We start from the raw sequence: 72,089 nt of genomic DNA, 5'->3' as shown, positions 1-72,089 counted from the left end.
TGCATGCAATTTAAAAATTAAAACTATTTGACCATTTAGACTCGAAATGTTTTAGATGAAAACTTATTGGGTCATTACTACCATGTGCCCGATATATTCTTCTCTTTAACTGAAATATATTAAATGAAATGTTGAGTATATAAAATACTCAGAAGGTAACCTCACTATTAGGGTTAGGCTATGTAGTCACATGCAAACATGAACTAGAAATCTATGCTAATAATACCTAAAGACTTTTCATTCTTGGCTCACTCTCTTTTCTTTTCCTTAGACGTACGCCACTTTCACGCACATGAGATCCAATGTATATCTCTCTCACATACATAGAACCTTGGGGGCATGCATCACTTTCATACACCCCATATCTTCTCTAAGAATGTAGAGATGTGCAAGTCTTTCGTACACATAGTTATGTATACACCTCTTTCGTATACACATAACTCACTGATCGACACATGTTTTCATACACCTCAGACCTATTTAGTATGTTGGGATGTGCACCTCTTTTGTACACATAGTTATGTATACACCTCATTCGTATACATATAACCCACTAAGCGTGCACCTCTTTCATACACCCCAATCGTCTCTAGGTATGTATGACTTTCATACATACCAACCCTAGCACATCTCTTTCATGCATTAGAGCCCTTGAACATGCACCACTTTTGTGCAGACAAATACAGTGGAAAGGAAAAGAGATCGCATCTAAATTCATAATTTAATGTAGCATTCACATATGCATGAGTCCCACATAAAATCTCTTAATTAATGCCATGTTAATAAGTTTTGACATACATACTTAATCTCATATTAACGCATCAATCCTAGTACATCACTTTCATGCACTAGATCATGTTCACAACAAAACAGTCATAATTTCATAGCAATTCACATGGCATACATTCGTACTTGCACAGTAAATCACATGAAAACATGTACATCAACATATATCTAATTTTTCCTGGCACTAAGGGTATTCCAATAGTAAAGTTGCTTACCTCGAAATCTAGCCTAAAAAATTTAATCCCCCTTTTCAGCTTTGAGAAACCTTAAGTGAAACACTACTACCTAAACCAAAAATTGGTTTCAACTTTTAGGCTTAATTCCATACATAAAATCATCTGATAATTCCTCAAATCATTTACCCAATTTGTAGTTTAACCCCCAACTACTTCTAAATGTCAAACAATAAACCCCAAAAACTTGATGCATGCAAGTGAACCCGACCAAGTTATAGTAAATTAAAACGACATAAGAGGAGGAGTATTGTTCTCAGGGATCAAATGAACAATTAGATAATACTTAGGTTTGAGTTATTTTTAATTGTAAGAAAAGTAAATGACTAGAAAACTATGTGTGAATTTCAGATTAAAAGAGCATTTTAGAGTTTTGATTTCATTACAAACTTCATTAGATAATACTTAAATTAATCATGGAATTATGTATAACAATCTACTTAAGTCTTGAAACTAAGATCCAGATTATTATCTTTCGAAAACAACCTTTTCTCATGCAATCCTAAATGATAACTAACATCATGATACCAAATTAAGAATCATGGCATTAGGTATTGTCATCAACAAATTTTACTATTTCCCTAGCTATTTTTATGAAAGGTTAATAACAATCCAACAATCCAAATTTTACTATTTCCCTAGCTATTGGCATCAACAAGTGAGTTTAGCCACTCATGGTTCTCAAACACATATTTGTATACAATTTTGACAACATTAAATTAAAGAGAAATAAAGAATCGGAGAAGAGAACTATTGTAATGCACCTCCTTTGATGGAAATCGCCAATCTCCTCTTGGTCAGCACTTGGCGAAGTTGAACGGTTTTCACAATAATCCTCCACCCTCTCTAAATTTTCTTTGGCAAGAACTCACTCTTTTAGGTCTAATATTAGGTCATAGTTCATGTATTGAGTGTTGAGGGACATCTAAATATATAGAAGATGAAATATTGGAGCATAAATTCTTCCAAAAAATGCTAAGATGTTTTAATTAAGGAACGATAATATTCAACATAAGACCATGTTCAACATAGCATGGCGATGTTGCGTCTAATTGCAGCTACTGCCTTCAAGCATAAAAGGTTGAGTGTCGCAATGCTTCCTGCTATGCTACTTCGGATGTGCGTAGACCTTTTCCTTCCACAAAATCATTGTAGTGGTTCAATGCTACCTATGGCATTGCAAAGCTTCGTTAAGAACAACTACTGTCTTCCAACGTAAAGGAGCAGTGTCGCATGTTATGCATTACACTACCCAACCCTTTGATTTTTGGATATTTTCCTCTATGCTCTTCACTCACTTTGATCCATTGTTTTGTTTTGAATTCTTTAGGTATAATTTGGTCTTTCTTTGCTCATTTTGAGTATAATTCAATTCTCGATCATAAATTCTAAAAATCACTAGCAAACATGTCAATTCTTATAAAAACATATTAAAAACCGTCTTAAATATAAGGAAAATAATGCACCATTTGTGTGCATTTCACCACCCAAAACTTAGAATTTTGCTAGTCCCGAGCAAAGAAGAAACAAAAAAGATAGAAAAGTTCAAAATAAGTGTGCTAGTGATTCATGCCACAAAGAATAGCTAGTTAAAGACTCAAGTAGAAATGTTCAAACAAGTCTATCATTATGCTCATCCATGGACAAATCTAATCATTTCCCACGAGTGTGTGTGCAAGTCACATTCAATTCAAAACATGAGAACTAACGTTAGGTTCAAGAAAGTTTCTCTAGTTTTTCCTCTACTCTGGTTCATGCACCAATCATCTAGCATCCACACATTTCAAGAAATTAATATGCCCACTAAGGTGCCTTAATTAAAATCTCGGGTCCTAAACTTGCATCATTTTACCTAGAGGGAACCATATAATCAATTCCCAGGTGTCCTAACTGACCACAATAAAGGTAGTTCTTTTTACCTCTATCCATGTATACATGTTACAAGTTAACATATGTTTCTTTTAAACACATGAGTGATCACTAGTTTTCTTTTCAAAGGCAATCATAAGATTCTTTTCTTTTCCACTTAGTCTAACATTACAAACTATCATGCATATCAACCCTCTAACTGGTGGGACATTTCGAGGTAACAACCAAATACACTCAACATGATTCTACTTTTAGTTAAAGTTTCTAAATTGAAGTGACTACGTGAACATGATATGGGAAACTCAAAGAGGGACATAGATCAATCATACTTCAAGGTATTGCTATGTTATTCCACTATGAGTCATTCAATTATGATTTCATCATTGACAATCAACATCAACAACACACAAAAAGAAACCAATCAAATCTCCTCAATTCTTAGAAAAAAAATTATATTTTCTCCAAAATTTCAAATAACATGCATAATAATCAATAAAATAAAATCAAGTTACATAGCAAGATGAAACAAGAAACAAAAGTACGAAGGGCACCTCCCACCCCAAACTTAAGAAATTTTCATCGTCATTAATGCAAGAAAAGAATAGAGCACAGAGAAACAAACATGGGAGCGTCAGGAGTCCACCAAACTGGCTAGTGAAAAGAGTACTTTTTGTGTTGAACATATACCCTAAAAAATTATGAGAACAAATGGGGGACTCTAGGATTTTAAAGAAAACAACTAAAATAAACTCCTAAAATAAATAAAGAAAGGAATTAAAATTGGGTTGCCTCCCAAAAAACCTTGGTTTAACGTCTCTTAGTTAGACTGAACCACGAGATCATTCTTTGAGAACTATGTTCTCGATCTTTCTTTCTTCATCTCTACAATAGTGCTTAAGTATTTAACAATTGACTTTGAATCTTGACCCATCTTCACCTTGCACTTCCATGCTCCATGAAGTGAGGCTTTTACCACTAGAAAGGGTCCTGGCCATCAAGTTCCGAGTTTACCTAGAAACAAACGTAAACGTGAATTAAAAAGTAAAACTCTTTATCCATGATATAATGTATGGTGAATAATTTTCTTGAAATGTAATCTAGTGGTTTTTTCTTTGTATAACTTGACATTCCCATAGGCTTGATTGTGGAACTCTTCCAATTCAATAAGTTCGAATACTTTTTTCCTCCCACCTTTTGTGGATCAAATTTTAACTTTTTGATGGCCCAATAAGCTTTACTCTCTAGCTCTACCAGTAAATGACAAGCCTTCCCAAATACCAATCTATATGGCGATGTACCAATTGAAGTCTTGAATGTTGTACGGTAAGCCCATAATACATCATCAAACATGAGAGCCCAATCTTTTTTGTTTATCTGAACTGTCTTTTCAAGAATTTGTATGATTTCCCTACAAGATACCTCAGCAAGATTGTTGGTTTGAGGATGGTATGTTGTGGCAATCTTATGTTTCACACAATATTTAGTCATCGTGGAATTAAACAACTTATTATAAAAATGAGAACCCTTATTACTTATGACAACCCTAAGTGTGCCAAACCTTGTAAAAATATTTTTATGCAAAAATTTTAAAATGGTGCAGTCATCATTAGTCATAGTAGCTACAACTTCTACTCATTTAGACACATAATCAACTGTCACTAATATATATACATAACCTTCAGAAGACGAAGGAAAGGGCCCCATTAAGTCAATACCCCAAACATTAAAAAGCTCCACCAAATTAGGGATCGTAGGTATCTCATGTTATTTAGAGATATTGCCAGTACGTTGGCACATATTATATGATTTAACAAAAGTATAGCAGTCTTTAAAAAGAGAAGGCCAATAAAAACCTGATTGGAGTACCTTGGCTACAGTTCTAGTTGGTCCAAAATGAGCTCCATAAGGTGAAGAATAGCAAGAGTTCAAGATACTTACAACTTCCCTTTAAGGGACATGTTTTCTTATGAGACCAATAATAGGATTTGACATTGTGTAAAAACCTCTTCCTTTGCTGAGTGGTTCGATCCGGAGGAAATTTTTTTCTGCAATATAGTTAACAATGTCAACAAACCAAGACAAATTATCTTTCACCCGATACATACGTTCATCAGAGAAGGTCTAAAAAATAGATGAGCTAGTTTTCTCGTCGTCATTCTCAAGCCTAGACATGTGGCCTGCAACTAAATTTTCACATATTTTCCTGTCCTTTATGTCAAAATCAAATTTCTGCAAAAGCAAAACACATCTGAACAATCTTTGTTTTGTTTCTTTGTTGGCAAACAAGTATTTTAAAGCTGCATGGTTATTATGAATAATTATCTTAGAACCAAGTAAGTAGGGCCTAAATTCATCAAAAGCAAACACAACAGCTAATAACTTTTTTTCAGTGGTAGTGCAATTTTGTTGAGCACTATTAAGAGTTTTACTAGCATAATATATAACCCTAAACATGTTATCCTTACGTTGGCCTAAGACAACACCTAATGAATAATCACTAACATCACACATAATTTCAAAAGTCTAAGACCATATAGGTGCAACAATGACGGGAGCAAAAGTCAATCATTCTTTCAAATAAGTAAATGCTTTCAAACATGCATCATCAAACACAAATTTAACATCCTTTTCTAACAAGTTACCCGAGGGTTTAGCAATTTTTAAAAAATATTTAATAAATCTCTTGTAAAACTCTACATGTCTTAGAAAACTCCTAACTCCTTTCACATCTGTGGGTAGTGGAAATTGTTCAATTGTAGAAATTTTTGCTTGTCCACTTTCAAACCATTTTGAGACACTTTATGCCCAAAACAATGCCCTCCTTTATCATGCAGTGGCATTTCTCCCAATTCAACACAAGATTGGCTTTTTGACATCTCTACAATATAAGAGTAAAGCTAGCAAGATAAGAGTCAAAAGACGAACCAAAAATAGAAAAATCATCCATAAACACTTCCATGATCTCTTCTATAAATCCCTAAAAAATTGCCATCATACATCTCTAAAAGTAATAAAGGCAACACATAAACCAAAAGGCATTCTCCTATAAATAAACATCCCATAGGGACAAGTGAATGTAGCCTTCTTGTGATCCTCATGAGCAATGACAATTTGATTATACCTTGAATATCCATCTAAGAAGTAATAGCGAGAATATCCTGTAAGTCTATCAAGAATTTGATCAATAAAAGAAAGTAGAAATGATCTTTCCCAGTAGCTTTGTTGAACATCCTATAATTGATACAAACACGCCATCCTGTTACAGTTCTAGTGGATATGAGTTCATCTTTATCATTCTTTATCACAGTTATACAACATTTCTTAGGAACAACCTACATAGGCTCACTCAAGAACTGTCAGATATAACATAAATAATTCTTGCATTCAGAAGTTTCAGATCCTCTTTCTTAACCACATCCTTCATAGTAGGATTAAGTCTCATTTGATTTTCTATTGAAGGAGTAAAGGTGTCTTCCATCAATATTTCGTGCATACAAATTGATGGACTAATTTCTTTAAGATCCTTAATAGACTAGCCAATAGCAGATTTATTATTCATTAACACTTTCAATAATTTCACTTATTCACATTCATTTAAATCAGTAGATATATAACAGGAAAAGAAGAAGAGTCATCTAAGAATGCATATTTCAGATGGCTAGGCAATTGCTTCAACTCTACAACAGGCTTCTCTATCTCACTTACAACATGCAAAGATTCAAAAGGCATGGGCTTATACATTTTACTACATACTTGCAAACTATCTAACCATTTGGAATACAAAGCAATATCAACCAGACAAGTATTAGCATCATCACAACAAAAATCTATTATGCTTTGTTCTAAATAATCTTAGCAATTATAACCTTAACATGCTCCTCAACAGTTTTATCTATCACGTCTATCATATTGCAAGAACTAACCTAATCTTGGTGTTTCAATGACTTGTAAATATTAAAAGCAACCTTTTCCTCATTTACTCTCAAAGCCAGTTCACCTTTTGGACATTAATTAGAGCTCTCCGAATGGGCACCTCAAAACGATAAAAATTTCCAAATCCTCCTCCATATCCAATACTACAAAATCTGTAGGAAAAATAAACTTGTCAACCTTAATTAAAACATCCTTAACAATTCCTCTAGGGTACGTCAAGGATCTATCAGCTAACTGCAAGGAAATTGAAGTGGGTTGCATTCTCTAACATTAAGCTTTCTATAAATAGATAAAGGTATCAAATTAAAATAGCATTTCAGGGTGTTGATTTCATAACAAACTTCATTAGATAATACTCCATGGAATTATGGATAACAATCTATCTAAGTCTCCAAACTAAGATCCAGATTATTATCTTTCGAAAATAATCTTTTGTCATGCAATCCTAAATGATAATTAACACCGTGATACCAAATTAAGAATCAGGACATTAGGTATTGTCATCAACAACTTTACTATTCCCCTATCTATTTCCATGAAAGGTGTAGATACCATATTTGGTCTAGCATATTATTCATTTATTTTCTTTCAATGTACTTAACCTTATTTTTAAGTTATTTAATTTATTTATTATTTAGCTTTGGTTTCCTTAGTTCTATTTACTTGTTTCATTTTTTTTTATCTTTTACTATTATTTTTATTTGTTTTGTTAATTTTATTCTTATTCTTATTAGTTTTTTCCTTCTTATTAGTTTATATTTATTTTTTATTTCCTAATTTTGTTATTTTTTCATTCAACTTTTCATTATCATTATCAGTTTATTTTTTTTCTATTTTCTTGTTTATTTATGGTTATTCCTTATTATTTTTTTATTTTTATTTTTTCCCTTTTCTTCACTCCAAGGATATTCTTCTTGTTCTTCCCCCATTTTCTCACTTCCCCTTCGTCTTCCCCAAAAATTTAACTCTCTAAACTCTATTTTAGTCCTTACTAGTTGCTTATAAAATGTAGAATACACATTTAAGGGAGGGAGGAGAAAATCATTATAAAGATTAAGAAGTAAAGGTAATTGACAAAAATAGCTTTTTTGAAGTTTTAGTTTTGAAATTTAGACCCTTTTTAAAAAGATTATTTTTCTTTTACCCCCATAATTTTGAAAACTAAGTAAAAGTACTGTAATGCCCTTCACATTTCAAAAGTCACTCCAAACCCTCCTAACATCACTCTCACGATTTCCCTTGCCATTTTCCCCTCCATTTTCCCTACCATTTCCTTAATCTCACTCCATTTATCTCGATTTCCCTTGTCATTTTCCTTTTCATTGAAAATTATTTGGGATTTTTCATCTAATTAGGTATGGATTTTCATTTCCCTCACTCAATGTTAGTTTATCTTAGATGCTACAAAATGATTGTTTTAAATTTATATTAGATCTATGTTGAATGTTAATTTTATTTCATAAAAACATCATGTTCGACATTTTTCTGAACAATTTTGGGTTAGAAAATAAGTTTCCAAAAATTGGTCTTACTCGGCCAGGCTTCATACGAGGGTGGCTAGGTATGTGACCGGGTGAAGAAGTTTGGGGAAGATTTGGGGAAGATTGGCTCCCGGTGCTAGATCGGTCGGGCTTCAAACTACTTGGCCGAGTACGTGACTGAGCGGGGAAGATTGGGGAAGATTCGTGTCCGGTGCTAGACCGACCGGTCCCATGTATATTTTGACTGGGTATGGGCTGGAAAGAGAGGAAAGAACGAGGGGGAAGAGGGCAAAACTAGGTAGGGGTAGGGGCGTCCGGCCGGGCTTCAAACTACTTGGCTGGGTATGTGACCAGGCAGGAAGATTGGTATTTGGCCCTGTCCTGAGCCTGACTGGGTATGGGGCCGGGCCAAAAACCAGAAAAGAGGATTGTAAAGGGTATGACCGGGAAGGGGCAAGACCAAAAGAAAAGGGGAGGGGGAACGGGTAGACTTGATCGAGACCGGGTAGGGGTAGGGGGCGCCCGACCGGGTTTGGGATGGCGCACTAGGCGCTCGACCGGGACTGGGAAAGTTACGACTGGGCAGGGAGTTTCACCCATCGCTTATGGATTTTGGTCCGGTCTCGAGCCCGGTCGGGTATGGGACCGAGCCAAAATCCAGAAGCGAAGGGGTGCAGGTGGACTGGACCGAGAAGGGGGCGGATGGGATCGAGTAGGGTTAGGCCATCACTACTGGTTTTAGCCGGGTATGGGGCCGGGCCAATTTTTTTTCTTTATATTTATATATATATTTTTTCTTTTTAAGCACTATGACACATTGATGTGTTGTCTACTAATTTATCTATTTCATGAAAAATATAGGTTATAATGGAACCAGATATAAAGGTTCATCCTAATGACTATTTTCCTGCAGCCCTTTCATGTTGTGTTGATGCGTTGTAAATATGATACGATTATAATATGAGTTGCAGGGATGTGTAATGTGTTGCACATGCAAGTTTTTCTAATAAGACCCAATTATAAATCTCACTAGGTTTCCTGGTAAATCCAGAGTCGAACACAGGGACAATGCGTGTGGACACCTAATTCCTTGGATTGCAATTTTACTTGCGCCAACGCATTTCTCCTATACAAAATAAGTAAATTAGTTGCTTTTATGCGATGGGTGCATGTGATCGCAATTTTCTCATTTTAATGCTTTTGGACATGATATTGTATATTTTTACCATCGCAATCTCTGATTGTTTTACTTATTTGTGCTGTAATAACATGCATTTCTACCAGTTATCGTGTGCCCATATAGGAAAGACTATCCCTAAAATAAAGAAAAAAAACTAACTTCGACACAATTAGCCATGTTTAGACAAACATGTTTTGGTCCTCTCCTTGACACAAACATCATGGACCACTAATTCATTATATTTTTCTTTGAGAGGTAAAGGAACCTAGGAGAGATGTTCTTAGCTTTAATCTTATGGGGAATAAGGTATCCTTCAGCCAAGTAGAGTTTAACCTTATTAGAGGACTAAAACTTCAAACTAGAACTATGAGGGGAGAAAATTCTTTTGTTAGACTTAGAGCTAAGTATCTAAATGATAATGAGGGCATGAAGCCATACAAGTTAGACTCTTTTTTTCTAAGACTTGAGTTTGAAAACGATTTTGATGCAGTGAAATTGCATCATTTTATTTTATTGAGTTTGCTATGAGGGGTAGAGAGAGGAAAAAATAAATGGATCTTGAAAATGTAGCGATCATAGATGATTACAATAGATTTTGTAATGAAGACTTGAGCAAGAAATTTTTTGCGAATACAATTAAACGATTCAACAAGGATTGAAAGATAAAGCACAGACGTCTAAGGGCAATGCAGATAGAAAACAATAGATATACAGTCTTTACGGGTTTCCCCATGCTTTTCAGGTAACTTAATTAGTTTGATTTAATGAATATTCATAAAAGTACACTTACATTTCATATAGGTATAGGCATATGAAATGATTTCATCATTATCCAAACGCATTGTAAACAGATTGAATGACAATGCGATACCACGCATTTTGAGATGGTCGTGCTCACATTCACCTCCATATGGAGTGATTAGAGACGATCAGATGCAGTATGTTCTTTTTTAAGTTTTTTGGGTTAGAATTTTTTTTTTTTTTTATTTTTTTTTTATGATTATAGCTTCTTAGTTTATTTATTCACGATTACAAATTTTTGTAGGTAAGGATTACATTGCAACTCATTCCTTCTGAAGAAGAGATTCAGTTTACGAATCGTGTTATGGAGCCACACATCCCTCCATTTGCACCACATGCACCACCCACACCACCTGCACCACCTGCACAACTAGAACTACCTCTACCCACAAATGATGGTGATGTTGCTGGACCTTCAAACACTACGGAGGTTGATGACAGTAATAATCATCAAAGACATGATGGGAAGACAGAGAAGAAACGAAAGAAGTACCGCAAATTGATTAAGCTAGTCAAACATCTTGATCGTCGCGTGAAAAGTTTGGAACATGACCAAAGCATTAAGAAGTACTTGTGACCATTATGATCATTTTTATCTGTTCTCTTCATAACTAAGCATGTAGGGAAAAGACGTCTAATAACTAGAGGTTAGGACCATGGAGGTACAAGTGATCATGCTGTAACAAACGATGGTGATAGGGATGTTAATTCTCCTGGAGTTGTAGATGTTGTAGGTAGTGATATTGTACCTGTGGCGATTCTAGGTGACGATGATATTGTACCTCATTGAGAAGTTAACGACCAAAACTGTTAATGTAATATTGTCGTTAAGAAGTTCGGATATATCATCATGATCCTTGTGGTCTGTTCTCATTGTCCATGTCTTCCTATTTAGTATGAAATTTTGAATAATAATTGTTTTCCTACTTAGTCTGTTTTTATCGTCTTTGTCCTCCTATTGTTGTCATTATAAATAATAATTGAAATTTTATTATTTATTTGATTGAATAACTCTATAATTGACATAGAAGTGTAGCCATCATCTACAAGTTCAATAGAATTTTTCGATTGATCGAACAACACTATTCTTATAAGTTCACTACAAATTTTATTGTGTAGGTTGTCGATATAAGTTCACAAGACACAAAAAATGTAAATGTAATAGAAGGTTGCAGTGGCCGAATGAGGAAAATTTCTTGGAAATTAACTACACCGTGGAAGGACACAAGGAAGTATGGGAAGAGGCAAAAAATTCAACAGAAGTACGATCCCTTCATTAACATACTTGAAGATCTTAACATTAAATTTCAAAAGTGGACGGACAACTTAGACCCTGTTGCGATGATTCGAAGGAATGCATATGTTCAAATGGATAAAAAATGGTTTAATAGTTTGTTGACACCGTCCAAATGGATGAATGATGAGGTATATAACCTTTAATGAAGATTCTCATGTGTGTATGTATATGTGTCCCTATTTAATTAAACACTCTTATCGTGCAGGTAATAGACACATTTCTTATGTTCATAAAAACGAAAATGCAAGCCCAACCGAACTTGTGTCGTCAAAAATTTTCCATAACTGACATTGTAGTTACGTATGTTATCTGACATTGTAGTTATGCTATATCCGTAGGTGCAGGCACTCAACGTTGTCTAATTTTCTTGTTGCTTTAGAACTTCCTAAGATGTGATCGTCATACTATCGATTGGAGTAAGGCGACAAACGTATTAAAGTACGTTCATGCTAAACACACTGACTACGATGTACCTTGGAGCAACATCGATGCTATTTACATGCCTTTCAACCTCTCTGGGATGCACTGGGTGCTTGTTTATCCGGACTTCCAGGTTAGAGAATTAATTATGTTTGATTCATTGATCGCATTACACTCGAATGCAGGCTTGGAACGTAAAATGAGATCAGTGTGCAAAAACTTTCCCAGTCTACTTATTATTAGTACAGTAATGGAGTCTCATAATCCTCTAATTGATCGTTGGACACTATGCCGAGATGCTTTCACGCCTCAACAACATGAGAGTGCTGACTGTGGTATGATCACATGTAAATTTTTCAAATACGATGTAACAAGGTCCAAAATGGACACCTTAACACAAGATAGAATCCAATATTTTTGTAGACAATATGCCATTAAGATTTGGGCAAATAAAGCATTATTTTAGAACTTTTTAAACTTTTTTTGTAATTAATAGTTGAAGTTATGAATGAAAATTTATAGATGGGAGTGGTTTGCTAGTCGGGCGCATGCAAAAAGAAACAAATATATACCAATTTTCGGTCGGGTACATATAAATAAGAGCCAATTCTCGATCGGGCGCATGCAAAAAACAACAAATATATATCAATTCTCGATCGAGCACATGCAAATAAGAGCCAATTCCCGACCAGGGGCATGCGAAAAATAACAAATATATACCAATTCCCGGCGGGGTGCATGCAAATTGGTGCCAATTCTTGACTAGAGGCATGCGAAAAATAACAAATATATACCAATTCCCGGCGAGGTACATGCAAAAAAACCACAAATATATATCAATTCCCGATCAGCCGCATGCAGAAAAAAACATTAATATATACCAATTCCCAACCGAGCGAATGCAAAAAAAGTTAATATATACCAATTCCCGACCGGACACATGCAAAAAAACATCAAATATATACCAATGATTGCAAAATATCATCCAAAAAATCCATACATCACTCGACAATATTAAAAGGTTGATTGCTTGTTGTTTTGTTGTGACCCTATTGCCCAAATCTAGAACACTTGTGGACTCGAGAAAATTCACCTGTAGAAGAAAATCTTGTTGCTCGCAGGCGACCTACTCTTGGAACTCTTTTTGGAGACAATGTTTCAACAACGATGAAGGCCGATGATTGTTTCCACTCTGAAAATTGTCTAAGTGATCGTATAGGTTCAGCATACACAACCAACACTGAATCAATAAAGTATACCCATGAACAAAGAGAGATAGGATCAATATTCCAAACCCTACATGCAACAATGACGTGTGAACAAGGGATTTCATAATAATCAAACTTGCGACAACGTAAGTGATGTGTTAAAATATGTGGGAAAAAATGAACTATCCGACTCCATCTTCCAATGTACTGGACTAGATGTTCAGGGCATTTCTTCAGTTTGTCGGATATATGAATTTTTTGAATGAAATCCATGATTTGTTGAACACTTTGTAAGCGTGGATATGTAAAGAGATATTACTGAGACATCTTCCCATGTAAGGAATGTGTGTAGATCTTCATCATTATGAATTACAAATGCAGGGGCTTTGGATCTCAATTGAAGTATACATCTTATAACAAGATTATACTCATATGACATTATACCATTTATCCTATAAACTTCGGTCAGGAAAATGGGGGAACGAAAATGGATTGATTGAGAAAAAAATACACAGTGGAGAGAGAAATATTCAAAGAAAATTGATTATAGCGAGTAGTGACCCTTCTGACCTCACGTTCGACGGATGTCTCGTGCATATCCGGTGAAACCAGCAACTTCGACGAAAGTCCCCAACACCCACAACCTCCAACGTTCCTTAGAAGACAGATCTACGATGAACTCAGTAGTGAATGGAAGACTTGCACGAATCACAACCCCCCGCGAGCCTCGTGATCACCATTCAAGCAAACGGTTGCAACCATTTGCAAATAAGAAGAAAGAGGAGAAAGAGGTTGTGAAGAAGAAGAGGAAGAGGTTGGAGAAGAACAATAAATCATGGGAAGAGGAAGAAGAATTGGAAAAAGATGAAAAGAAAATGGTAAATTTTGTGGGTCCCACATATTCTTTTATTTTATTATTTTTCTTATGAAATATTACTTTTTCCTCTCTATCCTTTTTTTTTTAAATAAGTTTCGAGTGTTAATTAATTCTCAATTTTGTTTTCTCATAGATTTTTAAATTGAATTCAAATATACTTTTGCAAATAAACCCTATTAGACTTCCTAAATAAAATTGAGTTTTGCTTTTAAGTTGTAATTTTAATTAGTTTCAACACAAGTTTTCTAAATTCCATTTTAATTTCAATTTAGAATTCTAAAAAAAAATTTCGATATCAATATAGTGTCAAACCCTTCCATTTGCTTTAAATGGATTTTGAATGATTTCAATTTTGAATTTCTAAAACAACATCTAGATTTCGACATTAATTTAATTGTCATAAATGGATTTTAAATTGGTTATAATTAAGAGTGTGCACGATTTGGTTTGATCCGATTGGACCAAAACTGGAGACCAAATCAAATATCTCGGTTCTGATATGGCATAAACCGATAAAAATCTAAGCTCCCTCGATTTTGAGTAAAAATCGGACCAGCAAATTTTCGATTTTGACTAGTTCGATTTGATTTTAACCGATTTTTCCGATTTTCCCTTAACTACAACAAATGATGAATAGATGAACAGGCAACGGAAAATATAGAAAATAAAAGAAATTTGAGAATGAGAGATGGCGAAAAAATCACACAATTTAAAAGCGGCGTTCAGGCATTGTAATTTTTCGAACGGTGGATAAATGAGGCAATGACAAATAACTCTCAAGAGAATGAGGTGAACACACACAAGGAAGATAGGAAAGCTTATGCATGTGGGGAAGAGAGGGAGAGATAGGAGAAGGATGAAGGGAGGAAGATCTAAGAGATGTGGGGTGAGGCCGTGAAGGAAATCAAAGGGAACTTTTTATGGGAAAAACAAAGGAACTTTTTGTGGGAGAAATCGAAGGAGTGAGAGAGGAAAGGAAGAGAGGCAACTTGGGCTATTTTGGGTAGAGTAACAATTAAATTTATTATTGTGTGTTCGATTCGGTTTCTTCAGGGTTTTTGAAATACCAAATCGTGAACCAAACCGAAAATTACCGTTTCTTCACTTTTGTAATCAAATGAACAAATTTTTTTCAAAAAAAATCAAACCACGATTCTTCTGTTTTTCCGGTTTCATGCACACCCCTAATTATAAATTAATCGAATTTCAATTTCGTTGAAGTTTAATTTCCAAAATATTTCAAAATTGTTTAATTTGAATTCTTTAAATAAAATTTAAATTATTTAAATTCTAAATTTCTGGAAACAATGTCAAATTTAATTTTTTATAAATGATTTTTAACTTGATTTTAATTCAATGTTTTCAAATGAATTTCAATTTCTTTCATATTCGAATACTTTTAAATATAACTTCAATTTGGTTTTCACCTTGATTATAAAACAAACTATAATCTTTCTTTCAAGGGTTTACACCACTCATAAGGGTTGATTCATATTTTATTTATAAAATATGAGTTGGTCCACATGAGACATTTCTATGATTATCGAGTTAATCTTATGACGGAGTTGAGTTTGTCAAATGTCTCGAATTTTTTAGGTAAATATTTTCTCTAATTAGAGATTCCAAATATTAACATGATAATAAATTGATGGACATTTGTCCACTCACAAAATGTAGAGTGTGACTTAGTGAGATATTGTCTAAATTAAATTTGGATATTTAGGTATCATCTAATGGTTCTTTTTTATTGTATTTCTAAAAAATAATACAAAGTTGGACAATGAATTTTAAATAAAATTAACTATATGCAATAAGTTCTGTCTAGGCCAAGATACTTAAGTTGATAGTAAAGAAACACCTCTATCGAAGAACTATCATTAGTTGTATTTTATTTAATTTTATTAACTTTTTTTTAATAAAGTGAACTTTTTTTAAAATAAAGTGGATAATAGCATAAAACGTTTTCAAATGGATGTTGTAGGCTACTAATACCTTCCCTTCACTCAACCATCCCCGAGCCTATCTTTGAAAAACTAGACCGTTTAAATTTTTCTTTTTAAAATAGGTGACCAATCACACCTCAAAACGGTTGGTGACAATTTCAAACCTTTCAACTCAAAAGACACCCCAAGGAAAGGATGTCGGCCGCTTTGCATCGCAATGACATTGCAATAACTTGGTGACTCCACTAGGGACTTGTAGAGGGTCAAAGCTTATTTCTATTTTTTTTTTTTAAAAAATATACTTCTTTTGCTATTCAAAATCTATTTATTATTACTATCATATTTTATTTTATTTTTATTTATCTACTTTTAGCATTATTTATTTTCCTTGTTGAAGTTGGATATTTATTCGTGCTTTGGTTCATTTTTCTTGGTTATGATTTGTTACTTATTTATTTGTTTTTATCTTTAGTGTCATAAATGCATGAGTTGTGATCATCTTATATATTGTTATGCATTTCACACATATTCTCAAGCCTCCTACTTGGACTGTACCTTTTAGGATTAGATTCAAAAGTTGAGTAGTGTGACCTTCGTGGAACTTAGTTTCCATACAGGCATATAAAAATCTTCGGTCAAGTCAACTATGCTATGCAAGTAGTTGGAACATTTGGGGACCTTATTTCCTCTAGGATATACTAGAATTTAACCTCACAATCATGCATGCATGCATGTCTATCATCTTAGAATTTGGTTTAAATTCATTTTTGTTTAAAAATTATTTAGGATGTTATGTTATTCTAGTTGTTGTAAGTTATTGTTATTTGTATACACTTTGTCTTTATAATTGTCATATAATTATCATGGTAGTATGAAGGCATTCCTCTTATGTATTGCCATGCATTCCACACATGAAAACAAGATTCCTACCTGGACTGTACATTTTAGGATTAGATTCAGAGACTAAGTAGTGTGACTTTTGTGGAACTTGATTCCCGCATAGGCATATGAAAATTTCCACTCAAGCCAACAATGTTATACAAACAGTCAGAAAGCTTAGGAGTCTATTTCCTTTATGATTTGTTAGAAGTCAACTTCACACTCATATTTGCTTGGGATTCAATCTTAAAATTTGGGCTTTTTCTTTATTTTTTTAAAAAATAAAATACCATTTGAAATTTAATAATCCTTGATTTTTACCGTAGATTAAACAATGAGTTCAATAAAATTGTTGCCTTTAATACCAACCCACAAGGATTGGGCATAGAAGACCAGTCTATTGTACGTCAGTAGTAAAAAAACATTCAAAGGACTCATGGGAATTGTTTATCATCTAGCGAGGTCACAAAGATTAAGGACATTGTTCCCTAAAAGTTAGTTGGTTGGCTGGCATGGGAAGGTTTAACTGCAGCAAAAAAATAAAGATTCATCAACAAGTATAGTCAGATAACTCAGCTTCTCTATATGCAAGTTAACATTTATGTATTAAAAGCCTTAGTTCAACAATGGGATCCAACCTATCAATCCTTTACATTTAGTTCAATAGACATGACTCCGACGACTAAGGAGTACCATTCATTTTTTAAAACACCACCGCAAAAGAAAGTGGAGGTATATTCCTACATTAAGATGCTTACAACGAAAAGGGCATTGTCAACATTTCTAGTTAAACTTCATACTAGCACTATTGAAGAACAAGTACGAACAAAAAGGGAGAGTGTATACCTGCTTATGGAATACATTCTCTCCCTTCAACAGAGTTTTGCTGATGATGATAAAGGATTAGTGTTACTAGCCTTAGGTATCTTCAATACGATTTTATTTCAGAAAGTAAAAGAGCATGTCAAAGAACAAGTTAAATTATTTTTCAAGGTGGAGGTTGGACAAGAGACTAAAGCAATTATATCCATTGCTGGAGAACAAATAAAGAGTTGTGCAAAACAGTCATTCTTTATGGGGACACTCCCAGGGTGCCTCCAGGTGATGCACTAAAACTTTATCCAATCTAATGAGAGAGACCGAGGGATATGTTGTCACACATCCCACTTCCACTTACTATGAACATTCTCTCCATTCACCTTTGTATTGACCTACCCAAATGTCATCCGTAGGGGGACAATCCTAGGGTGCCTCGAGGCCAATGATAGATCTCACGGTATGAACTTTTTAGGGAAAAATGTGTAGAGGTAAAGTGAAGTATCATATACCCCAATTACCTTCCATTGAATGTTCTACATAGGGATTCATTAACTTAGAAAATCCAGCTACTGATTTTAACTAAGTGGTTTGTTTAATTTGCTAAAAAAAAACATTTGCTTTTGATATTAAACAAGTTTGATTCAAGTATAATTAAACACTTTAACAGACTGTCATCAAATTTGCATGCATGTAACAAATCTATCTAATTCACCTTTCCAGGTAGGTTCTTAGGTAGGGGTGTGACGTTTCCATCGACTTAAGTACCCTAGCCTAGACAGAACCAGCCTTAGCCAAAAGGACCCTTATAGATATATTTGTTATATATTTAATCTTTTATTAGTCAATTTAATCCTATCAACAGAATTAAAAGATTAAACTTAGGATTGTAATCTCATTAGGAACGTGATCTTAGGTCTATCTCAATCAAATTTTGCTTTTAAAAATGATTAAAGCCTAAGGTATGCATGCAACTCTTTATTATTGATTTTAGTTCTAATTTCATTAATTATAACTCTTATAAAGAATGAAACAATTAAAACCATTCACATTACTAAGCTAGACATTCACAACGTATTTAAACTTTTATAAATAAACCTGAGTGTCATGCTTCATGCAATGTTTATTCATTACAAGTATATAACTTTTATATAACAAATAATGAACTAAGCATACATTCCATGCTAACATACAACCTTATATTATAACACTTATAATATAAATGATGCATGGATATGTTTTAATGCATGCATATATTATAACTCTTATATTATATGATGCATGAGCATGCGTTAATGTAATTTAATCATGCATACTAATATATTATAACACTCATAATATAAAGATGATGCATGACTGGTGGGTTTTAACACTATATGACATACATTATGACATATAAAATAAATATACATCACGTGAACATTTAATAAAAGTTGATGGATCGGGATAACTTGTCTCAAAACTGGAAATAAAAGCTATACAAAAGATTCGAGTCAACCGGTTCGAACAGGTGAACGGGTCTTGAATCGCCCGCCTTGAAGCCTTGTCACTTGATCGTGTAGCAAATCCTTTGATCGTTGAGTAATGCACGTCGCGTGTAAACGATTGTTTAGCAATGATCATGTGGTTTAGTACTATGCGATGAGCATGAAAGTCCACACGATCGTGCAATGCGCTTCGAGTAACGCATGTCATGCGTGTAGCTAATGACTATGTGATGAGCATGATAGTCTACACAATCGAGTAGCAAGCATCGAGTATCGTATACCTTAGGGTCATGTAGCTAATGACTATGCGATGAGTATTAAATACTACGCGATCGTTTACCCTCGATGGTCTACGCGATCATGTAGTCAACGCAACACGATCGAGTAAACTCTTTACATGATCGCGTAGTATTAGCTATACGATCGTTTAGCAAATGCTACACGATCGAGTAGAACATTTCTACACGATCGCATAGCCAAATCTAAATGATCGTCTAGCTTGAGCTACACAATGCGACCATCGTTTCGTCTTCTCCCTTGAAGAGAACAACAACTCTTTGCGTCAGAAGCTTCTTCACTAACGACTCAAAAACATAAAAGAATACAGACTCGATTGCAAGTCATTGTGCCCAAAAACACAGAGGCCCTTACAATTAACTTTTGTAAAAGTAAATGAAAGTATAAATAGAGACAATTATCCCTAAATATCCATCAACAACATCCACAAATATTTAACACTTAAACGCATTGCAGAAAACTTAAAACCCACCAAAACTGTAAATGAAATTCAATACAACAAGGGAATTTGGAAATCAGAACAACCTGGCTCTGATACCAATTAGAGGAACTCCATTTACAGAGGACCTTTGAGCAGAAATGAATCATCCAAATCCCATTGTGAATGAACTCATACATTTACAGTCACACAAAATAGAGTATGCACAAAAATTAAATACAACATGTTTCTTCAACTCGAACACCTTCAAATAGAAAAGATTATACCTTTGAAGAACCCTTATTCAAGTATATTCTTCGATCAAATTTGTTCACAAACACAGCGAATAACTCGAACACCTTCGAACAGCAACAAGCAGCAACCGGAAACTACCACTAGGTTACCTTGGTATTCTCCGTGTGAGAATCCAGGAGTGGTGGGCTCTGGCTTATTTTGGTTAGAGGAAAGGTTTGGAGTTTGAGGAGGAAGACGATCGTATAGGCAACATCATTATCGTGTAGAAAAAACTAGTCTATCGCATAGACTTCCTACTCGATCGTTTAGGCTCTCAAGTGATCGTATAGTAATACTTTCTTAATCGATTGCTATCACGTTAGTTGTCTCTCGTGGAATAATTTTAAAAAAATAATTTTCATTTTATCCCACTTTCTTCATAAAACCAAATAACTAACCACTAAGGGTGGTTATGGAGAGAAAAAGAAGTTAATTATCAAATAATTAATAAATATAAATAAATATGGTAACTAACTTATCATATTATATTTATAATCTATAGTTTTAATATTGCATCATATACAATATATAAACCATAGTCTCTTTTTCTTTATTTTATGACATTCAATTAAATCATATTTATATTAAATTTAATAACTATGAATGTAATTCATAGAAAATATATATGAATCAAATTCAAATATTTGTTCCTCCAATCAAACAATAATGTATCAAATACATTATATCAATTATATCATATATAATTGAATGAATTTAACAATATCATATATAACCAAATTCCCTCTTATTAATTTGAACATTTCAAATTAATCCCAAAAACTGATTCTCAACTTAAATCCATTGAGCTACCAAGGGGAGCTTATGGACATGTAGCTTGAAGCTCCAACAGTACGTGAATAATTTACTAAACTCTTTAATCACATTATCCACTATCAGTTAACTGTCGGGCACTCCACTACAGATCAACAGCTGCACTCTTCGCACTACAAATATATTTCTGTGTCCTTTGGATATAACCAATCAACAGTACAATGACCCTTCACAAATCGCTCGTAAGTACGGTTGGACCAATTTACCATTTTTCCCCTATAATTACATCTAACTCCTTAAAAACCACTGATTCCTCTAATGAACAATAGATCATAGTCCTACTATGACTAAACCTCTCTCAGGCCAAGAGAGGGTGTTGCGCCACATTGTTCAAGACCTGGAATTAGCCCTTAAGGGAGCAATTTATCTACTTACCCCTGCTTCGGGAAAGGAGTGAATTCCATCTTGTGTAACTGAGTTCCTAGCTCCCCAATCAGACGAATCCCCAAAATGGTAGGCTTGTTGAGTCGGAGATCTGACCACTCTCACCCATGCAAATCAAAGAACCGCCCTCATAGGCAATGAGTTTACAACTAACTCAGGATTAAGTACCTATGGTCATCCTAGTGAAATGAAAGTCTTAATTATGAACGACGTTATATAACGAGACTAAAAATTTCATGGTCCGGTCTTATACAAACTTCTTTGTATAGAATATCCCCGCTTGCATGTCTAATACATGAATAATCAAGATCAGATCATTTATAACACTTTACAACATTTGTAACACTTACAAAGCGGGCCATACTCATAGTTTCATCAGGATAAGATACCCAGCCTTATCTATATACTATAGACCATTTAAGTTATCACTTGAAGCATGATCCACTTGTATGTCTCTACATACGTGTTTAAGTTACAACGGTAACCATGGATCTTAGTTTATTGCTTTGTGGTTAATACAACTAAAATATCAAATATTTCATAGACAATGTGAATTAAATATCATATATTATAAATCACAGAATGTTTGTTCATACAAGTGTTTACAAACTACAGGACTCTACGAGATTTAGGGCATCAACCCCAATAAGTATGATATATTCTTGCTCCATGAGTCAGTAAAAGGGTTGGAGAAAAGAATTGACCTAAAAAAGAAATTCATTAGTTAGAAGAAAAGAACAAGACGTTGCATCAAAAAGTTGATATGAGAGAAGGGCAGTTATGAAAGTCAACAAGAAAAACATAGCTTTGAGAGAATCCAATCAATCACTTAACATTTGATTCACAAAATATCAAGATGTAATTGAAGGGTTAGTGAGAGATTATACACACTGAAAGGATCATCATGATAGATTAAAGGAAGATTATAATTTTTTAAGGTTTGATAATACAACTTTATGCAGCAAGTTAGAGCAGATGCTTCCCAAATAAAAAAGGTTACAAAGAAAGCATACGACTTGCCAGAAGAAGCACATGTCATGGTAGCGGTCATCGCACCCACACAGCCAAATGGTAAGGACATGCTCAAATTTTTGGGGAACTTGTGTACTAGATTAGAATACTAGGGTGATTTTATTGATCTCTTTGTTCAGCTTGCATTTTTTTCTCTTCTCTTTTCCTTTTAACGACTTGTAATTTATTTTTTTTAGTTGAATAACTTTCTAATGCTATTAATTCCAAAATTGTTCATCCATATCATTAAACTCATTTTTCTTAATAAACTAAAACATAGAAATAAGATAGCTCGATCACCACAAATCAATCGCACTCAACATCGGTAAAGGAAAATTGAAGAGCAAAGTGTAGAAATGATTAAAAAAAAAAAAAAAAAAAAAAAAAAAACCCAAAAGGAGTTTAAGAAAAAATGGAAGCCATTTCTTATTTTGGAGAAAGGAAATTTTCCAGCAGTCATAGCTCAGCCTAGTACTACGACTAGGGTAAATTTGTTACCACATCCATCAAGTGGTTGTTATAAATGTTATAAATGTGTAGGAGGTTGGTTTAAAGGATGTCATGAACATGATGACGTCTAAAGAAGAACTTTTTCAAATGTTGTTCAACAACAGATTTATCAAACAAGAGGATCTACAGGTTGATTTCTTAGAGTACCAATATGACGATAGTTTGATATGTTTGTATCATGCTGGGCAAAAGGTTACTCTACCGACCAATATTTTCATTTTTCCCATAAGGTACAAGAGTTATCAGATTCCCGTTTTTTAACAGTCTCACAAAGGACAATAAAATAACTCAGGCACGAGTATGAAATAGTTGTAGTAGGAGAGCTCTCAGCTAGTGAAGGCCTGAAGGCTTCTTTAAAACATAAGCTGGTGACGATCTTTTATCAAGAGAAACCTAATATCATTGTCTCCAATAAAAAATCAGTTACTGTACAAGTCCCAGCTCATTTGGGTATAAAAGCTCAAAAGCAGTACCTTAGAGTTATAAGTACAAAGTGGCTGTGGGATCTGGGTCATTTCCTGTAGATAATATCAACGAAATGGGAGGCATAACACGTAGTGGGAGGTGTTACACTCCAGAGCACTTGTCAAAGAAAAAAATCAAGGATAAAGAAAGAGCCAGGGTTAAAAATGTTATTAATTGCAAGGTAGAGGAACCTATAATGGTGAAAACCTAGAAGGAAAAAAACCCGTCTCTGAAGATGATATCCAGGAATTCTTGAGGCTTGTTAAGCAAAGCAACTACAAAGTAATTAAGCAATTAGGCAAAACGCAGAAAAGAATTATGTTCCACAAGATATTACAACAGATAGCCTAGACAATATCATTGGAAGCATAACAACATCCAATTCCATAACTTTCAATGATGATGAGATACCACCAGAAGGCACGTCGTACAAAGGCTTTGCACATTACAGTAAAATGCAAGAAATTTGTTGTGGCGAAAGTCTTTGTTGATAACGGTTCGTCTTTGAACATAATGCCCATGTCCACATTGAAAAATTTCCTATTGATATGTTGCCTCTCAGACCAAGCACTGTGATAGTAAGAGCCTTTGATGGAGCATGTAGTGACTTGGTTGGGGACATAGAAATCCCTATTCAGATAGGCCCTTGCACCTTTGATGTAACTTTTCAAGTCATTAACTGTTAGAAAAAAATGTGGAGGACAAATATGCAAAATGAGAGATATATTTTCCATTCAACTAAGCATGCCTTTATATAGGCTTACAAACATAACCATAGGAATGTCAATGGTTTAAAGCTATAAATGTCATCAAATGCTCATAACTCACATAACTCCTATAACTCAAAAATCATTATTAGTTTCAAAAAACTAAAAGTCACAAAACCCAAAAGTCACACTAAATGTCACAAATAAAGTTTAATAATGACAAACTTTTCAACACCCCCCCTTAAACTTGATTTGTTGGACCAAATAAACTCCTCATTTTGATAAAAGTCTCCAACTTGAGGGGCTTTGTGAAAATGTCCGCCGCTTGGTCTTGTGACTTGATATATTTGAGTTCCACTTCTTTCTTCTTAATACAATCTCGAATGTAGTGAAATCGGGTATCAATGTGCTTGCTCCTCCCATGAAATACCGGATTTTTGGCTAAGGCAATGGTCGATTTGTTGTCAACAAAAATCTCCATTGGACCTTCCATTTGAAACTTCAACTCCTTCACTAAGTTTCTTAACCAAATTGCATGACATATACATGAAGTTGCTGTGACATACTCTGCCTCGCATGTTGATAATGTGACTATGGGTTGCTTTTTTGACATCCATGTGAACACCGTTTCACCAATAAAGAACACAAACCCCGTAGTGCTCTTTCGATCATCCAAATCACTACTCCAATCACTATCACAATAACCAACAATATCAAAATTGCTAGAAGAGACATAGGAAAGACCATACCCAATCGTCCCTTTGATGTAGCGAAGTATCCTTTTGCCATTTTACAATGTGTTACTATCGGTTCTTCCATAAATCGACTAATAATTTCAACCGAATAAAGAATATTTGGTCTTGTACATGTCAAGTATCTTAAACCTCCAACCAAGCTTTTGAAATATGTAGAATTTACTTTCTCTCCTCCATCTTTCTTGGTGATTTAGACTCCACATTCCATCGGTGTTCCAACTGGATTAGCATCATTCATATTGAACTTCTTGAGCACTTCTTTAGCATAACCCTCTTGGGATATAAAAATCCGATCTTCACCTTGTTTGACCTCGATCCCAAGATAGTAACTGATGAGACCAATGTCCGTCATTTCAAACTCCTTTGCCATCTTTCTTTTGAACTCATAAAAAATGCTAGGCTTGTTTCCGATAAATACTAAATCATCAACATATAAACAAATGATTAGTATGCTTTCACCTTGCACTTTGATGTAGAGGGCATGCTCATAAGGACACTTCATATACTTCTTCTCTTGAAAGTACTTGTCAATCTTCGAATTCCTTGCTCTTGGTGCTTGTTTTAAACCATAAACTGCCTTCTTCAATCGAAGCACTTTATCTTCTTCACCCTTGACTTCATGACCCAATGGTTGTTCCACATAGACCTCTTTCTCAAGAATTCCATTTAAGAATGCCGATTTGACATCCATTTGATGTATCTTCCAATGATTATGGGCTACCAAAGCAATAATCAAACGAATAGTTTCAAGGCGAACAACAAGGGTAAATACCTCGTCATAGTCGATGCCATGTCATTGGCTATACCTTTTCACCACTATTCTCGCCTTGTGCCTTTCAACATCACCATTGACTTTTCTCTTTGTCTTGTATACCCACTTCACTCCGATCGGTTTGTGTCCTTTTGGAAGCTTGGAAAACTCCCATGTGTCATTTTTCTCTATCATTCGAATTTCTTCATCCATTGCATCCTTCCATTTCTTGCTTGCAATGGCTTCTTTGAAACTAATAGGCTTACTATCACCAAAAAGACAATAGAGAATTATGTCATTTTGATTTTCATTTACCTCATTAAGTTTCCGTAGACTTCGAGTTCCTCTTGGGCCAATTTCGTTCTCTGAATCGCTGGATGAACCTTCAGATGATGATCGATCGGTCGAATGAGTGGCACTGGAATGGGAAAACCTTCACCCATTTTATCCCTGGTCGGCTCATTTTCATCGTCTTCTTCAAAATATGGAAAGAAATCATACTCCTCCTCTTGTATATTCCAATCCCAAGAGGCTTCCTCGTCAAAAACAACATCACGACTAATCATTACATTCCTATTCAAAGGATTGTAAAGACGATAACCCTTTGAACTTACATCATAGCCGATGAAGATGAGTTTCTCGCTTCGATCATCGATCCTGGTTCTTTTTTCTTCCGACACATGAGCATATGCAATACTCTCAAACACCTTGAAGTGACCAATCCCGGGCTTTCTTCCATTCCATGCTTCTTGAGGCGTCTTATCAAGCACATTTTTGGTTGTTGCTCGATTTGTCAAATAAACCGCACAAGCTACGGCCTCCGTCCAAAATTCTCTCAGCATCTTCTTTGTCTTTAGCATGCTTCTTGCCATGTTCAAGATTGTCCGATTCTTCCTCTCCACCATACCATTTTGTTGTGGTGTCCTTGGGACTGTTAACAGACGTCGGATGCCTTTTTCATTAGAAAATTGTTTGAACTCATTTGATGTGAATTCACCACCTCGATCGGTTCTCATGGCCTTGATTGTAAGGTTGCTTTCATTCTTCACACGTGCCTTAAATCTCTTGAAGATTTCAAATACTTCTGATTTTTCCTTCAAAAAGTACACCCATGTTTTTCTAGAAAAATCATCAATAAAGAGAATGAAATATTTACTTTTACCATGAGACTCTGGTTTGATCATTCCACACACATCGGCATGGATGAGTTCTAAAGGCTTCTTTGCTCTTGTCATAGACTTCTTCAGAAAACTACTTCGATGATGTTTGTCAATCAAACACCCTTCACACACTTGGTTTGGCTTGTGAATGTGTGGTAAACCTCGCACCATCTTCTTCTTCGACAAATCTTCTAGACTTCCAAAATTGAGGTGCCCGAACCGTAGATGCCATAGCCAAGAGAGATCTTCATAACACGTCTTCAAGCATTTTGGAACATCATTACATATATTCAAAGGAAACATTCGGTTTTTGGTCATGGAGACTTTAGCAATAAGTCTCTCATGAATATCCCTCAAATACAAACAATTGTTTTTCATTTGAACTTCAAAACCTTTCTCTAACAATTGTCCTACACTCAATATATTATTTTTTACATTGGCAATGTAATAAACATTTGTGATATATTTATTTTCTCCATTTTTTAACCAAATGAGAATTTTACCTATTTCTTTGATGGCGGCCAAAGAAGTGTCTCCAAAAGCAATATTACCTTTCTCCATCTCGTTCAACTCCATAAACATCTTTGCATTTTCCACCCATGTGATTCGAGGCTCCTGTGTCAAGATACCACATACTATCTTGACTCTTTTCTTCTCCCTTTGAAACCATAAATAAGGTTCCATTCTCCTCTACATAATTGGATTGGCCTTGATGGGCTTTTAATGTGCTAGCGGTTGATCGATCCTGATGCTTTCGTTCAATCGACTCTGATTGAGATGAGTAACACTCATTCGCATAATGTCCATATTTGTTATAATTATAACATTTTACCTGAGATTTATCTCTCCCGGACCTTCCACCACGTCTTCCACTACCTCGACCTCCTCTTCCTCTTGAGGATTCAGATGAGTTTTGAGAAACATTGGTGTTGGCTTCACCTCTTCCACCATGGCCTCGACCACCACGACCTCTTCCACGTCCACGACTATTCTTCTCCTTGATTTTGAGTTGGAGAAGTTGTTTAATGGTCTTTGTTTGCTCCATCCTCATTTTCTTTTTCTCCTCATAGGCTTGTAACGAGCCTATATATTTTCAATTGTCATGTTCTCGAGATCCTGTGTTTCCTCGATCATCGTGTCGATAATCTCGAACTTTGTATTTAGGCTTCGTAGAACCTTCTCCATGACACGAAATCAGTGATTTCTTCACCATCCCGACTCAATTGGTTGACGACAGCCATTACTTTTGTGTCATATTCCGCTATCACCTCCGTCTCCTTCATTTGTAAAAATTCAAACTCACCACGTATGGTTTGCAACCGTACCTTTTTCACACGATCAGCTCCTCTATGAGTCGATTAGAGCTTGTCCCATGTCGCCTTTGACGTCTCCGCATTGGTGATGGTCTTAAATGTATCTTCGTCCACCGATTGATACAATATATAAAGGGCCTTCTTGTCCTTCTTTCTTGTCTCCTTTAATGCATCTCTTTGCACTTGATCAGCTAGCTTCTGCCTCTTGGAAACCATTCTCTACGATCTCCCACACGTCTTGTGCTCCTAATAACGCTTTTATCTTGATGCTCTAATTGTCATAGTTGAGCTTGGTAAGCATTGGTAGTTGAAGTGAACCTATCCCACCGTTGGCCATTTTTCTCTCAATATTTTCTACTAGCTCTGATACCACTATGTTAGAAAAAAAACGTGGAGGACGAATATGAAAAAGGAGAGATATATTTTCCATTCAACTAAACATGCCTTTATATAGGCTTACAAACATAACCATAGGAATGGCAATGGTTTAAAGCTATAAATGTCATCGAATGCTCATAACTCACATAACTCCTATAACTCAAAAATCACTATTGGTTACAAAAAACTAAAAGTCACAAAACCTAAAATCACACTAAATGTCACAAATAAAGTTTAATAATGACAAACTTTTCAACATGAACATCAACTCAACCTACAGTTTCCTGCTGGGTCGTCCATGGATCCATTCAGCTGGAGTGGTTCCATCGTCGTAGCACTAATGACTTCAATTTGTAGTCAATCGCAAGTTGGTGATTGTATTTGGACATGAAGGCATTTTTGTTTCAAGAGCATCCTCATTGCCATACATAGAAACAACAAAAGAAGCTTTTGAATCCTCATTTCAATCTTTTGAGGTTGCAAATGCCACTACTGTATATAAAGATATGGGAAAAAGGAAGCCATCGTTTTGAAAACTATCTTTAAAGAGAAATGGCAAAGGTTTATATGACTTATTTAAGATATTCAAAAATATGAAAAGATTTGGTTTTAGGATATAAATCAAGCAAGGAAAAATTGATTAGAGCACCAAAATGGGAAGAGGAAAATCAAATGGTAAGTTTTGAGCATCATTAGCCTCGAAGCCAAATGAACAACATTTTTATGAATCTTTCAAGCCTGCTGGCACATTTCATCCAGAAAATCAAAATTTTAAGGTAATAGTCGTAATAGAAGATAAGGATGAAGAAGATTCTCTAGTCTACTCATACTCGAAAGATTTTGATCTGAGTAATTGGACTATACTGGAATTACAATCAATTGTTAATGATTTATCAAAGTAATTATTTTCTTTGTTCTATTCGTTTTTTTTTTCTCTTTATTAATAAAAGACCATTTTTTCCCCTCTTCTCTAAATTAAGAATGTTGTCATTACCATTACAATCTTAAAAGCAAATACTTTCATCTAGTAATCAGAACAATTGTAGTAGCCCAATATTTCCACAAAAGTGTTAAAGCGTCAGGAATTTTGAAATTAGGGCAAAGCCATTCTATAGCACCATAAAGACAATGTTACGAAGATTAGGCCGCTAGATTCGGTTCAAGTTCTCGTTTTTTTTTTTTTAAATAAGAAGTAATATAAACTTATCCATCGTTGTTGCATGATAGTTTGAGTGTCACATTCACATCTCATCCATTCAAGCATTTTGCACTAATGATATTTGCATCCTAAGTCTAATATATGTATTAACATATGCTTTTTGGTTAAATCGAACCTTTCTTGTTAGTCGAGGTCGAAGCCTGACCAAGTCAGGATTGCTCGCTTTTACTTTTTGGTTAAATCGAACTTTGCTTGTTAGTTGAAGTCGAAGCCTGACCAATTCAAGTTTGTTTGTTTTAACTTTTTGGTTAAATCGAACTTTGCTTGTTTTGAGGTCCAAGCATGACCAAGTCAGGTTCGTTCGCTTTTACTTTTTGGTTAAATAAAACCCTGCTTGTTAGTTGAATCAAAACCTGACCAAGTAAGGTCAGTTTGCTTTTACTTGTTGGTTCAATCGATCCTTGCTTGTTAGTTAAGGTCGAACTTGGCCAAGTTAGGTCCGTTTGCTTTTACTTTTTGGTTAAATCAAACCTTGCTTGTTATTTGAAGTTGAGGTCTAACCAAGTCAAGTCCGTTTGATTTTACTTTTGGTTAAATCGGACCTTGTTTGTTAGTTGGTTGAAACTTGACCAAGTTAGGTCCGTTTGCTTTTATTTTTTGGTTAAATCAAACTTTTCTTATTAGTTTAGGTCAAAACATGACCAAGTTAGGTCTGTTTGCTTTGACTTTTGGTTAAATCGAGCCTTGCTTGTTAGTTGAGATCAAAGCCTGACCAAGTTAGAACCATTTACTTATACTTTATATTGATTCTTTATATAGGTAAAAGAAGTTTTTGCATGGTCCAGTAGAAGTTTTTATTTGCTTATACTTTATATTGAGCAACATATATCTATTGGTCACTTCTTCTTCGATTGAAGTTGTTACTCTAATGGCAAGTTCTGATAGTGCTAAACGCTTCAATCTAGATAAATGCAAGAAGAAAAATCGACAGAGACCAATATGTTATAGCTATGGTATTAAAGGCCATGTTGTTGATGAATGTTACATGCTTCATGGATATCCACCAGGTCACAAATTCTATAACTCATTTGTTCATCAGAAGACAACTATCTCTGCTTCATTTTCTTCAAATGGATCTGAGAAAATTTTGATGGTACTAAATCTAATCAATCGACATTTTTTACAAGTCTTACAGGTGATCAATACACGCAACTCATGAACATGTTGCAATCACATCTTTCAACTACTCAGAATAAAGGTACTATAAAAAAATGAGATTACCCATGTAGCAAGTACATGCCATTCTTCTCTTATATCTGAAAATAAACATCATGTTGTTTGGGTTATTGACTCGGGTGTGTTGAAACGTTTGTCATTATTAAACTTTATTTGTGGCATTTAGTGTGACTTTTGGTTTTTTTAACCTTTAGTTTTTTGTAACCAATAGTGATTTTTAAGTTATAGAAGTTATGTGAGTTATGAGATTTTTGTAACCATTGGCATTCCTATGGCTATATTTGTAAGCCTATATAAAGGCATGCTTAGTTGAATGGAAAATATATCTCTCATTTTTCATATTTGTCCTCCACTTTTTTTTTCTTACATAGTGGTATCAGAGCTAGTAGAAAATATTGAGAGAAAAATGGCCAACGGTGGGATAGGTTCACTTCAACTACCATTGCTTACCAAGCTCAACTTTGACAATTGGAGCATCAAGATAAAAGCGTTACTAGGAGCACAAGACGTGTGGGAGATCGTAGAGAACGGTTTCCAAGAGGTAGAAGCTGGAGCCAATCAAGCGCAAAGAGATGCGTTAAAGGAGACAAGAAAGAAGGACAAGAAGGCCCTTTATATCTTGTATCAATCGCTGGACGAAGATACGTTTGAGACCATTACCAATGCGGAGGCGTCAGAGGCGACATGGGACAAGCTCCAATCGACTCATAGAGGAGCTGATCGTGTGAAAAAGGTACGGTTGCAAACCTTACGTGGTGAGTTTGAATTTTTACAAATGAAGGAGACGGAGGTGATAGTGGATTATCACACAAAAGTAATGGCTGTCGTCAACCAATTGAGTCGGGATGGTGAAGAAATCACCGATGTTCGTGTCATGGAGAAGGTTCTACGAAGCCTAAATACAAAGTTCGAGATTATCGACACGATGATCGAGGAAACACAGGATCTCGAGAACATGACAATTGAAAATATATAGGCTCGTTACAAGCCTATGAGGAGAAAAAGAAAATGAGGATGGAGCAAACAAAGACCATTAAACAACTTCTCCAACTCAAAATCAAGGAGAAGAATAGTCGTGGACGTGGAAGAGGTCGTGGTGGTCGAGGCCATGGTGGAAGAGGTGAAGCCAACACCAATGTTTCTCAAAACTCATCTGAATCCTCAAGAGGAAGAGGAGGTCGAGGTAGTGGAAGACGTGGTGGAAGGTCCGGGAGAGATAAATCTCAGGTAAAATGTTATAATTGTAACAAATATGGACATTATGCGAATGAGTGTTACTCATCTCAAATAGAGTCGATTGATCGAAAGCATCAGGATCGATCAATTGCTAGCATATCAAAAGCCTATCAAGGGTAATCCAATTATGCAGAGGAGAATGGAACCTTATTTATGGTTTCAAAGGGAGAAGAAAAGAGTCAAGATAGTATGTGGTATCTTGACACAGGAGCCTCGAATCACATGTGTGGAAAACGCGAGATGTTTGTGGAGTTGAACAAGATGGAGAAAGGTAATAATGCCTTTAGAGACAATTCTTTGGCCGCCATCAAAGGAATAGGTAAAATTATCATTCGGATAAAAAATAGAGAAAATCAATATATCACAAATGTTTATTACATTCCCAATGTAAAAAATAATATATTGAGTGTAGGACAATTGTTAGAGAAAGATTTTGAAGTTCAAATGAAAAACAATTGTTTGTATTTGAAGGATAATCATGAGAGGCTTATTGCTAAAGTCTCCATGACCAAAAATCGAATGTTTCCTTTGAATATATATAATAATGTTCCAAAATGCTTGAAGACGTGTTATGAAGATCTCTCTTGGCTATGGCATCTATGGTTCGGGCACCTCAATTTTGGAAGTCTAGAAGATTTGTCGAAGAAGAAGATGGTATGAGGTTTACCACAAATTCGCATATCAAAAGCCTATCAAGGGTAATCCAATTGTCGCTTTTGTTGATAAATCATTTGAGAATAAGGTATGTCTTTTAAAGAAGTCCTTATATGGTCTCAGACAATCTCCAAGGCAATGGTATCTGAAATTTGACTCATTTATCATATCTTATGGCTTCGTTAGAAGCAACCTAGATCACTTTTTACTTTAAGCATGTTGTAGGAAAATCGATTCTCTATGTTGATGATATGCTGATAGCAAGTAGAGATAGACAAGAAATTGAACATCTTAAGTGTCAACTAAAAGGAAATTTTGATATGAGGAAATGGGGCAAGCTAGAAGAATTCTAGGAATTGATATTAAAAGAGACAGATCTAAAGGAATACTTGTTCTATCTCAGGAATCATATTCTTTAAAGATGCTTGCTAAATTTAATATGAACCGTTGCAAAGGCATTTCAACCCCTTTGGCAAAATATTTTAACTTGTCCTCTGTACAGTCTCCTCAAAATGACGAATAGAAATGTAATATGAACAATGTCCCTTATGCAAGTGTTGTGGGAAGCCTAATGTATTTAACGGTTTGCACAAGACCAGATTTGGCTCATTTAATGTGTGTTGTTAGTCGTTTCATGACAAACCCTAGAAGAGAACAATGGAATGTTGTCAAGTGGATCTTGGGGTATGTAAAATCAACTTTGTCATGATGTATACTCAAGATAAATGTAGTCATAGCAACAACTTAATTGGGTATGTTGATGCTGACATTGCTATTGATTGTGATAAAAGAATATCTCTAATAGTTGGAAAACTTCATTGCAAAGTGTTGTAGCTTCATCAACAATAGAATCAGAGTATATTGTTGCTATTGGTGCATTTAAAGAAGCTATATGATTTAGTTCAAAATGACAGCATTGTTAAAGTATTCTATGACAACCAATATTTGTCTAAAAATAAGACTTTCCACAACAGAACGAAGTATATAGACATCTGATATCATTTTCTTAGAGACATCTTAAGTGAAGATAAATTTAGTCTTGAAAAGATATGTTTTACAGAAAACGGCATTGACCAAGCTTTAATTCTCTCTCAACTATGGCTGATTTCCCTCAACTCTCTAATTCAGTCTGTATCTTCTTCAGTTGCACGCACACAAGAAGCTCTAAAGGAGCAAGAGAAGCGCAACATCATTTTATCACGGGCACGAATCAGATAAAAGATGTCAATCTAACAAACTGCCAAAAATTCTAATAGAATGGAGCGGGCTGATCCGGGCCATTTTAATGAGGTCCATTTTGATCTTCTAGAAGCCTTTTCAGCAGCAGACTAGAGTGGCTAGCTCACATGGCTTCCACATCACCAAATGGGTCAGCATTACCATGGTTATTGATAGCAATATTTCAACAAAAACAATATATCTAGCAAATATTTTTTTTAATTCACAATTGCAGAGTGAGATCAAATTATCAACCTTTTGGTGGTAATTATTGATGTCAATATAATCTAGATCATATACAATCTACTACATTAACTTCCATTCCAATTAATTAATATACAATAAAATTTAGATCCCTATTATAATTACTAATCCGTGTCAATTTAGTCTCTTGATGTTGAAATTATGGAATTTGTAAATATCCTTAAAAAAAAGTAATAAATGTTCATAATTAAACTCTTACACTACTTAGTTCTTCAACATAACGGACACAAACAATAATGTCAAAGAAATAGACTTGCACAAGGTTGGCCAAGGAATTCCAAATCTTCCCTTTGCGAGCATCCCCTTCAAAAATGGCCAAAAGCACAAAATCAACCACACACTGCATATCATCTCCCCCACCATAACTTCTTCAATAACATGATTTGCCTCCACTAATCTCAACAAACCGATTGAAAGTGCCACCAACTGTATTATCAAAATTGTCGTGGCTGGCACGAACAACGATGAATCATCAAATGTGAATCGACTCGAATCTTCTTCCATTTCACCATCATCATTTGAAGAAGACGATCCCTTCTTTGTTACCTCGAACATATTTTCTGATAAACCTAAAAGCTTAAGCAAAATGCCTATAAATCCAAATAAATAGGCAGACATTGTGTTTACTCTTCCCATTTTTTGGTTGTTCCACCAAGCCCTAATTGATTGCCCAACCTCCAAGTATTGTAATAGTTGTTGCAAGTTGTAGATGGCAAAGAGTAAAAGTGGTATGCATGCAGCTGGTTGTTGTACCTACAGTGAGTTTAGATTCAGATGAATATTATATTAAAAGAGGGTTAGAAAAATTTATGCGAGAAGAGACTGAGAAAAAAGAAGTTACATTGGGGAAGAAAGGAGAGTTGGCAATGAGAGAATAAGGAGGAAGAAGAGAATAGAGAAGCTCAGGAATGGAACGTATTCCCCAAAGCGAAATCCAAAGATAGAACATGCATTGCCTAAGTTGAAGTTTGTCAAAAATAAGACCAAAAATGGGAGATTTTGTGCTGAATAAAACTTCAAGTTGGCCAGTAACCCATCTCTTTTGTTGCCTTAGAGAAGTTGGCCCTCCTGAAGGAGCAAATCCTAAAAATGCCTTTGGATTTGGTGAAACAAGAACTGATTTCCAACCCTTTTTGTGTATTGTCATTCCGGTTAACAAGTCCTCTGTTGCACTTCCATATACCCAACCCACCTGACCAAAAATAAACATATATATATATATATCAATACCACTTTATTTTATTGGAAGAAGAACCAAGAAAAAAATATGTATATAGTTAATTAGGTTTGGAAGCATACTTCTGCACCCCAGCTAGAATTGTATTCATAATCACAACTTGCAACCTCCTTCAATGCTCCTAGGGAATAATGGGAGTCCAATGGACGAGTCGTTGGATAATGTGTAGTACCTCTTAAAGTATGAATGACTGACTTCTTTAAATTCTCAGATTTTCCAAATGTCTTTTGCAATAACTCATCATTGTTCACATCACTTCCTCCTACCAATTAAATCAAGTTTGGATTATATGTTTGAAATTGATTTTGAAAGTTATAAATTCAATTTTTCATGTTAAAAATTACGTGGAAACGAACTTAATTGTTTAAAAATAAATTACCAAAAATATTTGTACCATCTGGAGATTGACCATACAAGACTTTTCGTCGATGAATACATCCTGTCCCCATGTAGCACGGGCCTTGAAGCCCTGTCGCTCCACGAATTATAAACTTAAAAATAAAAATGATACGTCATGTATTGCTTAATAAATTAGGGATTAAACAAATTCATTGTTGAAAATTTAGAGACTCAAAGAATATTGCTTTTTAGGTAACATTACCTCGAGCAGAACATGAAATTGGTTTCCATAGGGATCATCCTTAAGTCCGTTGTAGAAACTTTGAGGAAATTGAACAAAAGCATATTCTTTGTCAATTATTGGATCTTGAAGAAGACACATAGCATGTAAGAGAATATTGGGATTATTCACAAACATATCACAATCTACGTTCAACATATAAGGAGCATTCGTCATCAATCCAGATACTCTAGTCTGCACATTAAATACGAATAACACAATCATAAAGGATAAAAAAAAAAAAAAAAAAAAAAAAAGTAATTGTCTCGACTCGAAAGATTAAGCTGATGGATTATGATAAATATAATTATATCAATACTACCCGTAGAAAAAACTGATTCTTTTCAATAAAGTCTTGGGAAAAAATACTTTTTTTATCAATAGATTTTTGGTCTAGTTTCAAATTGGTCATTAGGTTTACTCTTAGTCCTTAAGTTTTGAGTTTGATATCAATTTAGTCTCTAAGTTTCAAAATATTCAATTTAATCCTAAGGGTTTCAAGATATATATTTTTAATCTTAATTTTTCACTGAATATTCATTTTTATTCTTTGACATCAATGTCTAGTTATTAATTTAAAATAAGTGAAAATTTCAAAAATAGAAAAATAAGGAAAACTATTTACACAAAATAGAAAAATTTAATCTTATTTGATAGAAGCTGATAGAAGCTAATAGAAGTTTATCAATGTTTATCAATGATAGAAACTGATAGAAATCTATCATTGATATTATGGATAGACACTGATAAAAGTCTATTCGTGTTTTTTTTTTTTTTGCTATTTCTGTAAATAGTTTGACATTTTTTCTGTCTGTGAAAATTTTTCTTAAAATAATTATAAAGTGAAATTTTAAATTTACTTTTAGTTGATGAAGAATAGTGAAACTTAATTAATTAATTATAATTCATTTAAATTAATTAACAAACATTAAAACAAAATATGAGAATTGAGTAATTAAGGAAAATTAAAATTGAGGCTAAAAGTTTAAATCTCAAAATCTAGAGAATAAATTGAAACAAATAGATAAAAATGTGTATTTTAAAGCTTAGAGACTAAAATACTGAAACTAAACCTAAAACTTAAATACTAAAAGTATAATATTTTAAAATTTAGGAACAAAAGAAAACTAAATCCAAAACCTAGAGATGAGGGTATTTTCGCAATGGGTATTAAAAGATGGGAGATAAAAAAAAAACGACAAGAAGACAAAATTATTTAACAATGTAATAAATAATATATGACAATATAGTGAATAAAAACATGGGTGAGGTGTGGAAAACCTTATAAGATATGGTTGTAATATAATAAGAAGGTGAAAGAAGAAGAAGAAGAAAAATACCAAAACGTTCATGGCCCCAGCCTTGTAGTGATGTTGATGTTTGGGTATTTTTTCTCTACATACATAAATTAAATGAGGCAATCCATCATAAGCTGCTTCCTTGTTCTCCCATATCACCTGTAATTTTTATATTTTTTCCATTAATCACAATAGTCGATAACCTCAATATTATTTCATTTCCTTCAAAATAAAGAAATAACCTTAATAATGGGAGGGTGATTATTCGATTTCATATTGCAAAAGTGGGGCAGCTCTCCGGTCAGGTCACGTAGGGCAGCTTCCTCAATTCTCTGCCTCACCTTCTCGTACTCCTCCTGCTCGTACAAACAAACAATAAACACAATTTAATCCCCCCCAACAAATATTTGTAAAATAAACAATAAAGACAATTATAAATATATTAAATAACTTTTTTTTTTCTCAAAAAAAATCTTACCTTCATTTTCTTCCACTCATGGCGGAACTCCGGCGAGCTATCGGAGACTAAATAATCGTCGTCATTATTATTATTACTGTTAAAGAATCTAAAAGGAGCTCTAACTTGAACCTTGTACTTCTTGCAAAAAGGAACCCAAATTCTAGCGAATTTCAGCGCTTCGGACAGAGAATAGAAGGTAATCGGAGAACCACCGTCGTCGGAGACGTAACAAGCAAGTTTTTCAGCCGGATAATCAACTGCCAACAAAGACAACACCGTGTTGACGGTGATTATTGGCGGCTCCAGCTCTGCATCCGCCGTGGTCACGAATATGTCCACCGGTGGAAGCTCCTCCTCCCTACATTATTTTCCAACCATCAAAATAAAATAATTATGACAAACAAATGAGGACGGAATGATGAATTTATTTTACAATTTAAGTTAAATTAATATTTTGTTTGAAATCTTAATATTTTCAATATATCTAATTTTAGTTTATATATTTTTAATAAATCTTAAACATCACCTTAATTTTATTATTGATTTTTTAACGAGCCTTTTTTTATCATGAAATTTTTTATATAAACACTTTTCTATCACTTAAAAATTCAAGTTCCTTTTTTTTTCGGTTCTCAAAGGGGAAAAAAAAAACCCTTGTCACTCATGTACTTGTGGCTGTGAGTAGCATAAATTCCTGTGGCCATGATTCAGCAAGGATATTCTATTTTAATATTAGGCCAAGTTTTGAAAAGATTATCATTTCTTGTTCCACAAATTAATAAAAATTAATAGTATAACCATACATTGATCTTTACAATATTAAATTTAGAGGTAAAGTTACCGCTTGAGAAGGCGGTGAGGGTATGTTTTGTAGTCGAAAAAGCTCCAACGGGTGGCGACGAGGAGGATCCAGATGAAAGTGAACCATGACTCACACGACAAGGCAATGACTTGGAGCCAACACAAGCCATGGCTGTGGATGAACAACATACGATAGCTGAGGAGTATAATCAAGAGGGATAATATTGTAATATCCATTGCTCTATGAATTGTTCTTTTGATTCCAACTTTTTCATAGAGAGGCAGAGTGTTGGAATTGGCCATTGGGGAATTTTGGAATGCAATCCTCAAAAAAGAGAGAGGGATTTCATTGTTTGATTTGTAGAAGAAGTTTATATACATACAATAATCTTAAATCCACCTTTTTCCATTTGCTCATTGACGTAAACACTCAAGTCTTGTCTTCTTTTCCCTCAAGGAAGGAAACATCGTGTCACATACCTCTCATTCAATTTTGATTTCCCCATCTAAGCTTTCTATTAGGAATTTCTTCTAGAAAGATTCTTGTTTCGATGTGAAAAATATTGTTCACATGGAGTGGACCATGTATTTTATTAAGATTGTGAGTTTCCTTTACCATCTAATACGGGGACCTCATGAACCAATCTGCTCTAAGATATTGTTAAGACTATGGCTCTTACCAATTGATAAGCATAACGAACCTCCACATATCTGTACAATGGTATGTTTTTTGTTTTATCCCAAAAGACCTCGTACTAATGGAGATAATTGTCCTGACTTAATACTCACGATCACTTCGTTCTCTAATCAATATGGAATTTTGTTTGCACTTCTTACCATAACATTGATGATACAAGACTAGAAAGAGGGTAGAGAAAGTAAGAGAGAAAAAAAAAAGTTAGCCTAAAGGATGAATAAAACTAAGTTGTTTTTAGGTTAAAAATTACTTTTAGTCCCTAAACTTTCATAGAACTAATGATTTGGTCCGTGAACTTTGGTTTATAACGATTTAGTCCATATACTTTAAATTTTATAACAATTTAGTCTTTGAACTTTACTATGTAACAATTTAGTTCTTATACTTTAAAATTTGTAACAATTTAGTTCCTATTGTTGAAAATAATGATAAGGTTTAATGAAATTCCATGCATAATTAAACCGCTAAACTAATTAGAGATTCAATAGTTTTGCAAACTTAAAGTCTACATCATAAAATATTAAAAATTGATATCTAATTTTGATGGAATTTTGTTTATATGAGGGACTAAACTATTACAATTTTGAAAATATATGGACTAAATTATTGCATAAATTCTTTTTCCTTTCTTCCGCAGGGACCAGGAAGCCATTGGAATTTTTATTTTATACATTGGAAAATTCATGGGTAGAGCCAAAGAGGGTGAACAAATTTGAAACTACAGGGATTAAATCGTTACAAATTTGAAATTACAGGGATTAAATCGTTACAAACTAAAATATTCATGGATTAAATTGTTACTTAAAAAAAAGTTAGAAGGATGATTTTTAACTTTTCTTTTTTTATAACATCAATTCATATTTATATTTCATATTGATTCTAGTATATTAAAAATTTAGGAGGCTTATGGTTATAGCAAAAATAATTTAATTTATGAATCCATTTTTGTTTTGTTTATAACATTGTAGTTTTAAAAATTAAATATCATTTATTTTCATTAAATTAAAATTTTGGCAATGTTTTTAGTTATTAGTTTAAGAAAAAGGATCAATTATTGAAAAGTTACTTTGTCAGTACTGATATATATTGTTTAATTATTTAAGAAAAAGTGATCAATTATTGAAAAGACAAATGTGGGGTATAAGAGTTGACTAATCTGAGAATTGAAATAATCCACTGAACAAAGGTTGGAAGCTTTTCTGGTTACAAGTCCTTAATCTTGGAGATCAAGGTTTAACTATTTTTTTCATCTCAGGGACCAGTGATTTCCTTTTTGTTGTATAGTAAAGTTCAACAGGGGATTTTGGATATTTTCTATGTAAATTGTACTATATCTGTAAATTTGTTTATTTATATTATATTTATTATTATTTTAGGCTTGATTGTTATAGTCAAATCAACCATCAGAACTTCAATAAAAAAATAATTTACGGTTGAAGTAATAGGATCGAATTCTGTAGCATAAACGACTGATCACGTTTGTAATGATTTTGATTTGAATTAAAATAATAGAGAGTGAAACATAAAATTATGAAAACATAAAAGCATGTTGTGCTTCATCAATGGTTAAAGCATTGATTTTAGAATAGAGAAAAATACTTTTGTAGACCTTCACTTCTAGCCTTTTGCGAATGCCTCCAAAAGGCTTTTCCAGGTTATGTCTCCCAAATATTAATATATGAATCACATTCAAATACATTAAACCTCTTATAATATGTAGTTTAAATTTGAATCATATTTATAATTAACTATGATAATGTATCTATATATATTATTATTTTATATTAATTATATCATATACAGTTAATATATTTTGTTCCTAAGCCAATTTGAATAATTCAAATTATTCTTTCAAATCTTTGGTCTTTGTTAATTCATTGTGAGCTAACAAGAGAACCTAATGGACCTACGGATTATAAGTTTCAATAATTTGAGATTAATTAATTAATCAACATTCATTAACTAGGGGACAAACCACTATAAACTCATAGTTATACTCTTATGCATTGTAGGACATGTTGTGTCCATGTATATAATCATTTCATATAAGTCGATCATTCACGAGTTGTTCTTAACTATAGTTGGGTTAAAAGTTCGTTTTACCACTGTAATTATCTCTATATCTTTAAGTACCACCAATTCTCTAATAACAATTTGTTTATGAATTATCATTTTGTTCGAAATTGGTTCAGATTTAATTTTTATACTTTCAATTATCTAATTTTAATATAAATAATAAAAATTTATAAATTATTATTGTAAGCATTGATTTTAAGATTTTTCATAGAGCGAGAGAGTGTTGAGAATTAGCCATTTGGGAATGTAATTGTACCCATGGGCAAGGATGAATATATCCGTGAATATGTCGATATATCCATCAACATATACATATATTGAAGGGTTTTATATCGATATTAAATAGCTATAGATATCTTTAAGATCTTTCATAAATGCTCGTAAAACATAAAAAGAAAATGTCATCTATTTAGTCCAGTATAAATTTGAATGCTATTAACTATATTTATAACATAGTTTGAGAGTAAAAACAACTTACTTATTAATAACAATAAATTTTATAAATTTTGTGATTTATAAAAATATCTGTCGATATCAATATTTTATCAATATATCCGTAAAATTGAAATCTCGATATTGATATCGAAATCGATATTTTCATTCTCTTGTGAGAGGGAGATTTGATACGATGATTTTGATTTATTGAAGGGGTTTATATAGAGTAATCTAAATCCACCTTTTCTTAGGAAAAAAAAAAGATCCACTTTTTCGATTGGCTCATTGATATAAACATTTATCTCTTCCCATGGTAGGTATGACATTCAATTTTAATGTTACTATTGATTTAGACAATCAAAAGTTAAGTTTGAGAAAAAAATATTTAATGTCCCACTAAATCTAAATTGTCTTTTTGTACAACAATTACCAGTGGAGAATAGTTCACTATTTTATCACTCACATAGCCCATTATCAAATAATGGTTATTATATCATATACTATCCTATAAAACTAGATAATACAAAACTTTGTATATAACGGAATATTTAAACTCAATGAATTCACCTTGTGTCTTTAAGGCAATTTACTCGTTCTAGGGCTTGATCAGTTTTAAGAGTAATTGTCTTTCAGAATAGAACATATTATCTTTCTTATGAAGTAGCATTTCATCCATAAAATCAAACATACTCTACTTTGTTGAGTAAACCAAAACTTCAACGAATTTTTAAATGGTAGAAAAGTTTGATGGAAAAAAAATGTTGATGAAAAAGTGAATGAAGAAGCTTTGACTCAAATACCTCAGTTTTTTATTTGTTTATAACTAATTTTGTGATGTAAACGGTCAGTTGGTATGCTTTATAAATACCTCTGATCTTTAAAACAAAACAGAGAGTTATCATCATTTTTCATAGTTTTATGTAAACGACAAAATTGTACACAATCTTCATTAGTAAAAGAACTTAGATCTTTCTGTGGACATAGGCAATCTTACCGAATCACGTAAACTCTGTGTTTCATCTTCTTGCCTTGTATTTCTTGTTCATACGATTGTCTTCCTTCTACAAATCACGTGCCATTCATTCACCATTCAAATCGCATCGAATAAATTGAGTATCGATGTTCAATCGTGCATCGATCTTCGCTATCGAGTTGCGTCGAGTTGATCGTTTTCACCTTCGAGTCGCACCGAGTATTGTTCAAGAATCATCAAGTAAGATCTAGTATTAGTTCAGTATTCATTGAGTTCTATCAAGGATTTAACAAAGACTTGTCAAACGAAGAAGGGAATTCTCATCGGGCATCGAGTAGGAAGACATCGATCGTCGAGTATCGATCATCGAGGATTTGACAGAATATTTCTTAGCTTTTTCTTCATCTTTCCTGCGTTGATCTTTAGTATTTGGGCCTAGTGAAGAGTGGTTAACCCCAACAATTTGTGGTATCAAAGTGTTTGAAGATTATCAAGGTCAACATTCTTGGAGCATCAAAATACTCAAGAAATCTAGACTTGATACTCGATCAGATTAGAAATGGCTATTGCAAGGTATGAAATTGAGAAGTTCGATGGGAAGGGCGATTTTGGCCTATGGAAGGCCGAAATCGAAGTTATTCTGGGATAATAGAGAGCTCATAAGGCTTTTTTGGACCCGTCAACTCTGTTACCTACTATATCAGCTCAAGAAAGGGAAGACATGGAGCTTACAACATATGGGACTCTAGTTCTTAATCTTAGTGACAGTATCTTGAGACAAGTGATTGATCAAGATACGACCTACAAGATATAGGTCAAGTTTGAAGGTCTTATTGCAATCAAGGATCTTCCAAACAAGATGTATCTAAAGGAGATGTTCTTCACGTTCAAGATCGATTTTGCCAAGCCTCTTTCAGAGAATTTGGATGAGTTAAAGAGGATAGTTTCTGAGTTCAAGAGCCTTGGTGAGAAAATTGGCGATGACAATGAAGTTTTTGTGTTATTAAACTCTCTACTCGAAGCCTATAAGGAGGTGAAGAATACTTTGAGATATGGCAAAGAATCAGTTACAACTGATGCCATCATTTCAACATTAAAAACTAGAGAGTTAGAGCTTCAATCAGTCAAAAAGAAGTAGCCTAGTGTAGAGGAGCTGTTTGTCAAGGGAAAGAACAAAAAGAATTGGTCTAAGAGGAATAAAAATCAGTCAGGTGAAGAGCACAAACCTAAGAACAAGCTGAGACGCAATTACTTTAAGAAAAAAGGTCACTTGATGAGAGATTGCTACAGTTTGAAACGAAAAAATCAGGAAAAATAGAAGGATCAGAAGGAAAAACAACCAGAAGCTTCAATGGTTGAAGGTTCCTACTTTTATTCTGATGCCTTAGCCTCCACTAGAAACCAAACCAACCAAATCAGTCCTCTTGGGAACCATGGTTGGGTACTTGACTTTGGTTTTACCTATCATATGACACCTTTCAGACCTTGGTTTAATACTTACAAGAATGTAGATGGAGAATCTGTGTACATGGGAAACAACGAAGATTGCAAGGTCAAAGGGGTCGGTTCAGTATCCTTGAAGCTAAAGGATGGATCAATCAAGCTTTTAAGAAATGTGAGACATGTACCTTTGCTCAGGAGAAATTTGATATCTCTGGGTATGCTGAACTTCATTGGGTATGAATGCAGAGGAAAATGTGGAGTTCTTTAGGTGATCAAGGATTCCAAAGTTGTACTGGTTGATGAAAAGGTCAATGACCTTTATACTGTGAGAGGAGTAGAGATGATGACAACTGCCTACATGGTTTCAACAACGAGCTTAACAAAGGCTGACTTGTGACAAAAAAGACTATCCCATATTAGTGAAAAAGGGAGCATCTTTCCTTTTGTGAACATTGCATTCTAGGTAAAGCAACCTGACAAAGTTTCACAAAATCTCAGCATACCAACAAAGGAACGTTGGATTATGTTCATTATGACTTATGGGGACCATCTCCTACACCAAGCCTTAGTGTCTCAATGTATTTTCTAACCTTTATAGATGACTTTTTTAGGAAGAGCTGGATATACTTTCTTAAAACTAAGGACCAAGTTTTTGGAAAGTTTGAGGAATGAAAAGCCATGATAGAAAATCAAACATCTAAAAGGTTAAAATACTTTAAAACCGATAATGGGCTTGAGTTGTGCAACGAATACTTTGACAAATTTTGTAGTGAGAATGGTATAACTAGGCATAAAACGGTGAGGCATACTCCTCAACAAAATGGGGTTGCTGAGAGGTTAAATAGAACCATAATGGAAAGGTTAGGTGTTTACTTTCTGATGCTATCTTACGGAAAAATTATTGGGTAGAAGCTGTAGCCTATACAGTGTATACCTTAAATAGGTGCCCTTACATATCTTTAGAGTTGCTTACCCCTAAGGAAAAGTGGACTAATCATCCTCCTAATCTAGATAACCTGAAGATCTTTGGATGTGTAGGGTTTGTATACCAAGATAAGGGAAAGTTAAAGGCCAAAGCAGTCAAGTGCATGTTTGTAGGCTTTACAGAGGGTGTCAAGGGGTTAAAAATATGGCATCCAGTTGAGAGGAAGTTATTGAGTTCAAATAACATCGAATAAATTGAGTATCGAGTTAATCGTGCATCGATCTTCGCTATCGAGTTGCGTCGAGTTGACCGTTTTCATCTTCGAGTTGCAACGAGTATTGTTCAAGAATCATCGAGTAAGATCGAGTATTAGTTCAGTTATCATCGAGTTCCATCGAGGATTTAATAGAGACTTGTCAGACAAAAAAGGGAATTCTCATCTAGCAACGAGTAGGAAGATGTTAACCATTGAGTATCGATTATCGAGGATTTGGCAGAATATTTCTTAGCTTTTACTTCATATTTCCTGTGTTGATCTTGACTATTTGGGCCTAGTGAAGAGTGGTTAACCCAGCAATGAAAAATCCAACTGGAAGAAGAGACATATTTATAGACTAATTAATTTTTGGTCATTCAAATAGCCATGTCCCTTATTTAAGTCAGCTAAAATTTAGAAAGAACATTAAAGATAAACATAGAAAAATAACGCAAGAATAAAACACAAAGTTTGTATGGTAACTTAGTTATTGCCGTATACCATATATGTTTAGGGAGCAGTGTGCTCGTGGAAAGATATGTTCACTAATATTAAGTCAAAAGATTACAATGTAGCATTATCTATGAATGAATGGCAAATATAGTGACACACGAATAGCTTAACTCACTGTATGATCACTTGGGGCTCCCCTTAAGTATGAGACTCCCTCTCAAAATTCTATCTTTCCAACCTCAAATAAGACTACTTCACTTGGAATACTTAGGCTCCTTTAAGTATGAGAATCTCTTCACAATATGTTGTAAACGATTCACTAAGATCTAGAGAAACACTCAAGATCGACACTAGCATAAACTTCACACTCATAAAATTGACACGCTTGTGTTTTTGGCATAAAGAAAAGACAATGACTCAAATATTCTTCAAATGGTGAACCCTAAAAGAGTACAAAAGCCTTTTAAATACGCACAATAGACAAGGAGGAGAAAAACCTATTCCATAATCTATAGAGCCTAGAAGGATGAAAAAGTGGTGGATCTAACACAATACAAATGTCAAGCTCGATGTCACAAATTATATATATGACAAGTGGGCAACACAAAATTGAACATAAATATGAAGACGCAAAGATTTATAATCCAGTTTAGTGCAAAATCTCTTATGTCTGAAGGATAGTCTAAAGAGTTTAGCAGTTACAACTAAAAGTACTTATTTGAAAGACTCTTTCTTCAGTGACTCACATACAGCTTTATCTTTAGTTTCAACTTAACCTTCTCCTAAGTTTGAACTCCCCATTACTTCCACAATAATGCTTTTTCAAGCGTTGTATGAGATCTCCTCGATACAACATACTTAGGCTTCCTCTAAGTGTGAGATTTTATCATTCTCAATGTACTTAGGCTCCCTCTAAATACAATATCAAACAAAACTCCTCTTGAGTTCTACAATGGGTGCCAATTAAAAATCTTGATGACAGATACATAGATTTTCAATAACAATACATGGAGGTTGAGGCTTGACAAACTCCAAGCTCAAAACTCTCAATACATGCTTTTCTAATAAGGCGGCTAACCCTAAAAATGAATAAGAGTACAATATAAATATGCTAGCTTTGAGATTATCTTTTAGGGATGAATAAATATTCTCTACAAAAAGAATAAGGAAGGCAAATACGAAAATCTGCAAATCATACTGAAAAATTTGGGAAAGATCTTCTGCAAAATTTGCTGCCAAAGTTGTGTATTAGTGTGGCTTGTATATTGTACACCCCAATAGGTTTAGGACAAGTGGGAGGTTTTTAGGGTTGGTGCCCTAAATCTCGTAGGGTCCTGTAGTTTGTAATTGTATTGTACAAATATTTTATTTACTTAATAAAATATGAGATGTTTTATTTGACATTTAGTAGCATTAAACCCACAAACCAATAAACTAACATCCAAGGTTATCTTCTGTAGCTTAAACATATATGTAGAGATATAGAGGTTACAATTGTTGTAAAGTTCTACAAATGATCTGATCCTAATCATTCATGTGGAGATATGTGAGCGAGGATATTCTATACAAAGAAGTTTGTATAAGATTGGACCACAAAATGACTAGTTTCATTATATAACGCCGTTTATAATAGAGACTTACATTTCACTAGGATGACTATAGGTGACATGACCTCTATCCTGAGTGAATTGTGAACTGCTACCTATGAAGGCGGTCCTTTGATTTGTATACATGAGAGTGGTCAGATTGTCGACTCAATAAGCCTACCATTTTAGGGATTTGTCTGATTGAGAAGCTGGGAACATAGCTACACAAGAGGAAATTCACTCCTTCCTCGTGGTAGGGAAAAGTAGATAAATTGCTCCCTTAAGGGTTCATTTCAAGGCTTGAACAATATGGTGTCATGCCCTCTCTTGGCCCGATAGTGGTTTAGTCATAGTTGAACTATGATTTATTGTTCATTTTAATGGTACTTAAGAAGTTAGATGTAACTATAGGGGCAAAATGGTAATTTTGGCCTAGTTGTACTTACGAGCAAATTGTGAAAGGTCATCGCATTGTTGACTATTTTATCCAATGGACATAAAAGTATATCTATAGTGCGAAGAGTGCAACTATCGATCTTTAGTGGAGTGTCCGATAGTTAACGGATGGTGAATAATTTCATTAAATAAATTTAATTTATTATTCACGTATCGTTAGAACTTCAAGCTACAGGTCCATGAGGTCCCCTCTGTAGTTCAACGGGGTTTTATAAGCATCAATTTTGGATTAAGGAAATTAATTTTGATATAATTAATTTAATTCAATTATATATATGATATAATAACTATAATATATTTAATACATTATAATATAATGTTTATTTGAGAGGAAATAAGTATTTGAATATGATTCAAATATTAATTATGTGAATTGGATTCATATAATTAAATTTAATATAATAGGATTTATATTAAATATCATTGTCGAGAGAATTAAACTATAGGTTATATTGTATTGTATACAATATTAAACTATAAGTTATATGTTATATTTGATATAACATATAGTTTAATATATATTATATGATAAATTAGTTATCATATGAATATATATTAATTTTTTAAAAAAAATTAATTTTATTTATTAATTTTATATTTTTAAATTATATTTGGGAGAGATTTGTAACTCCCTCCCCATTTTTCTCTCTACAACGTGCAAAAGTGTGGGGATGCAGTTCAGTGGAATTAGTTTTTCATTTTCTTCCTCCTTTAAGTTTTTATAGAAGAGTTCTGTAAAAGGTTAATCTCTCTCAGTCACTCAACTCTCTTCTTCTCTTAATTAATTCTTTCCCTCACCAAAAATTCGGAACCCACACATGCCTAGATCCTCATCCCAAAGAATACAAAGTAAACCAATCGATTGTGGCCATTTTGGGATAAATTAGGATTTCGAGTTTGTGACGATTTGGCAGAGAGGATAAACGTGAAGAAATCGTTCTTCAACGTTAGTTCTCTTTTCTCTCTATTCTCTTTTATTATCAAAGCATGTTGTATTTTTTATCTTAAAATGCATAACATTATGTATTTCTTCTGTAAAATTGAACATTCTGTAAAATTTGGGATTTGGGTTTGATCACATTTCCCCTCAAGGACCTTCAATGATTCCTTCAATTTTGATTTATTTAAAAGGATTATCTATGCTAAGTGTGTGAGGTCACCTAGAATGTCTAGGATTACGAGATATATCTCTAGTTTACTACGGCAAGTGGGATAACATGTTGGGTATAGAGTATGCCTTAGGATACATTTCTCACCGACTTTAATGCAAATGGGAGATTGTTTGGATTTTGTCCTAAAGCCTCGTACTTAATTAGTTATTTGACCTAATAGTTGATTATTTTTACAATAATGAGTTATCCATTATAGTAAAAGTCCAAGGTTATTTTATGAGACAGGAATAGTATGTAGTTGAGATACAGGTGGATAAAGTTCAAGTAATAACCTAAAGGGTCTATAATATATGGATAAGATTGGATGTCTTATCTTTATAACACTATGGATATGAACCACTTTGTAAGAGTTACAAATAATGTGATCCAAATTATTCATGTGGAGACATGTGAGCGGAGGTATCCTATACAATGTGTTTGTATAAGACCAGACAGCAAAATCATTAATCTCTCTTTATAACGTTGTTGATTTAAGAGATTAATATTTCATAGGGAAAACATATGTAACTCGATCTCAATCCCGAGTTAGTTATGAACTTCTGTTTATGGGGGCTTATCCTTTAATTTGTGTGGGTAAGAGTGACCCGAGTTGCTGACTCAACAAGTCTACCATTTTAAGGACGAGACCGAGTGGGAAGCTGGAAACATAACTATACAAGATGGAACTCACTCCTTCCCACCTTTTGGATAAGTAGATGGGTAGTTCTCTTAAGTGCAGATTCTGAGTCTTAAACAAAGGATACCAACCTTCTCATTGGCTTGAGAGAGACTTGATTTATGGTAGAACCATAAACAGATTGTTCATTAGAGTGATGAATGGTACTTAAGATGTAAGAGATAATTACAGAAGTAAAACAATAACTTGACCAAACTGTAATTATGAAGAACTTGTGAAGGATCCACTCACTTGTAATGATTAAATCCATGGACGCAACATGTTCTACAGTACTAAGAGTGTAGCTATGGGTCTTTAGTGGAGTGACTCATAGTTAATGAATGTTAGTTAATTTAATTAAAGAGTGTAATTAATTAACCTCAGATGATTGGATCTTATAATTTGTAGGTCCCCTACTAACTCACTACGGTTAAACAAGGACCAATAGTTTTGAAAGGATTTGAATTGTTCAAATTAATTAAAGGAATAATAGGGAATGATATTAATTATATATGATACAATTAATATAATGTATATAGATATGTTATAATATAAAGTTTATTTTGAAAATTATTTGAAATTAAAATATATAATATGAGAGATTTAAATGCATTTGAATAAAATCCAAATATTAAATAATATGAAGTAGATTCATATTAAACTATAGGTTTAAGAGAAAAGTATATTTGAATATGATTCAAATATATGTTTAATTAAATATAAAATATTTAAATAAATAAATTTAATTATTAATTATTTAATTAAATGATAATTAACTCCCCCGCAATTGAAGGAGAGTGGGTAGTTACTAAAGTGAGTTACAACTCCCCTTTCCTTCATACCTTTATTGTAGAGAGTCTACAATTGAAGAATGAGAGTTCTTTTACGTGTAAGAATAATAAATCACTCTCTCTCACAAAAAACTCTCAAACTCACAAGAATTACATAGAATTCTCCCTCTGCAACAATACATTCGTAACTTTCAAAAGGAGGTTTTCACCAACTGGTCCTTGGTAGAGAATAGTAGGAAAATATTTTGGAGGTGTCCCTATACATGAGAAGAGTTTAGAAGAAGAGAGATCTTGTAAATTTTGGAGAAGATTTGAAGAAGTATTTTTCAAAGGTATGCTTCTTCTTCACTATATTTGTTGCTTAGCTTATTTTATTGCATTGTGAATGTTATATCTTCTTTTTTTTATGTTGTTAATTCTAAATAAAATGCAAAAGGTGATCAAACGCTTCTGTTGGAGATTCGATCCCCTCAATAATAGGATTGAGATAATTTGATAAATTTAAATTAATCTTGGTTAATCCTTGATTAATTACATTTTAGTTTCTTAGTTAGTTTTTAACTTCCTTTTTAGTTATCCTATCTTACCTTTAATTATGTATAAATAGAAGATTATTTCCTTGTATTCAATAACTTTGATTCATTAATAAAATTCCCCCTTTTGATTCTACAACAATATCTTCAAAAAAAATATGCAGAATTTGCAGATTAAAAAAAAAAAAAACTATATCTAGTAAAGTAATTTATGGGACAACTTGTAAGGCATCTCAAGGAACAGCTGGTAGAACATTTCGAGGGGAAAATGCCATAACAACGTTAAAAATATTGCCATTACCAAATCTCTTACAGTCTCATTATATTACGTCGTTCATAATAGACGTTTCACCAGGATGGCTATAGGTGACATGACCTGAATCTTGAGTGAGTTGTGAAGTCTTTCCTATGAAGGCGATCCTTTAATTTGTATGAGTGAGAGTGGTTAAATCGCCAACTTAATAAGCCTACCATTTTGGGGATTCGTCTAATTAGGGAGCTGGAAACACAACTACACAAGATAGAATTCACTCCTTCCCTAACTTCTATGTAAGTAGATAAATTGCTCCTTTAAGAGTTAATTTCGGGGCTTGAATAATGTGACGCCACACCCTCTCTTGGCTCGAGAGGGGTTTGGTCATAGTTGGACTATAACTTATTGTTCATTAGAGGGATCTATGGAACTTAAAGAAATAGATGTAACTATAAGGGCAAAACGGTAATTTTGACCCAGCTGTACTTACGAGTAATTTTTGAAAGGTTATCAAACTGTTGACCAATTATATTCAATGGACACATAAATATATATGTAGTGTGAAGAGTGCAGCTGTCTATCTTTATTGGAGTAATTGACAGTTAATAGATGTTAAATAATTTAATTAAAAAGTTTAATTATTGAAGGAAATCGAACTCGAGATTTCCATGGGCAGCGGAAATAAGATCATTCCAAATTACAATCATGAATGAACATTACAAATTACAGTTGTACACAAAACATGTGGTTATGCAATCGATATGGAAATTAGAGCATGAACAACTACAAATGAACAAGGAGAAAACTCTACAAACATTTGTAGACTCGTCTCCATGCTCCTTGCTCACGAACACTCGAACACAGCAACCTCGAACACTCGAACAACACGACCGCAACACTGTACGAACTCTTCGCTTTTGTCCTCAGCGATCGCCTTGGTCATGAACTCCCCAGTAACATGAACGGCCTGCACCGAACCTCGATGGTATCGAGTTGAGTATGACACCACCAAGAAGACTACCTTAGTATTCTCGGTGTGAGAATCCAGAAGGTGGGCTCTATTCAGGCTTGGAATGAGACAGACGAAAGAGGAAACACCAATCGTGTACACGACTGGGCAAGTGGGAGATGGCAGAGACCTATCGTATAGGTCGATGCCCAATCGTTTAGCTAAAGCTATGCGATCGTCTAGCAAAAACTAAGTGATCATTTAGCTCATCGTTTAGTTCAGTGTCTATCGCCTACAGATACTACACGATCGTTTACTTTGGGAAAGCTATCTCTTAGTAAATACTGCATGATCATTTAGCTCTTCCCTGCACGATCGTTTAGCTCGCCCAAGTTGTCATTTAGTAAATCTATATTCACTTGACAACTCTGTGAGATTTTTTTTTTTTTTTTTTGCGAGAGAAAATATAAAAAAAAAAATTCACAAAAACTTACTAAAATTAGGAAACTGTTTTTCTTTAATCTCACGATTACCATGAATCACCAATAACCACCCACTCATTTGGTTATTAAAGAAAAAGAATTAATTATCCAATAATTAATATTATTATAAATATAAATGATAACCAACTTATCATACTATATTTATAACCTATAGTTTTAATATTTCATCTCATGAAACATATAAAACATAGTTCTTTTTTTATTCCATGGTATTTAATGTAAATCTCATTTACATCAATCCTCCAATAGATGTATCTCATACATCATACCGATTATATCATATATAATCAAAATACCTCTTGCAATTTGAACACTTCAAATCAACACCAAGAACTGATCTTCAACTGAATCCATTGAGCTACCAAGAAGACCTCATGGATCTATAGCTCGAAGCTCCAACAGTACGTGAATAACTGACTAAACTCTTTAGTTATAGGATCCACCATCTGTTAACTTCTAGGCATTCCACTAAAGACTGACAGCTGAACTCTCCTTACCACAGATATATTATGTGTCCATCTTAACCAATCAGTAGTGCGATAACCCTTCACAGATCACTCATAAGTACAGTTGGGCCAATAATCGTTATGCCCCTGTAGTTACATCTGTCTCCTTAAGTACCACTAATTCCTCTAATGAACATGAGTCATAGTCTTATTATGACTGGGTCTTCTCTTCCAAAGAAAAGTTGTGGCCACTATGTTCAAGTCCCGGAATTAGCCCTTAAGGGAACAATCTCTCTACTTATCCCTCCTTCGGGAAATGAGTGAATTCCATCTTGTGGATTGAGTTCTCAGTTTCCAGATCAGACAAGTCCCCAAAAAGGTAGGCATATTGAGTTGGCAATTTAGCCACTCTCAACCAAACTAATCGAAGGACCGCCCTCAAAGGAAAAAGTTCTCAAAACACTCAGGATTAAGGTTGTGTCACCTATGGTCGTTTAGGTGAGATGCAAGTCTCTAGTATCAACAATGTTATATACAGAGTCTATTCATCTTGTGGTCCAGGTCTTATACAAACTTTTTGTATAGGACACCCCCGCTCGCACGTCTCCACATGAATGGTTAGGATCTATAATTTGTAGTAGTTTACAACATTTACAAACCTCTACAAAGCGGGTCGTATTCGTAGTGTCACCAGGATCAGGTATCTCACCTTAATCCTTATACTACAGACCTATTTAGGTTATCACTTAAGGTATGATCCACTTGTATATCACATATACATGCTTAAGTTCACATAAGATAACCAAAGAGCTTTGTTTATTGGATATGAGTAAATGTCAGAATTAAATAACATTTATTTTATTCATTAAACAATGTGTATCTTTACAAAACAACGAGACTCCGGGAGAATTATGACACAAATCCTAACAATTTATTATTTAAGTACCATTAGAGCTTTAATCTACAGGTCCATAAGGTCCCTTCTATAGCTCAACAGGGCTTATTGAGAATTAACTTTAGATTAATTTGAATTGTTTAAATTAATTGAGGGAATTAATTATATATGATATAATTAAATTAATTATATATGTGATATAATTAATATAATCTATTCGATACATTATCATATAAAGTTTATTTGACTATTCGATACATTATCATATAAAGTTTATTTGAAAGAAATTAAATACTTGAATATGATTCAAATACTAATTATATGGATGGGATTCATATAATTAAATTTAATATAAATGTGATTTATATTAAATGTCATGCATTATTGAGAGAAATAAAAACTATAGGTTATATTGTATTTGATACAATATAAAAACTATAGATTATGTGTTATATTTGATACAATATATAGTTTAATATATATTATATGATAAGGTAGTTATCATATATATATATATATTATATATTAAATAATTTGTTATTTATTAAATTCTTTTTTATACTATTAATTTTTTAAATTTATTAATTTGGGAGGGAGTTGTAACTCCCTTAACCTCTTCTCTCTGGTGAAACACGTGTGTGTGAGTGGTCTTTTGGTTTTGAGGGATTCATCTTCTTCACAGAAGACATACATTAAGGCTCTTAGTGATCTCCCAAGAACACACACAAAAAAATGAGAAACTCTCTCTCTGTTTCCAAAATTCAACAGAGCCCACAAATCATATTAATTCTCTTTCCTTACAAAGAATATAGAGGACGGTTTTGTGGTGGTGTCTTGGCTTCTTGGATCGTGATCGATCATGATCGGAGAGGAGGATTATTCAGAAGACTGTTATGATCTTTAAGGGTGTGTACTCTTGTCCCTTTTTCCTCTTAGATCATGTTGTGAATTTTCTAAATTAGTGCATAATTATTTTTTAGTTCCTTCAACGAGCTCAAATAATCTTTCCACCTTTCGACCCGTACTAATCACCAATTCCGTCTGTTGATTCTGAACCGGACAACCATGGGAAGAAAAAAGAACAGTTAGACCAAGATCACACAGTTGACCAATAGAGGCAAGATTAAACGTCAAATTAGGGATATGATTAGTATTAAAAAGATTCATGGTGGGTGTGTCAACAGTGCCAATATGAGAGATAGGCATTCGATTTCCATTAGCAGGATGAATTGGAGGAAGAGAGTGCAAGTGTAGAGGAAGATAATGACGAAATATCAGATGTCGTATGAATATAGCAAATTGAATCAAGAAGCCATGGGATACTTGGTCAAGAGCAGGAGGATTAGAAGCGATCACCTATTTTAGTAAATCGTGAAGGTCACTAAGCTGAAAACTACGAGGGTTGGTGATATACATGGAGGTGGCAGTAACAAAATTAGATGAAACCCCCATTTTAGAAGAGTTCATTTGTTTAGCGGATTGACTTGGAGGGCGAGAACGTCGAGTAGGGCAGTTGTCTAAAATATGACCTCGCTTGTGGCAATACCTGCACTCAATAGTGGGACAATTACTAAATTTATGTCTATGAAGTTTACAATTCTTGCAAAGAAAAAAAAAAAAAAAAGGTTCATTTACAGGTCATGGATGAATGGTTGCAAGAGCAGTATCAGATGACAGAGAAAGTCTATGCCATGCCTATTCTCCTCAAACAAAATTTCTTGAATTGATGCATCTAGTGATGGCAAGTGACTGCGATGCAATAAGGCCGCACGAACTGATTCATGGACGGAGTCCCATGAGGACTTTGATATAATTTGTTCCATTAAGTATGGTGCTAATGGGACGAAACATATCATTCTTCTCCATTTGTACAGATGCCACAAATATCACAACACCATACTAAGATTTGAGAGCAAAACACTAAGACTACAAACAGATCATATAATAAATTTGAGACCCACGGATAGCTACTACCAGACACAGAACATCCACGGACCTCAAGAGTAGAACACGACCAACAACAGAGCACAAATCAGAACGAAGGAAGGTTGGCAATAGGAGATCTGAACGTGGACAAATTTGAACCAACGAATCTGAGGGTTTGTTGAACAGAGGAGAATATGACAAGGTCGTTTGAACATGGATCTACCCTGAAAAATATGGACGTGAACGAGGGCAAGACGACATCATTTGAACGTGAATCTGGATTGATGGATCTAAATGTGAATAAGTGCAGGACGACGTTGTCTGGCTACCAACAGATCTGGGACAGGTCGACAACGAATTCTGAACATGAATAAGGGTAGGACAGGCAACGGATCTGGGATAGGACGGACAGAACTTCATAAGATCGAGAGCAACAGAAGATCAATAGATAGACCATCACGTTGTCTAGTTGGTGGCTGTCGACAATGGCAAGGTAAAACGTAAAAGACGACCGCGATTGGGTTGAGCTAAAACCTAGCTTTGATACCATGTGACAATACTGTATTTTTGTTTATTTTATGTAAATACAGAAGTAATACCTCAATAAATATACATAAAAACAACCAAAAATAATGCCTACCAAAATTGACTAAAATTCAGTGACTAACTCATAGTGGAGCTGTGAAACCCGAATTTCAATTTTCATACTTAAGCAGGTAATTAAGGGAATTAACTAAGCATAAGGTAAAGTGAAGGAAAATTCTAAGTGTTCGAATAGATTTTCTTTAAGTAGCTTTGAGACAAGCCTTAACTAGTGGAATTTGGCTAAGTATGAAGTCAAAAAGGAACCATGTGTTTGATATTAGGGAATATTAATGGAGGAGATAGGCTTAGTTGTAGAGGTTAAAAATGAAGGAAATCGAATTCGAGATTTCTATGAGCAGTGGAATATAGATCATTCCAAATTACAATCATGAATAAACATTACAAATTACAGTCATATAGAAACATGCGATTATACAATTAATAAAAAAATTACAGTATGAATAACTATAAATGAACAAGGAGAAGACTCTATGAACATTTGTAGACTCGTCTCCACGCTCCTTGCTCACGAACGCTCGAACATAGCAACCTCAAATACTTGAACAACATGACTGCAACACTGCACAAACACCGCGTATTGGAACTCAGCGATCGCCTCGGTCACGAACGCTACTACAAGAACACGAACGGCCTCCACAGAACCTCGACGGTGTCAAGTTGAGTATGACACCACCAAGAAGGTTACCTTGGTATTCTCTGTGTGAGAATCCAAAGGGTGGGTTTTGTTCAAACTTGGAATAAGGCAGACGAAAAAAGAAAGAAGAATCGTGTACACGATTGTGTACATGATTGGGCAAGTGGTAGAAGACAGGAACCTATCGCATAGGTCGATGCCCAATCGTTTAGCTAAAGCTATGCAATCGTCTAGCAAAAGCTATGCGATCGTTTAGCTCATTGTTTAGCTCAGTGTTTGTCGCCTACAAAACACAACACGATCGCTTACTAAAACACGATGTCGTTTAGTAAATCCGTATTTCCTTGACAAGCGCCATGAATTTCTTTTTTGCGAGAGAAAACTCAAAACAACTTTTCAATGTTTGTAAAAACTTTTGTAAAACTTACTAAAATTAGGAAAACAATTTTTCTTTTAACTCACGGTTACCATGAATCACCAATAGCCACCCACTCAATTGGTTATTAAAGAAAAAGAATTAATTATCCAATAATTAATATTATCATAAATATAAATGATAACCAACTTTTCATACTATATTTATAACCTATAGTTTTAATATTTTATCTCATGAAACATATAAACCATAGTTCTTTTTCTATTTCATAGTACTTAATGTAAATCTCATTTACATCAATCCTCCACTAGATATATCTCATACATCATACTGATTATATCACATATAATCAAAATACCTCTTGTCAATTTGAACACTTCAAATCAACACTAAGAACTGATCCTCAACTAAATCCATTGAGCTACTAAGGGGACCTCAGGGACCTGTAGCTTGAAGCTCCAACGGTACGTGAATAACTGACTAAACTCTTTAGTCACAGGATCCACCATCCATTAACTGCCAGGCACTTCACTAAAGACTGGCAGTTGAACTCTCCTTACCACAGATATATTATGTGTCCATCTTAACCAATCAGCAATGCGGCAACCCTTCACAGATCGCTCGTAAGTACAGTTGGGCCAATAACCGTTATGCCTTTGTAATTACATCTGTCACTTTAAGTACCACTGATCCTTTTAATGAACATAACTCATAGTCCTACTGACTGAGTCTTCTCTTCCAAGGAGAAGCTATGGCCACTACGTTCAAGCCCTAGAATCAACCCTTAAGGGATCAATCTCTCTACTTATACATGCTTTAGGAAAGGAGTGAATTTCATCTTGTGGATAGAGTTCTCAGCTCTTAGATCAGACAAGTCCCTAAAAGGTAGGCATGCTGAGTTGGCAATCTTGCCACTTGCACCCATACTAATCAAATGACCACCCTCAAAGGTAGGAGTTCCCAAAACACTCAGGATTGAGATCGTGTCACCTATGGTCATTTAGGTGAGATGTAAGTCTCTAGTATCAACGGCGTTATATACAGAATCTAGTCATCACGTGGTCCAGGTCTTATAAAAATTCTTTGTATAGGACACCCCCGCTCGTATGTTTCCACATGAATGGTTAGGATCAACCATCTGTAGTAGTTTACAACACTTGCAGTTCTTTACGAAGCTGGTCGTATCCATAGTGTCACAGGATCAGGTATCCCACATTAATCCTTATACTAAAGACCTATTTAGGTTATCACTTAAGATATGATCTACTTGTATATCACATATACATGCTTAAGTTCACATAAGATAATCAAGGAGCGTTGTTTATTGGATATGAGTAAATGTCAGAATTAAATAACACTTATTTTATTTTTCGAACAATGTGTATCTTTATAAAACAATGAGACTGCGAGAGAAGTAGGACACCAGTCCCAACAAAAAAGAGTTAAGCATTGAAGCCAAGGGCAACCATGTATAGAGATGGTGAGGTTTGGATGCAGGTTGGCCGAAGCATTGGCAAAAGTTGCTCATGCGTTAAGGCTGCATGAGAGAGAGCGAAAAGAGCGAGAGAATAAGTGTAGAATGTTGGGTAGACAATTGTGTAGCTGTAGGCGACATTAAGCGATGTGAAGTGATGCGCTAGACAATAGAGCTGCACGATAGGCGTTAAGCACTATACAATCAGTGTAAGCGCTAGACGATAAGCTTGAAAACTAAACGATAGCGCAAGACGATGACACTATACGATAGCGTTAAACGATGAGTGGGCGTTAGACGATGCGTGGGTTCTCCACGATAGAAGCACGCGCTACACGATGAGCGTGAGCGCTACACGATAGGCAGAATGCTAAACTATGGCCGTCGCATGATAAACGCGAACGTTGGGCGATGACGATACACAATAACTAAATTCGTTAGACGATAGGCGTCAGCACTACGCGATGGGACTAAATGATAGACGCGGGAGCTATGCGATAGGCCATACGCTGAACGATGAGAGTCAGCAAGATCATTGAGAGCGAGATCGTTGACAACAAGAGTTTACTAAACGATTGAGCTACACGATGGGGCATAAGTGCTATGCGATTGGACACAGGCACTAGAAGATTGGCAATAGCGAAAGGGCTTAATGTTAAGTGACAATGAGAGATTAGCTAAATGATAAGCTATACGATGAGGCATAAAAACTATACGATGGTCGGGCATGATATGATGTACTACACGACAAGGATCTGAGAGTTGTGGGCTGGAAACGTTAACCGGACATATGGTGATCAAAGGAAATGCCTGAAGACCATGTAGATTGAGTTGGGTGAAGGAGAAAACATGAAATCGGTTAAGTTAAGCTGGGGAAAAAGGAATGAGACACTTCAAATAGGAGATGGTAAGGTTGGACGTTGGCAGATTGAAAGAAGAACGCTTGAACATGCTGAAGGTGGAGGTGTCAAGCTAAGGTGAGGGGCAAAGTGCCTATAAATAGGGTAGAAGGGTTTACTTTAATTCATAAAACATTTCCCACCTGAGAGAGAACATAAAAGAGTAATTGAGAGTAAAATAGGAGAAATTCATGCGTTGAATGGAGGAAAAGCAACGCTGATCTGAGCAGTGATCAAAACAATGGCGGTGGGTGGAGCATAGTGTATGGACAAACGCCTGAGCTAAGTTCAAACGGAGAGTTATTCTAAACTACTTGTGAAAATCAAGTAATTTTTAGACCAAAAGCTTTTACATTGAATGTAGTTTTAGTATAAAGGCTGCTATGAGGAAATTATATTTCTAAGGCTTTCAAATTTAAGGAAAACCGAGGGGCGTTCACCAGTGAGAAGATAGCCAGTTCGAGTAGAGTAAACTTGAGACTCCAAACTTTCAAGAGGGAATCTCAGGGCAAAACTTTAAGGTAAGCTAGTAAGACATTGTTGAACATTTTTGTAGAAGGAAATGTCTTGAGATAAGGACCAAAATGATGGGTAATCTTAGCTTGAAGTTGAATATGAAATAGGATTCAACCGGAGATCAAAGAAAACCGGGTGAACTGGGAAGGAAAAGCAATTCCAGCAGATCACTGTGAGTGGTTTCTTATTTTAGTCTTTTAGCATATTATGATTTAATATGCTATTGCTTATGAATTTGTGCTTATACCATGAGGTGAGCATAGGGTTAGGATAGTCAGAGGATCAATGAACCTAGCGCTTGAGCCCAAGATGAGATCTCACAAGATGGTCAGGAGACCGAGAAGTCTAGTTCCTAAGCTTGTGGGGAAACCTTGCAGGGGATGGTCAAAGGGTCGACGAGCCTAGCATTTGAACCCATGAAAGGGAGGACTATGTGCACATAAGTTAATGAATGTTTATAGAAATGAAATGTTAACCATCTACTGTGTGTGTAGATGGGTTTGTGAAAAGCTTCATTCAAGATGGAGGTTTGCGAAATAACCTCATATTATGATGTTATGAGTTGAAATAGACTTATAATTATGATTCCACTCACTGAGATTCAAAAGCTCATGTTTTATTTTTCATGTTTTCCTTACAGGTAACAGAAGTGTCCACGTGCAGGAAGTGGTTGAGATCTGCCACAAGATAGAACTATTACTAGAATAAAAGTTTGTAGTCAAGATGGGGCTATGTTTTGTAAAGTATAGTCTAAAACTTGTAAACTGGTTTCCTAAAAAAAGTATGTGATTTCATTTATTTCATTAATTTTTTCACTGCAATATTAAGTATTTTTAAAGGGAACTAGTAAAGAATGGGCAATAGGTGTCATGACAGAGTGATATCTTTTGTCTTCACCCCCTTTCTTAGGTAAAAGACGAAATCTTGGAAGGAGTATGACAGTTGGTATCAGAGCATAAGATTTTGGGAAAGGGTAAATTAGGTTGAAGCATGGTGATACTATGATATGTCTAATATGTGATATATTATAGTTATCATGCCTTGTGGCAAACCACGCAAGCAACCAGTAGGGACTCAAGATGCTACCTTAAAAGCAACGGAGGAAAACCAAGTTGGGTCAAGTCATTTGCAAGCAGAAGTGAGAGGTGACGAGCAATTGCTAGGGAAATTTGCTTGGTATTTGGCAGAAAGTCTATGAGGGGTGTCAATAGACCCCGAGAAGTGTTTTGGCATTAAACGTTTAAAGGCATTGGGTGCCTCAACCTTTGAGGGAACAACAAACCCAGCAGATGCAGAAGCTTGGTTCGTGACAGTAGAAAAATGTTTCAGGGTAATGCGATACCTTGAAGATAGGAAGGTAGCACTAGCCACCTTTCTATTTCAAGAAAGAGCTGAGGACTTGTGGCGGGTATTTGAGAGTAGAAGGAGAGTAAGGGAGGAAATTACTTAGGAGGAATTTGATAAAGCCTTCCATGAAGAATTCTATCCCCAAACATTTTGTGATGAAATACAAAATGAATTTCTAAATCTCATACAAGGCTCATTAACAGTAGCCGAGTATGAGCAGAAGTATACCGAAATTAGTAAATATGCCACCAACATTATTCATAACGAAGATGAAAGATGCAAAAGATTCAAAGGGGGGCTGTGAGTCGAGATACGAACACACATAACTACCAGTATTGATAGACAAGAATTTCCAAAGTTAGTGGAAACGGTGTTACGGGTGGAGGCTAGCCTAGAGAAGCCAACGGAAACAAAATCCGAGGCATGGAGAGATAAGAATAAGAAATTCTCTTTAGAGGTTCTAAATAAGAAAATAAGTAAGATCAATTCTGGGAAGCAAAAGACAAAGATGGAACCTATAAAGGAAGAGGTGCACATTTCCAAGGAATCTATAGTAAGTACCCAAAGGCCATGGTGTTCAGACTGTAGGAGGTATCACTTTAGGTGCTACTATGGAGGAGCTAATATGTGTTATAATTGTGAAGAATTTGGTCATTACAAACGGAACTGCCTTCGGACGGGAAATGAGGATAAAGGAAAAGGAAAAGCCCCGGAAACATAGGAAGTTGCACATTATTTCTGCATATAGATGTTTAATTAAAACTACTTTCTTGTAAATATGTTTTGTTTACATTATGATAAATAAAGTATATTTTGACAATCTGTGTTGTTTATTGAAATAATTGCTAGCTAGATGGGATCAAGCCAGGAAAGAAATCCTCTTTGTGAGAGGTGTGGGAAGTACCATCCAAGGGAATGCTTAAAGGGAATGGATAGATGTTATATTTTCAGATGAATAGGGCATAAAGGGAAGCAATGCCCAGAGTTTTTTCATTTCGTCAGCCATTGGGAAACAGCACTCAACATTAGTAAAGATTTTCCCTGCCGTAAATGTCATAGAAGTCATCTAAAAGATCAATAGGGGAGAGAGGGATTATGCCTAAAGTGTGAGCAACCAGGGCATCACTGTAAAGACTGTCCAACCACTAGTTCTTCCAATGGTTCAGGAGGAAATCAAGCGTAGAAGGACTTTTGGTATTAAAATAGCAGTGGAAAAAGGGGTGCTTGTAAATAAACTCTACTTAAATAAAATAAAGTTTGTAAATATGTTGAAATAAGTAATAAAGTGATGTTTACAGTAATAACCAAATTTCGGGGACGAAATTTTCTTAAGGGGGAGGTAAATGTGAAACCTGGATTTCAATTTCCTTACTTAAGCAGGTAATTAAAGGAATTAACTAAGCATAAAGTAAAGGGAAGGAAAATTCTAAGTATTTGAATGATTTTCTTTGAGTAGCTTTGAGACAAGCCTTAACTAGTGGAATTTGGCTAAGTATGAAGTCAAAAAGGAACCATGCATTTGATATTAGGGAATATTAACGGAGGAGATAGGATAAGTTGTAAAGGTTAAAAAGAGTTAAGCATTGAAGCCAAGGGCAACTATGTGTAGAGATGGTGAGGTTTGGACGTTGGTTGGCCGAAGCATTGGCAAAAGGCATTGCCAAGAGTTGCTAATGCATTGAGGCTGCGTGGGCGAGAGTGGAGAGAGTGAAATAATAAGTGTAAGATGTTGGGTAGACGATCGTGTAGCTGTAGGCGGCACTAAACGATGTGAAGTGATGCGCTAGACGATAGAGTTGCACAATAGGCGTTAAGCACTACACGATCAGTGTAACCACTAAATGATAAGCTTGGAAACTAAACGATAGCGTTAGACGATGACACTATATGATAGTGTTAAACGATGAACGGGCGCTAGACGATAAGCTTAGATGTTAGACGATGTGCGGCCGTTGAGCGATAGAAGAAAGCGCTACACGGTGGCGCTGTTGAGTTTTATGTCCTAAAAACTCTCAATTTGTAAAATGAAAAACATTTTCTATAATCAATAAACTTATTATTGACTTTATAAATTATACACATGAAAGTCTAAATCCAATAAACTAAGACCCATGACTATTACATGAGTGCTTGAACTTTATGTGGAGACATAAGAGTGGATGAGGTTCGAGTAAATAGTCAAAATAATCTATAGTACATGAATAAGGTTGGGTACCTAATTCTGGTAACACTATTGGATGCAGCCTACTTTGTAGTTGTTACAAAGAGTTGTAAAGTGCTACATACGATGTGATCCTAATTGGCACATGTTATGACATGAGAAGTGGGGGCGTCCTATGCAATGAGTTTACATAAGATCGGACCAAGAAATAAGTCACTCTTACTTTATAACGTTGTTTACTATATAAGACTGACTATTTCACTTAGATTACTTAGGTAACTCGATCTTAATCCTATGCTAACTATGAAATCTTGTTTATTCGGTATCCTTAGATTTGCATATGTGAGGGTTGGTTCAACAACACTAGCTCAATAAGCCTCCCATTTCAGGGGTAAGACCTGATAGATAACTGAGGATATAGGGTGCAAGATGAAGTTCATGCCTACCCGATTTAAGGGATAGGAGAAAGGTTATTCTCTCAAGTACTGAATCCAGGTTTTAAACAAAAGGCCTCACCCTCTCAATGGGCTGAGAGAGTTTGGTTTAGTGATTGGATCATAAACCAGTTGTTCATTAGAGGATCAATAGAAACTTGAGGAATAAGACGTATTCTCGGGGGTAAATGTCACATCCCACCCCAGACTACCCTCTGAGCCTGGGAAAAGGCGTGACTACAACAGTTATCAACCCTTTCGTTGACACTTACTGCCTAAAAACTCTTGTGAAAATAACTCTGATACCAATGTACAAATTGAACAATCAACTAATTAAGTAGGCCCATTTTATTACAACAATGTAACATTTATATAACTTCAAGACTTAATTACAAGTTTACAACAACAACTGTAAAACCCTCCGGAAGTGTAACTGTGGCTTGTGGTAGACCTTGACCATAGCAGTACCCTGGAACTCCTCACCTTTCGCTACCTGGGAGGGGGGGGAGGGACGAGAAGAGGGGGTAAAACATAAAACATGAAAAACATGAGCTATAAAGCCCAATGATTGGTGCCTTTAGATAAACAAATAACTTTGTCAACAGAAATATACTTTTGGGAAGGCAATGCATAGTCAACAAGAACATTACCACGAGTTTATAATTATTTCTCCAGCCAAACCGCTAGATTAACCCCAGCTCAACTGCTTGTTAAAAACAATCAACCCCAGCTTGACCGCTAGTTATCATATAATGAAAACATCCCCAGTTTTACCATTAGTTATCCCTGGCATGATCCTACATTTTCCCCAGTACTTTCACACGTACACTAAAGCAATGTATTAACAACTCCTGTGGAAACTTTTCCTGTACCCTATTATCCCGCCAATGTATACATTGACTATATTTCTCGTCGGTCATCACCAACTATCATTTCCCGCCGACCGAAGCCGACTATACCTGCCAAGTACCCTTTTCAATCATGCTAACTATATATCCCGGGTACACTTCTATTTTTCGACACAAACATATAAGCAATATCTTAACAAGCATAGTAATCAGATAAACATATATCCCCTATATATTTACCTATATATAGAAATTATATCAACAATAAAACACACAATAACCACTCACCTTGGTTGGTTAGGAACTTTCCTTTCCGAAGTTCCTTAGATTTCCTTGGTTTCCATTTTTGAAACCTAAATACCAGATTCAAATATCAGCTTAGATTACTCATAGTTCCAGACCTTATTTTAAGATATTTCCTTCTGAAAACATGTTCTAAAATGTCTCCGGAATCTTACCATAAAATCTTAGCTCAGAACTTCTTGGGGTTTAGCCGGAATCTTCAAAATATCAATACTGGCCCAGCTTACCTAACAGCCTGACCCTTTTTCCTTTTTCTCAAATTCCATCCTGATTCCTTGGAGCTTCTTCTCCGACAGCCCCACCATGAAAACTAGACTCTTTTAGCTTTCAGATGGCTTTGAAATCATATCAAACACACGAGTATTCTGGGAGAACTCTTCGTTCCAAGTTGATGCTACTTCCTGTCTTTTCTGCCCGACAACATCTCCCCTCTTGGAACTTCTTGACCAACGCATGGTCTTCTCCCACTTAGTCCTCACACACTCTTCTTTATGTCCTTTGAAGAGAATTTGTGTTCTCATCTAAAGTTCTTGGCCCTATTTATAGGCGTCCAAGATTGCTCCATGGCCGATACCTCCTACTTGGCCGCATGATCAAGTGTCTCTTCCTTACACCATCAATGCAATCTTGCATCAGCGCAATCTAAGTGTCCTTCTCCTATGTAGCCAACACATGACTTCTAATCTGATGCAACCACCTCAAATTCTTAAGGCTTAAGGCTTCCTCCCAAGAAGACACATGGTTTGATGACGTTTTCTAGGTGATCTCATCCTTTATATGCGTCCAACTCTTGGATGTTCAACGTATAGTCCATAATCAATGCATAGCCTATAATCAACGCATAGCAAGCCAACTTACTACCATCGCAATCCAACTTAGCCATTGTAAGAGCCAGCCATCACCAATGCATAGGGTGGCCGCTCATTCTCAATGCATGGCTCACTAGGTACCACCGCAAGGCTTGCTCGGCATGGGCACATGGTGCTTGGCATAAGCACTAGCCGCTCGATGCATGAGCGTACTGCATAGGCACTGGCCATCGCTCGACGCATGGGCGTACTGCATGGGTGTTGGCCATCGCTTGACGCATGGGCGTACTGCATAGGCGCTGGCCATCGCTCGCTTGCTCGATTGTATAGGAGTGCTCGACGCATTGATGCTTGGCAGGGCGCTTCGACGCATGGGCTGTGCGCTTGGCTGGAAGCTTGGCATTGATGCATTGCTCGGCAGGGCTTGCTCGTCCACTTGACGCATGGGCGCTTCCATCGACGCATCGCTTAGTACGGCAGCTTAGCCCGCTTCGACACATGGCTGGACAGTTTGGTCGAGCCTACTCGATGCATGGCACCCTTCAGCCCTCGTGCCATCCCAATGCCTCATCCTCTACTGCCATCCTTCAATCGCCTGCCACCCTTTAACGCATCCTTCCATTTTCCTTCCTTGACCAACGCATCCAACGCATCCATTATCCAACGCATCCAACGCATCCATCATCCAATGCATCCATCATCCAACACATCCAACACATCCAATGCATCCAACGCATCCATCCAGCTTAATACGGTTGTCTAACGTCCAAGGCATGCGTCACTCCCACTTCAACTTTTCCCTTGGCCTAAATAATCTCTCCAAGATCTTATGGCCAATGCATGGCAATGCCTAGTCTAACACTTAGTCAATTTTTCATCAATTTAAGCTTAACTCAAAACTACTCAAGGAAAAGCTATTCAACACCTATAAATTTTCCTTCACTTCAACATAGAATTTAACTTTTACTTAATTAATTTCCTTAACCACCTGCTTAAGTAGAAATAATGAAAATCCGGGTTTCACAGTATATTTGACCCAGTCGTTATTACGAACAAACTGTGAAGGGTCGACTTGCTGATTATAGTTAAATCATGTGGACATAATATAGCTACAGTGAGAGGAATGCAACTATGGTCTTTAGTAGAGTGACCCATTGGTTAACGAATGGGGGTTAATTTGGTCTAATGAGTTTAGCCAATTAATCTCAGATCATTGGAGCCCATGATCTGTAGATCCATGAGGTCCCCCTAATAGCTCGTAATTGTATTAGTCTAGATTTGCGTGATAAGTTAATTTGAAACGTTCAAATTAGGATTACGAGAATTAATAATTATATGAGATATAATTACTTGTTTAATTTGAGAATTAAATGGAATAAGAGAATTTATTTTTAAATATGATTTAAATATATGAAGATGGATATGTGTAAAAATTAATTTAATATTTGATATTAAATTAATTAGTTTTATTTAAAAATAAATTTATGAAATTAATTTTATAAAAATTAAAATTTTCAGTTTTAAAATCAAAATGGAATTTAAAAATCAAGTTTTGATTTTGAGATAAAATTGGAAAATTGGAAAAATCCATGCACAAATGGAATATAGAGATATTTCATTATCCAACTTTTTTATGCTCACACAATACTCATTTTCCTCTTCCTTATCAACTCCAAGAATGAGCTGCAACTCATGCAGCTCTCATCCTCGCATGATGGTTTTCAATATATTTAAGATATTGGAGTGAATTTGGGAATGCAATCAAGAGAATTTTAGTTGAAAATTCGTGGTGAAGAAAGTGTTCTTTAACAAGATTGCTGTTGTGAGTAATTCTCCATAATCCTTTGATTCAAGCTTGTTTTTAGTCCCACAACTCAATATAGAGCACCAAGAGAATAGTGGGGAAGATCGTGAGGGGTCCGCAACAAGATTCGGAGAAGATTGCAGATGGAGATCGAGCTTTGAAGAAGTTCTACAAAGGTATGTCATGAAACTCACTTGTTTTTGCAAAAGCATGCTTTATATTTTGCTAAAATTAATGAATTAGAGTATTTAATGATCTTTGTTGCTTCTGCTGTTGCTAATACAATCTTGCAGGTGCTACACGATCGGCAGAATGATAAACCATGGGCGTTGCGCGATAGACGCAGACGCTGGGCGATCACGTTGCACGATAAGCGAACGCGTTAATTGATAGGCATCAGCGCTACGCGATAGAGCTAAATGAAAGGCGCAGGAGTTAAGCGATAAGCCATGCGCTGAAGATGAGCATTAACGAGATCGTTGAGAGCTAGAGTGTTGAGAGCGAAATCGTTGATAGTGAGAGTTTACTACACGGTTGAGCTATACGATGAGGCATAAGTGTTATGCGATGGGACGCATGCACTAGACAATTGGCAACATCGAGAAGGCTGAATGTTAAGAGACAGTGAGAGATTAGTTAAACGATAAGCTATACGATGAGGCGTAAAAACTATACGATGGTTGGGCATGATACGATGTACTATACGACAAGGATTTGAGTGCTGTGGGCTGGAAAAGTTGACCGGACATATAGAAATCAAAGGAAATTCCTGAAGACCATGTAGATTGAGTTGGGCGAAGGAGAAAACATGCAAATCGGTTAAGTTAAGCTAGGGAAAGAGGAAGGAAACACTTCAAACAGGTGGTGGCAAGGTTGGGTGTTGGCAGATTGAAAGGAGAACGCCTTGACATGCTCAAGGTGGAGGTGTCAAGCTAAAGTAAGGGTAAACTGCTTATAAATAGGGCAGAAGGCTTCACTTCAATTCACAAAACATTTCCCACCTAAGAGAGCACATAAAAGAGTAATTGAGAGTAAAATATGAGAAATACGTGCGTTGAACGAAGGAAAAGCAACACTGATCTAAGTGGTGATCAAAACAGTGGCGGTGGGTGGAGCAGAGTGTACGGACAAACGCCTGAGCCAAGTTCAAATGGAGAGTTATTCTAAACTACTTGTGAAAATCAAGTAATTTTTAGACCAAAAGCTTTTACATTGATTGTAGTTTTAGTATAAGGGCTGCTATGAGGAAATTATATTTCTAAGGTTGTCAAATTTAAGGAAAACCGAGGGGCGTTCACCAGTGAGAAGATAGCCAGGTCGAGTAGAGTAAACTTGAGACTCCAAACTTTCAAGAGGTAATCTCAAGGCAAAACTTTAAGGTAAGCTAGTTAAGAGATTTTTATAGAAGGAAATGTCTTGAGATAAGGTTTAGAATGATGGGTAATCTAAGCTTGAAGTTGAATCTGAAATAGGATTCAACATGAGATCAAGGGAAACCGGGTGAACTTGGAAGTAAAAGCAATTCCAACAGATCACTGTAAGTGGTTTCTTATTTTAGTCTTTTAGCTTATTATGAATTAATATGCTATTATTTATGAATGAATGCTTATACCATGAGGTGAGCATGGGGTTGGGATAGTTAGGGGTCAACGAACGTAGCACCTGAGCCCAAGATAAGATCTCACAAGATGTTCAGGGGACCGAGAAGTCTAGTTCCTGAGCCTGTGGGGAAACCTTGCATGGGATGGTCAGAGGGCCGACGGGCCTAGCTTTTGAACCCATGAAAGGGAGCACTATGTGCACATAAGTTAATGAATGTTTATAGATGTGAAATGTTAACTATCTATCGTGTGTGTAGGTGGGTTTGTGAAAAGCTTCATTGAAGATGGAGGTTTGCGAAATAACCTCATGTTATGATGTTATGAAATGAAATAGACTTATAATTATAATTCCAATCACTGGGATTCAAAAGCTCATGTTTTATTTTTCATGTTTTCCTTGCAGATAGCAGATGAGTCCAGGTTACAAGAAGTGGTCGAGGTCTGCCACAAGATAGAATTATTACTAAAATAAAAGTTTGTAATTGGGATGGGGCTACATTTGTAAAGTATAGTCTAAAACTTGTAAACTGGTTTCCTAAACAAAGTATGTGATTTCATTTATTCCATTAAGTTTTCCGCTACAATATTAAGTATTTCTAAAAGGAATTAGTAAAGAATGGGCAATAGGTGTCATGAAAGAGTGATATTTGTTGTCTTCACGCCCCCTCTTAGGTAAGAGACGAAATCTGGGAAAGAGTGTGACAGGAGCTCCCAGAGCAAGGAGAAGATGAATGAGATGTGAGGACTGTGGGCAAAGGCAGCGACATCTGAAGATAAATCAACTACCGAATTTATGCGTAGATGATTCTGAGACGGTGGAGCGGTTAGTGGAGTTGCATATCTTCATTGTATCATCGCTCGTTCGTCGACCGTTAGCCAAGTCACTTGTCGATTGTCGTTATCGGTAAGCTTTCTTCGCAAGTTTCTCTCTGTCTCTCCTCTCGCCTCTCTCTCTCTATACTTTGTACAACAACTCCTCCTCTTTTCAATTTAAGGTGATACATAGATGAAGATCCATTTATTTACAAAATTATCACAAACCTTAATCTAGAATCTAGAATCTATAATATATTAAACAGCCACAAACTTAAAAACTTTTTTGGACAATTATACCCTTGACTTAATTTTTACTTTCACAAAAGTGCCCTTTAACACTAAATATTAATAATTAATCTATTATTTAATTATAAAAAGTGTAACTTCTTTATTAATAATTAATTTATTATTTAGTTGTAAAAAGTGTAACCCTGCAAATTTAAATATCAATAATTAATTTATAATTTAGATCTAAAACATGTAACTTCTTTCACCCCGGTTAATTGCAAATTATTATTATTATTATTTTAGAAAATTTTTGATACGTTAAGCATACTAAAAATTAGCCAAAATTACTATATTTTTCTTGTAAACAAAAATATAATTGGTAATATTTTAGTTTTGAGGAAATGAAGAAGTAAATGCACATTAAAGTTATAATAAATGAATGAAGTTTATGAAGTTCTATTATCATTTTCTAAAAAAACTAATTAAAACTTTGCTTTCAATTATAATTAACTAAAAAGTTTTAAATGATTTGAAATTTCAAGAGGTTTTGTAACGTTTCTATCACTTCTAACTATAAAAATGGAGTTTTCTTCACTATTTTTTTTTTGTTACTAACTTAAAATTCTTTGTTAGTTAAATGTGAATGCAGATATAAATTCAGACAATTCGATTCCGAGTTATATAATATAATCCCAAATAAAAAAATAATTTCACACATTGTTTGCTTCAAGAACGAATAGAATATGAAATGGAGATTTAGTGTGTGGAAAAATTTCTTCAAGAACTTCTACCAAACATCAATGAAGTTGAAGTGCACATAAATTAATACGTTTTAAATTTATTTTGTTGTTTCTTTTAAATTATTACGTAAGTTTTGTTTTATTCCAAAATATAGGAAGAGAAAAATAGTGTGAGTTTTTTTTTTCTTTTTTTCCTATTTTTTTTTGTTGTACTAATTTTTCATTTTTCATTTCTATAATATTGCATTTAGTTTTTCTTTTCTAATATAATCTTCGAATTTTTATTATTACATATCATTGGTTGATCTTTACGTGCAAATTTTATTATATGCAATGAAGATATTATCGAAAAAGATCCGAGCAGTCTCGTTGCAAAAGGAGTACTGCTATGGCAGATCTGTCTC

At 34.9% G+C, this 72,089-nt stretch overlaps 2 protein-coding genes across 3 annotated transcripts; one reads left to right on the top strand and one right to left on the bottom strand.

Annotated features, from left to right (window-relative positions):
* Window positions 1–31,285: 31,285 nt before the first annotated feature.
* On the top strand, window positions 31,286–31,855 carry LOC150033286 (uncharacterized). Its single transcript, XM_090306363.1, has one exon. The coding sequence runs from the start codon at window positions 31,286–31,288 to the stop codon at window positions 31,853–31,855; it is 570 nt and encodes a 189-aa protein (XP_090162489.1).
* A 2,527-nt stretch (window positions 31,856–34,382) lies between these two features.
* On the bottom strand, window positions 34,383–39,170 carry LOC120089241 (cellulose synthase-like protein H1). Of its 2 annotated transcripts, none has more exons than XM_039046663.2 (9): window positions 38,707–39,170; window positions 37,884–38,223; window positions 37,648–37,761; window positions 37,448–37,564; window positions 36,090–36,302; window positions 35,868–35,979; window positions 35,551–35,750; window positions 35,093–35,443; window positions 34,383–35,004 (listed from the first exon to the last, which is right to left on the bottom strand). In XM_039046663.2, exons 1-9 carry the CDS (start codon window positions 39,045–39,047, stop codon window positions 34,456–34,458), a joined length of 2,337 nt encoding a protein of 778 aa, XP_038902591.1. In that variant the 5' UTR covers window positions 39,048–39,170; the 3' UTR covers window positions 34,383–34,455. The 2 variants fall into 2 exon arrangements, with proteins under 2 accessions (XP_038902591.1, XP_038902592.1); XM_039046664.2 differs by having other exon boundaries at window positions 35,883–35,979; window positions 38,707–39,146.
* Between the last annotated feature and the right edge of the window lie 32,919 nt (window positions 39,171–72,089).

The sequence above is a fragment of the Benincasa hispida genome, chromosome 10, assembly GCF_027475165.1.
Source record: "Benincasa hispida cultivar pf3 chromosome 10, pf3_genome.v1.1, whole genome shotgun sequence".
Lineage (NCBI taxonomy): Eukaryota > Viridiplantae > Streptophyta > Magnoliopsida > Cucurbitales > Cucurbitaceae > Benincasa > Benincasa hispida.
The sequence above is the reverse complement of the archived record's forward strand: the minus strand, read 5'-3'. Positions and strand labels throughout refer to the sequence as shown.

What these genes read in the sequence shown, in the direction of transcription:
- LOC150033286 (XM_090306363.1), top strand. Translation starts at nt 31,286, where the DNA reads ATGGCCAACGGTGGGATAGGTTCACTTCAACTACCATTGCTTACCAAG.
- LOC120089241 (XM_039046663.2), bottom strand. Translation starts at nt 39,047, where the DNA reads ATGTATATAAACTTCTTCTACAAATCAAACAATGAAATCCCTCTCTCT. An exon ending in ATGAGTGGAAGAAAATGAAG is followed by an intron (nt 37,762 to 37,883) that starts GTAAGATTTTTT and finishes TTGTACGAGCAG; the next exon opens with GAGGAGTACGAGAAGGTGAG. An exon ending in ATCACCCTCCCATTATTAAG is followed by an intron (nt 37,565 to 37,647) that starts GTTATTTCTTTA and finishes TAAAAATTACAG; the next exon opens with GTGATATGGGAGAACAAGGA.